Below are 72,089 nucleotides of genomic sequence, written 5' to 3'. Positions count from 1 at the left end.
ATGGCGAATGTGTGTTGATAGTAGGGCTGTGAATAACATTACCATCAAGTATCGTTTTCCAATTCCGAGACTTGATGATATGTTAGATGAGCTCCATGGTTCGAAGTTGTTCTCAAAAATTGATTTGCGAAGTGGTTATCATCAGATTCGGATGCGTGAAGGAGATGAGTGGAAAACGGCTTTCAAGACAAAACATGGTTTGTATGAGTGGACCGTCATGCCATTTGGTCTCACTAATGCTCCTAGTACGTTTATGAGGCTAATGAACGAAGTGCTTAAATCATTTTTGGGCAGATTCGTTGTGGTATATCTTGATGACATCTTGGTGTATAGTAGGAACGAAGAGGAGCATCTGATTCATTTGAGGGATGTTTTTGAAACACTTAGAGCTCAAAGACTCTATGGGAAGCTAGAGAAGTGTTCATTCCTTGTTGACAATGTTGTATTCTTGGGCTATGTGGTTTCGAAAGATGGAGTGTCCGTGGATCAGTCCAAGATCGAGGCTATCAAATCGTGGCCTAATCCTAAAACTATAAGTGAGGTGCGTTCATTTCATGGTCTTGCTTCATTTTATAGACGTTTCATTCGTGATTTCAGTACTTTTACTAGTCCTATCACTAGTTGCTTGAAGAAAGATGCGTTTGTATGGGGAGAGGACGCTCAAAAGGCGTTTGATGTGATTAAAGAGCGTTTGTGTGCTGCTCCTATTTTGGCGCTGCCAGATTTCTCTCAACCTTTTGAGGTCGAGTGTGATGCTAGTGGAGTGGGGATTGGTGTTGTTTTGATCCAAGGTAAGCGTCCCATAGCTTATTTTTCGGAAAAGTTAGGGGGTGCTCGTTTGAATTATTGCACTTATGATAAAGAGTTCTATGCCATTGTTAGAGCTTTGGATCATTGGAGTCATTATTTGCGTTCTAGCCACTTTGTTTTGCATTCTGATCATGAATCTTTGAAGTATATTAATGGGCAACAAAAATTGAGCCCAAGGCATGCTAAATGGGTTGAGTTCTTGCAATCCTTTCATTTTTCTTCGAAATACAAAGATGGTAAAAGCAATGTGGTGGCTGATGCATTATCACGAAGGTGCACTTTGCTTGCTACACTTGATGTTCGTTTGTTGGGGTTTGAGACCTTAAAAGATTATTATCATGATGATGGTGATTTTGGAGTTGCATTCGAGAAATGTGCAGTTGGTGCTTATGGGGAGTACATGTTGCAAGATGGGTTTCTTTTCAAAGGTAATCGCCTTTGTATTCCTAAGCATTCAATTCGTGAGTTACTAGTGCGTGAGGCTCATGGTGGAGGATTGGCTGGTCACTTTGGCATAGCCAAGACCTTGGAAATATTGAGAGAACATTTCTTTTGGCCTAAAATGTTAGGTGATGTAACGAACATTGTGAATAAATGTGTGACTTGTCATATGGCCAAGAGTTCTTTCAAACCCGGTTTATACTCACCTTTGCCGGTTCCAGTTCGCCCTTGGGAATATGTATCCATGGATTTTATAGTGGCTTTGCCTCGTACTCAAAGAGGTAAGGATGCTATTATGGTCGTGGTGGATAGATTTTCAAAAATGGATCACTTCGTTGCTTGTCACAAAACGGATGATGCTTGTAATGTGGCTGATTTGTATTATAAGGAGATTGTTCGTTTGCATGGAATTCCAAAGACTATTGTTTCTGATCGAGATTCCAAGTTCTTGAGTTACTTTTGGAATACATTGTGGAGAAAGGTGGGAACCAAGTTGTTGTTTAGCACTTTACATCACCCTCAAACTGATGGGCAAACAGAGGTGACAAATCGAACCTTGGGAACGCTATTGAGAGGGTTGGTAAGTAAAACGCAAAAGGATTGGGATGTCAAGCTTGCTCACGCTGAATTTGCTTATAATCGGTCTCCTACTTATGCTACTGGTCATTCTCCATTTGAGGTAGTATATGGGATTAATCCATACTTGCCCTTGGATTTAATTCCATTACCAAAAGATGAGTTGGTGCACAAGGATGCCGATGCTAAGTTAAAGTCTATGATGAAACTGCACCAACAAGTTCGTGAGCGAATTGAAGCTATTAATGCCTCTTATAAACAGAAATCAAATAAATATCGCAAACCGAGGTTGTTTGAAGAAGGTGATTTGGTTTGGGTTCATTTAAGGAAAGAGCGTTTTCCAAGCAAACGCAAGAAACAAGCTTATGCCTAGGGCTGAAGGTCCTTACAAGGTGGTTGCACGTGTGAATGATAATGCTTACAAGATTGAGCTTCCGGGAGACTATGGTGTCCATGCTACTTTCAATGTAGGTGATCTTTCACCTTATCTTGATGATGATGGCCTTGCTGAATTGAGGTCAATTCCTTTTAAAGGGGGAGGGGATGATACGGTTATGGATGAAAGTGATAGTCTTATGCTAGCAATTGGAACCAAAACTGATTTGGGTTCAATGGCTCATTTTGTGTGCATGGTGACTTGGATTGAGTGAGCTCGTTATATGGTCCTTATTATCAAGGTGGTACGTTAAATCAAACTGGTCCGTTTAATCACATTGGTCCGCTTGTTTAAACAGATTGTACGCACTTATTATTTTTAATTGCTTTGGTTAGAGTCGGTTTAATAAAGGGATATTTGTTTAAATCCCCAATTTAAATTCAGTCATTACTTAGCTTTGATTATTGCTGTTTGTAAGGAGAGTTTTAAGCCTTTGTAACCTCCAATTTAGTGACTGAATTAGGAGGCTTTAGAGCTTGTAACTGCCAGTTTTAAAGGCTCTTAAATGGCTCTTAATTAGCCGTTTAAAGCTCTTGTAGCTGTTGGTTTTTGGCTATTTATAGTCAGCTTCTTGATTGGAATAAACAACCAACTGGATGATTAAAACACTTGTTTGTTACATTTCGAATTATAGTTTATAATTCAGCCTTTTTCTTTGTTTTGGACGCGTTTCCTATTCAAAGAACTGATTGTGAGTCAATAGGTCTTGTCTTGCATTCACGATCAACGAGTTAAAGGTCTAGCTTGTTAATCAACTATCCTTGTTTATACAACGAGTTTTTAAACTCGTATCATCTTTCCACGAACTCTTTTCTATAAATAGGGCCTTAAGTTCGACGTGAAAAGGACACAACACACAATTATTATTCTGAGTATTGACTCTAAACCCCTAAGCCTAAGCCTCACGCTGCAAAACTGATCACGCGTTCTGTCACAATCGATCCATAAATCGAACAGAACGTATCCTGTCCCGTAATTTGAGATTCGTTAAATAAAAGGAGAAATAGCAAAGTCAAAGTGGTTAGTTTTCTGAGAACCGTGACGCACCTCTCAAGGGTGCGTCGTAATGTGTCCCTTTTCTATGATTTAATTGCTTTCCTCTCCCTTTCATGAACTGTTAAACTAACTAAATCTGATTGTTCGATCACGCCTAATAAATATGATATTTTTGGGAAATTGGATTATCATGCTAGGTCCCTTAAAACAATCTAAATCAGATAATCGCGTTCGATCTAGTACTATATGTTGCATATTGCTAAAATCAACTCAGATTAGTTTAATAGTTAACGCATGTCCCTTCAATTATTATGCTGAGCTAGTAAGGATATCCTGCCTCTGGAGTTATCGAAGAGCGAATACTCCTCTCGGTAGTTACAGTCCCCCGAACCCTCAATCTCTACCCTGCGGGTGTACGTTGAGCGATCCCCACCACCAGGGATCACAAGGGAACCTACGGCCGTCGTGGTCAAACATAATTGCACTCCCTTTATGTCACGATAACCGGGTTTTGTCAGTTTTTCTCATTGTCGTTAAAAACTGAGTGGCGACTCCTATATTACTAGTCAATTGGGTGTAAACTCACAGGAAATCCAATTACACTTGATTTGACAAAAAGAAGCGTCACACCCACGAGGGACGAGGTCACGCATTAGCCTCGTGCTTTTTCGACCCCCTCACACTGTGTCATCAAGAAACCTCGCCAGAAATTATTTTCAGCGCCCAGCGCTGGGCGCCGAAATCTTTAACGCCCAGGCATGGGTGTCGAAAATGATCCCAGACCCAAAATAAAGAAAAGAAAAACAGCTCTGACTTCTATAGGGCCCTGCTATATTCATTCGACTTGAAAATTGCCGATTTCTTTACTGAAAGTCGCACCTCACGGCTTTGTTAAGAGTAGCACACCACTACAAAGATCGCTCGCACTTACAAGCACAATCCCAAACACGATCAAGGACATTACAGCATGCGTATCCCCAAGGAACCTCTTTGACAAGAAATGACCGTCAAGCACGAGTGCTTGGGGGCTCGAAGGAAAATATATATTATGCAAAGTTAAAACAATATTCCCAGACTACGCTGTACCAAGTCCCATGTTTGGATAATCTCGAAAGATAAAACCAGATTACGACCTCAAGACAAAGGTCACCGTTGATACTTATACATAGTCCCCTAATCGAGGACCCAGGTAGTGGCAAAATTGAGCCGTAAAGACTAGCTCAAAACCATGAAAGATGATGACCACGAGACAATAGTCCGTCTAAGCACGTTGTCAACCCACATTCAGGTTGCAACTAAATCCGAGCATCCCTCGAAAGAAAATAAATTCTTCAAAAAAAACACAAAAACAGGCTCGCCCACCTTTAGCGGGCGGGGTCTGCGTCACTAACCGCGCAGGTCCTCAGTTTTCGAAAAATAAAATCTTCAAATTCAAAATAGGCTCGCCATCTTCAGCCGGCGGGGTCTACGTCACAAACCACGTAGGTCCTTATTTTCAAAAAGCACAAACAAATTTCAAAATAGATTCGTCCACTTCTATCGGACGGGGTGTCCACCCTTAGCGGACAGGTTCGCCATCTTTAGCCGGCAGGGTCTACGTCACAAGCCGCGTAGGTCCTTATTTTCAAATTTTCAAAAACAGATTCGTCCACTTCTTTCGGACGGGGCGTCCACCCTTAGCGGACAGGTTCGCCATCTTTAGCCGGCGGGGTCTACGTCACAACCCGCGTAGGTCCTTATTTTCAAAATTTCAAAAACAGATTCGTCCATTTCTTTCGGACGGGGCGTCCACCCTTAGCGGACATGTTCGCCATCTTTAGCCGGCGGGGTCTACGTCACAAGTCGCGTAGGTCCTTATTTTCAAAATTTCAAAAACATATTCGTCCACTTCTTTCGGACGGGGCGTCCACCCTTAGCAGACAGGCTCGCCATCTTTAGCCGGCGGGGTCTGCGCCACTAACCGCGCAGGTCCTTAGTCGCTGCAGCGATAACTTTTTCTGGTTTTCCCTTTTTCCAAAAATTAAAGGACTGGTTTTCCCTTTTTCCAAAAATTAAAGGATTGGTTTTCCGTTTTTCCAAAAAAGAGCGATGTGCTGGATTTTCCTTCGTTTTACGTCCTATAAAAACAAGGCGGTTTTCTCGTTTAGCTAACCCTGAAAATGAGAATCTTTAAAAACATTTTACCTCGTGATTGGGCTTGGCCAGGCCCAGTTACACTTTATAGCTTTGATTTCGAAAACATCTTTAGATACTTCCAATGACAAAGTGAGGGAGTTTCTACACATCTTTAGATACTTCCAATGACAAAGTGAGGGGGTTTCTATACTATCCGTTGACAAATCCCAATGACACGTGAGGGATATGTTTGAATGAAATAATTCCCTTGGTCCAAGTATGCATTCTATGTTAAGTCTAATAAGTGCGGTTCAGTATTAATTAACAAGTTAATCATTCAGTGAGATCAAGTGAGCTGAATGCCTAGCTAGAGGCCGCTTCAGTTCAAGTGGAATTAATGATATTAATCCACAGCTTACTCTTGACTGAACCCGTAGGGTCACACAAATAGTACGTAAACGGATCAAGTATTTAATGGCATTAAATACTCCATCTATGGATATTCGGAATCGACGGATCTTGGTTTCAGTGGGAGCTGAGATCGTCACAGGCAAGAAATGAATACTCCGGAAACGATAATATTGCCGGAAACGGAAATATGGATCGTATCGGAAATATAAATATTATCCAAGTCGTAGATGTTGCCAGAAACGGAAACATGGTACGTATCGGAAAATATTATCGGAAATGGAAATATTGCCGGAATCGGAAATATTGCCGGAAACGGAAATATTGTCAGAATCGGAAATATTATCGGAATCGGAAAATAATTCCGGAAACGGAAATATTAAATATTTGTTCGAAACGGAAATTAATTCCGGAATCGGAAATATTAAATATTGTTCGTATCGGAAATGAATTCTGGAACCGGGAATTTAATCGGAAGCGTATCGTACGAATAAGCATCGGACGAGGCATGCCGGACGAGGGCCCAGCACGAAGCCAGGCCATCGCCCAGCAAGCCAAGCGCGCCACACGAACAGCCAAGGCCACGCCAGGCCCAGCGCAAGGCCAGGCCCAGCAGGCCATGGCAGCGCGCGCAGCGCGCGCAGCTGCGAGCATTGCTGCAGCTCGCGTGGGCTTGTAGCTCGCGTGGGCCGAGCGGCCGTGTGGGCTGTGCGCGGGCATGGCCTGCACGTTTGCGGGTCATGCTCGTGTAGAGTTTGTGTTCACATACGAAACCTAAAGAGTACAGGATTTGTTTAATGATTAAGATTCCTAATCCTAAAAGATAAATTAAATAAATAAGAATTCTACTAGGATTCTAATTTAATTAATTCGTATCCTAGTAGGATTCGATTATTTATTCCATGGTCTATAAATATGAGTTAAGGGCTCATAATTTATATTGAGTATTCAAGTATTCAAAGTGATTTTTGAGAGCAAAAATTCAGTCACATAATTGCCTACAATAGCCGAAAATTCTAAGTACCTTAAGGGCGATCCTAGTTGGTCAAGCTTAAGGCGGATCCGGACGTGCTGTGGACTATCTACGGAGGGACGACACTTGGAGTCCTAAAGACTTGTTCTTGTTCGGTTCGGGCGCAGCTAGGGAGGGCACGCAACAAAGTGTAATCATCTAAACTATGATAAATGATTATGTGTAAATAATATGCTTTCCTGGCTTTATGGTTTTACCGCATGATTTATGTTTTGTCATATGAATCATAACCTAACAATGTCGACACTTCAAGTGATGACCCTTAAGTCAAATGTTATCACTCGGGGCTCGTGAGACCCTCGCAAAAACAGGTCACCATGAATTGTGTGACGCACTCCGTCTAATACTTTGACCATCGTCTTACTCCAAGACTTAGTCAAAGTGGGGGCTAACTGTAGACATCTACTTTTGTCTCCATTCCCGAAAGGGAAGGTTCGGTGATGAGAACATAAATCTCCACTTGACAACGCATCTCCTATAAAATAACGAATCTCAATTCCCCTTTTCATTTCACCCGAAACCTGCTATTTATAGAAACCTGCTATTTATGGAAACCTGCTAAAAATAGTAACTGCCGTAATGGGTAGTTGTTAAAAGTGGCAAGTCATAAAAGATAGAAACCTGTCAGAATTAGGTGTTTCACTCCAACAAAAATCCTAAATGAGATAGAAATTACAAGAAGAATCCTATTCCTAATATGATTCGAAAATAAGAGTTACGTATTAATTAAAATCCTAACGAGCCTAGAGTTCGTAACGGGCCCAGACACATTCCGTCATAAAATTAATACGCACTAAAAGACTCGATTAAAGTCTCATACACTCCGGATTCTAAAAGTCCGAATCTGACAAAGAAACGGCCCAGACCCTATTTTCAACGCCTGGCTCTAGGGGCCAAAATCTTCGGCGCCCAGCCCTGGGCGCTGAAATTACCTGGGACGTGTTCTTTCCTAATTCCTCATGGATTAGAGTTCTACAATTCTATCTTTCCACGAACTCTTTTCTATAAATAGGGCCCCAAGTTCGACGTGAAAAACACAACACACAATCATTATTCTGAGTATTGACTCTAAACCCCTAAGCCTAAGCCTCACGCTGCGAAATTAATCACGCATTCTGTCGCAATCGATCCAAAAATCGAACAGAACGTATCCTGTCCCGTAATTTGATATTCGTTAAATAAAAGGAGAAATAGCAAAGTCAAAGTGGTTAGTTTTCTGAGAACCGTGACGCACCTCTCAAGGGTGCGTCGTAATGTGTCCCTTTTCCATGGTTTAATTGCTTTCCTCGCCCTTTTTATGAACTCTTAAACTAATTAAATCTGATTGTTCTATCACGCCTAATAAAGATAACATTTTTGGGAAATTGGATTATCATGCTAGGTCCCTTAATACAATCTAAATCAGATAATCGCTCTCGATCTAGTATTATATGTTGCATATTGTTAAAATCAACTCAAATTAGTTTAATAGTTAACGCATGTCCCTTAAATTATTTATGTTGAGCTAGTAAGGATATCCTGCCTCTGGAGTTATCGAAGAGCGAGTACTCCTCTCGGTAGTTACAGTCCCCCGAACCCTCAATCTCTACCTTGCGGGTGTATGTCTAGAGATCCCCACACCAGGGATCACAAGGGAACCTACGGCCGTCGTGGTGAAAAATAATTGCACTCCCTTTATGTCACGATAACCGGGTTTTGTCAGTTTTTCTCATTGTCGTTAAAAACTGAATGGCGACTCCTATATTACTAGTCAATTGGGTGTAAACTCACAGGAAATCCAATTACACTTGATTTGACAAAAAAGAAGCATCACACCCACGAGGGACGAGGTCACGCATTAGCCTCGCGCTTTTTCGACCCCCTCACAGGGGTACTTGTCCCTCTCTTGAGGCTATTAACATAGCATCGCCTGCCCACTTGTTGATCCCAAAGATTTTTCCCACGGTGCCATCTTCCAACTCAAACTGCATGAGAAGTTGGTACACAGAGATTGCGGGTTTTATTTTGTTTAGTAGAGGCCGACCTAAGATGATGTTGTATGGTAAGGACATATCAACGACAAGAAATTCTACTAGCAATCGCCTTCCTTTGTTCTTGGGACCAAGCCTGACTTGATGTTCAAGTGCCCATAAGCTATCCTTCGCCTTGCTCACATACCCGCATGTTGCCAAGCCTCCGGCTATAACTCCATTGTAGTCTCCCGTATCAACACCAGGGGATTCCTTTTCATTGGCTTTTGTTTTTGGGGGAGGATTCTTCAATAAGTAATTATTCAGCTTGCCCTTGTCAGCCAAGTGATCCAATGCCTTTTTCAGCTCCCTACAGTTCTTTGTGAAGGAAATAATGCCCTTGGTCCAAGTATGCATTTAATGATAAGTCTAATAAATGCGGTTCAGTATTAATTAACAAGTTAATAATTCAGTGAGATCAAGTGAGCTGAATGCCTAGCTAGAGGCCGCTTCAATTCAAGTGGAATTAATGATATTAATCCACAGCTTACTCTTGACTGAACCCGTAGGGTCACACAAATAGTACGTAAACGGATCAAGTATTTAATGGCATTAAATACTCCATCTATGGATATTCGAAATCGACGGATCTTGGTTTCAGTGGGAGCTAAGATCGTCAAAGGCAAGTAAATGAATACTCCGGAAACGATGATATTGCCGGAAACGGAAATATAGATCGTATCGGAAATATAAATATTATCTAAGTCGTAGATGTTGCCGGAAACGGAAACATGGTACGTATCGGAAAATATTATTGGAAATGAAAATATTGCCGGAATCGGAAATATTGCCGGAAACGGAAATATTGTCAGAATTGAAAATATTATCGAAATCGGAAAATAATTCCGGAATCGGAAATATTAAATATTGTTCGTATCAGAAATAAATTCCGGAATCGAGGCTTGCCAGACGAAGGCCCAGCATGAAGCCGGGCCATCGCCCAGCAAGCCAAAGCGCAACAAACACACGCCAAGCCTCGACCAGGTCCAACGCAAAAGCCAGGCCCAACCGAAGCTTTGGGCGCGCATGTGGAGCAAAGGGCTGCGACGAGTTGGGCCTTGCGCTATGCGTAGGCCGTAAGGCCTGCGTGCGGTGCTTGTGCGCCTCTCGTGTGTGTTACTCGAATCCTAAGGCTACCGGGATTCGTCATATGATGTTATGACTTTTCGAAACCCAGATTCCCAGAATTCCCAAATTCCCAAATTCCCAAATTTCGAAACCCAGAATTCCCAAATTCGAAGCCTAACTATGACTTTTCGGAGGTTTTAGTTTTTCGAACGCAAAAGTTTGTAAATTTAAGATGTTAAATTGAATATTTGCGATTCTTGTTGATAAATCTTGAGTTTTTGATTGACCTACAGTATATGTTTAACAATTATGAATGCCTAGACTTGTTAATTATACAACCTAATTTGTAATTATGATTAATTTGTTGAAATTCGAATAATTTAGAATTGATTTGATTTTCATAATTAATTAATAATTTAATTAGGTATCCATGATTAAAATCCACCATAAAAATTGTTAATTTATGTTAAATTTTAAATTTTTATGACCTAGATTTGAATCCATGTTAATCGGAAATTAATTGTTTAATAAATTTTCGATTTTTAGCCCTAAAATTATGAAATTAATATGATTTATTAATTTTTCATTAATATTAAATTAAAAATTTTAAATTTTTATGAAAACGCCCATAAATGTTGCACGCACAAAGCAATGGAAGCTACGTGTTACCCTTAAGGGGTGTTGTATAGTGCGGACACGAGACGACGAGCAAGGGAGCTCGTCGCCCGTGCGGTACGAATGTAGCGAGCAACGAGCGTGGCATGCACAAGGCAATGTGCCTAAGGGATGTGTGCTACGCGTATAGGGCGATGGGGCAACGGGCGAGCAAGTGCAGCGAGCAAGGCAAGCACGCGTGGGCAGCGATGGATGCTGCGCCACACATGCGTTGCCTCGCCCAGCAGCACACCAAGGCATGAGCCTAGGCAGCGACGAGCTGTTCAGCAAGCCATGCCCAGCAGCGCGCCAAGGCCATGGGCGAGTGGGCTGCGCGCAAGCGTGGCTCGCTGGGCCTGACGCATTGGTGTGTTGTTGCTTGGGCTTTGCGGTACGATCAATCGAGTGACAAGGGGTTTGTTGCTTGTTGGACTTGATGAGGTATGGGCGCAAGCCCATGGCCTTGTCTTGACTCGATTGGTTCGTCTTAATTTTAATTTGGAATTTTCAGTTCGGAAATAATTTTAATTAATTTTAAAATTAATAATTTAAATTGTTTTCTCGGATTTAATTTTGAATATTATAATTATTATAAATTTTTAATTTATACTAATTATTTTACTAAAATTAAACCTTGAATTAATTTAAATTCATTTAAATCAACTGAAAATAAATTAAATAAAATGGATTCAATTATAAATTTATATGAGCTTTAAATTTTAATTAAATTTGTATGTTTCCGGTTAGACTAGAAATATATTTTTATGTTTAAAATTAGTAAAGCATATGAATTTATTGGTTTAAGTGGGAGCAATTTTAGTCATAAACTCTTGATTAGGTCTACAAACCCTTTAAGGTTAAACAACTTGATTAGAATTAATAAGGACTGAATAATTGGTAGATTATTGGTGCCCTTGATTAATTGCTGCAAATATTTATGTGATGCATACAATGTGTTTTTACTAACCAGCTATGTGGGCCATTAATGATAATGAATGGGTGAATGGTATGTATTGTATATGTACTGTTTTGCAGGTTATGAAGTGACTAGTATGGCCCAAATAGGATAGAAAATATGGTCTGCGTACCATTAATTTGAATGTAATTGGTCTAATGCACCAAAATTTGTTTTTCAATTCAAATATGGTCTGCGTACCATCAAATAGTTGTAATTAGTTTAATTATAGTTGATCCTATTTGAAGAAAATGGCGCCTCCCACGGAGAAATTTAAGACGGAGTTTTAAACCATTTTCAAGACGGACTTTGAAGTTGAAGCTTCAAGATGAAGTCGGGCCATACTAGATCACATTTATCTTATGCACGCTTTAAGTTATTTATTGCTTTTAAATATGTCTTAAATGCATGAGATTGAAGCTTTATTGTGTTGCATGATTAAGGATTTTAGTTCACTTAAAATCTAACCAACATAGTAAGAACCTTAAGTTCCAAACTTAAAAATTGAGTTAAAAGGTGTCATGCCAAAATAACACTTACTTGGATAACCTTTACATCAATCTAGTAATAGTTTTACGCTCAGCGAGGTGTTACTTATTGATCCTAAAGGGGTAAGGTACACAAATAATTGTGAGTACATGTTAGTTTTGGTGAAACTCAACGATATAAGTAAGGAGTCCTTTTATGTCGTGGCAAAATCGATAGGTTTACCTAATAAGCTCTTAGACGTACCTATTAACCAAGAGTAATTTCTAGACTATTAGCAAAAGGCTTTTGCTTACCTAAAAGATTTTAGAATTGAGTCTAAATACATAATGTGCTTAATTCTTGAATGAGTTTTAGGATCTTGGAATCATTTTATTCACACCTGCCGGAACACATAACTTGAATAAAATGCTTAATGAACATTAAATTATGCAAGTATGCTAGAATTTAAGTTTATTAAGAGAAACTGTGAATGATTATTTATTTGTTTATCCTTTTCTATTGTAGTTTAATTATGGCAAACAACAATCAAAACATCATCATGGGTTTTGAGCTTATGGTTAAGCTGAACCTAACAAGTTTTCTTGAATGGGAAGCTAAGCTAGTTGAAATATTCAGACTCAATGGACTTGAGTATGTGCTGTTACATCCCATGCCAAGCTACTATGCCAGAGACATGACCCTGAAAGATTTTCCGCCTGGGATGAGGATCTCAAAAAGGTTATGAGTCTCATGCTGAACAATATCCCTGATGAATGGGCTAGAAGGTTTGTAGCTTATGAACCTTTTACGCTCATCAAGAATTTGAGAGATATCTGTCGTGGAAGCACGGAGGACAGGGACCTAAACGTCCATGAGTTGATTGAATCAATGTCTGGTCTAAAGGTTAGTTCTCTTAACAGGTGTTATAGGATGGAGGTCCAAGAAACACATGTTCAGCTCCTTCGCACTAAACAAAGGGTAGGCGTCCCACTAAGGTACCATGTGGATCTTATGCTTTCATATTTTGATCGCCTAAGTCTACTAGGAACACCAATAAGCGAAAGGATGGCAGTCTCTATCTTGCTCAATTCACTGCACAGTGGGTTTGGTCGCTTCAAGCAACTATACCTAAGTGAACCTAGAGAAGAAACTGTTGCAGAATTTGTTCACCTTGTCAGAAAGGCTGAGATAATACTGGACTGTGAAGCCAAAGATTTACTCAAGGCTAAAGGGAGAACCTCCAAGAAAGGTGGAAAGTCCAAGGGCAATGCTAAATCAAAGCAAGACAAGTCCACATCAAGCTGTCTTTATTGTGATGGAATAGGCCATTACAAAAGAGAATGTCCAAAGCTAAAGGAAGATCAGAAGAACGGAACAGTCGTTCCATCTTCAGGTATTTTCGTTATAGACTGTATACTTGCTAATTCAATTTCTTGGGTATTACATACAGGTTGTGGCTCACACTTATGTTCCAATTCACAGGGACTAAGAAGAAGTAGAAGGTGAAGTCGACCTACGAGTGGGAAATGGAGCAAGGATTGCTGCATTAGCTGTAGGAACTTATTATTTGTCGTTGCCATCTTGGCTAGTTTTGGAACTATGAGAATGTTTTCATGTTCTAAGTCTTACTAAAAACAACATTTATGTTTCTTGCTTAGATGCTAAGGGATTTTCCTTTTTAATAAAAGACAATAGTTGTTCGTTTAATTTTAAAGAGATGTTTTATGGATCTGCTAGATTAGTCAATGGACTTTATTTATTAGATCACGACAAACAAGTTTATAACATAAATACCAAAAAGGCCAAAAAGAATGATTCAGATCTCACCTATCTGTGGCATTGTCGATTAGGCCATATAAACATAAAACGCATAGAAAGGCTTCAAAAGGAAGGAATTCTAGAACCATTTGACTTAGAGGATTATGGTAAGTGCGAATCATGTTTACTTGGCAAAATTACAAAGCAACCTTTCTCTAAAGTTGGAGAAAGAGCAACTGAACTATTGGGTTTAATCCATACAGATGTATGTGGACCAATGAGTACAAATGCTAGAGGTGGTTTCAGCTACTTTATCACTTTCACTGATGACTTCAGTAGACATGGTTATGTCTACCTAATGAAGCATAAGTCTGAATCCTTTGACAAATTCAAGGAATTTCAGAGTGAAGTAGAGAATCAATTAGGCAAGAAGATTAAGGCACTGGGGTCTGATAGAGGCGGTGAATATCTGAGTTATGAATTTGATGACCATCTGAAAGAATGTGGAATTCTATCAGAATTGACTCCTCCTAGAACACCACAATGGAACGGTGTGTCGGAACAGAGGAACAGAACCTTGCTAGCCATGGTTTGATCAATGATGGGTCAGGCCGAACTTCCAATAGAATTTTGGGGACATGCACTAAATACAGCTGCACTCACTATAAATAGACCGTCTAAAGCTGTTGAAAATACTCCATATGAGTTATGGTTTGGAAAGCCTCCAAAAGTGTTTTTTCTTAAGATTTGGGGATGTGAAATATACATCAAACGATTAATTTCAGACAAACTTCATCCAAAATCTGACAAATGTATCCTTGAGGGCTACCCAAAGGAAACAAAGGGGTATTACTTCTACAATACATCTGAGAACTAGGTGTTTGTTGCTCGAGATGGTATCTTTTTGGAAAAGGGTCACATTTCCAAAATGACAAGTGGGAGAAAAGTAAACCTCGAAGAAATTCGAGTCGAACAACAAACTCTAGAGAATGCTCAAGATGACATTCAGGATGAAACTCAGAGATCTTTAGAAGTATCTGGTGAGAATCATGGACAATCTAGAAATGTAACCCCGCGTAGATCGTAAAGATATAGATCTCAACCGGAAAGGTACTTAGGTATTTTGACGAACGAGAGCTATGACGTTCTATTACTTGAAAGTGATGAACCTGCGACTTACAAACAAGCTATGACGAGCCCTAGCTCCAAGCAATGTCAAGAAGCCATGCAATATGAATTAGACTCCATGTCAAAAAACCAAGTATGGGATTTGGTCGATTTCTCAGATGGCTACCAAGCCATAGGAAGCAAATGGGTTTTCAAACTGAAAAAGGACAAGGATGGGAAACTAGAAGTTTTCAAAGCTAGATTGGTTGCAAAAGGTTACAGGCAATTCCACAGTGTGGATTACGATGAAACCTTTTCACCAGTTGCAATGCTAAAGTCTATTCGGATAATGTTAGCAATTGCTGCATATTACGATTACGAAATATGGCAGATGGATGTCAAAACCGCTTTCTTAAATGGCGTTTTAACAGAAGCTGTGTTTATGACACAGCCTGAGGGTTTTGAGGATCCAAAGAATGCTAAAAAGGTATGCAAGCTTAAGAAATCAATCTACGAATTAAAGCAGGCATCCAGGACCTGGAATATACGTTTTGATGAAGCAGTCAGTGACTTTGGTTTCATCAAGAACGCAGAAGAATCTTGTGTATACAAGATGGTCAGTGGGAGCAAAATTGCTTTTCTAGTATTATATGTCGACGACATATTACTTATCGGAAATGACATTCCTATGTTGAACTCTGTCAAGATTTGGCTTGGGAAATGTTTTTCGATGAAGGATCTAGGAGAAGCACAGTACATACTGGGCATCAAGATTTACAGAGATAGATCTAAGAAGATGATTGGACTTAGTCAAAGCACTTATATCAATAAGGTGCTTGAAAGGTTCAAGATGGCAGACTTCAAGCGAGGCTACCTACCCATGTCTCATGGAATGACTCTAAGCAAGAATCAGTGCCCAAAAACACTTGATGAGAGTAGACGAATGAGTGGGATTCCATATGCATCATTGATTGGCTCAATAATGTATGCTATGATATGTACACGCCCGGATGTTGTGTACGCACTCAGTGCTACGAGCAGATACCAGTCAGACACAGGAGAGGCACATTGGACTACTGCCAAGAATATTCTGAAGTACTTGAAAAGGCACAAAGATGACTTCCTGGTCTATGGTGGAGATATGAATTAGTTGTTAACAGCTATACGGACGCAATTTTCCAAACCGACAAAGATGATTTCAGGTCACATTCTAGGTTTGTCCTCTGCCTCAACGGAGGTACAGTAAGCTAGAAAAGTGCTAAGCAAAGCATCATTGCGGATTCTACAACTGAAGCGGAGTACATTGTTGCACATGAAGCAGCAAAGGAAGCTATATGGCTAAGGAAGTTCATAGGTGAACTTAGTGTAGTCCCCTCAATTAAAGGACTAATAGCCCTGTATTGTGATAATAACGGAGCTATTGCACAGGCAAAGGAGCCTAGACACCACCAAAGAGTCAATCATGTACTTCGTAGATTTCACCTTCTACGAGAGTTCGTTGAATGAAAATAAGTCGAAATAAGCAAGATTGGAACTGATGACAACATCTCAGATCCGTTAACTAAACCTCTGCCGCAGGCGAAGCACAACTCGCACACTGCAGCTATGGGAATCAAGCATATTGGAGAATGGCTTTGATGTCCTTGTTTAATGTTTTAAAGTTTTAGAGTTTAATACTTTGTAAAACATTATTAGTTAATCATTCACAATAAATGAATAGAATTCATTTTTCCATTTAATTTGTGGTTTTTTAAATGATGAGCCCCTTCAATTTGACAATATATTCAAGATAGACTGTCAGGACCAGTCCTGTGACTAAGAAATGTCTATCAAGTGAACTTGAATGTCAAAAGTTGAAAATGGTCCCTGGTCGGAGTTTTCTATAAAGATGGACGCATAGAAAACGTTAGACGACTAGAATGCTAGATGACTAGTAGTTCTGTTTCTTGAACTATGTGGACATGTCAATGTCATAATCATTTGCATAGATACTAACTTTGGGAAGACTAGTATCGGACAGACCTATGAAACTTTACTGTAAGAGATGAAAATCTGTCATAAGTAAATTTCATTAAAATTATTAGACACTAATCCTCAATACCTGAGTGATTTGGAATTACTTGTTTGAGAACTGCTTACTTTGACGTTGTCAACCGTCGCACCGTAAAAGGAGGCTATAAAGGTAACGCTCAGGTAATCACCTATCAAACGAAGTCTAATCTCAAGATCGCAAGATTGGGATTGTCCTCCCATAAATCGGGATGAGATGCTGAAAGTTGTACAAGGCCACTCGGAGAGCTAGAACTGTGAAAAATGCAAGGCCGTGCTCATACGAATCATAGGCTATGATTATCTGTTTATTTGATCAGTTGAACTCTGAAACCGAGAAATACCTCTGGACATAATAAGGATGACGACTCTTACCTTATGTTAAACAGAAAGCATCGAGCGACAAAGGAATTAGGAAATGCACACTTGTCCCTAAGGACAAGTGGGAGACTGAAGGAAATAATGCCCCTGGTCCAAGTATGAATTTAATGTTAAGTCTAATAAATGCGGTTCAGTATTAATTAACAAGTTAATAATTCAGTGAGATCAAGTGAGCTGAATGCCTAGCTAGAGGCCGCTTCAATTCAAGTGGAATTAATGATATTAATCCACAGCTTACTCTTGACTGAACCCGTAGGGTCACACAAATAGTACGTAAACGGATCAAGTATTTAATGGCATTAAATACTCCATCAATGGATATTCGAAATCGACGGATCTTGGTTTCAGTGGGAGCTAAGATTGTAAAAGGCAAGTAAATGAATACTCCGGAAACGATGATATTGCCGGAAACGGAAATATAGATCGTATCGGAAATATAAATATTATCCAAGTCGTAGATGTTGCCGGAAACGGAAACATGGTACGTATCGGAAATTATTATCGGAAATGGAAATATTGTCGGAATCGGAAATATTGCCGGAAACGGGAATATTGTCAGAATCGGAAATATTATCGGAATCGGAAAATAATTCCGGAAACGGAAATATTAAATATTGTTCGTATCGGAAATAAATTCCGGAATCGAGGCCTGCCAGACGAAGGCCCAACACGAAGCCGGGCCATCACCCAACAAGCCAAAGCGCAACAAACACACGCCAAGCCTCGACCAGGCCCATCGCAAAAGCCAGGCCCAGCCGAAGCTTTGGGCGCGCATGCGGAGCAAAGGGCTGCGACGAGTTGGGCCTTGCGCTGTGTGTAGGCCGTAAGGCCTGCGTGCGGTGCTTGTGCGCCTCTCGTGTGTGTTACTCGAATCCTAAGGCTACCGGGATTCGTCATATGATTAAATCTAATCCTAATATATAAAGTTTATTTAATTAGAGTCCTAGCAGGATTATAATTATATAAATTAGTATTCTAATAGGATTATAATTCCTTTTCCATAACTCTATAAATAGGTGCCTAGGGTCACATATTTACATACAATATTGAAGTATTAAAAGGTAAGATTTTGGAACAAAATCAGCCAAACACTTGCAACCTATTTAGCCGAAAATCCTAGGAACCTTAAGGGCGATTCTAGTTGGTCAAGCTTAAGGCGGATCCGGACGTGCTGTGGACTATCTACGGAGGGACGACACTTGGAGTCCTAAAGACTTGTTCTTGTTCGGTTCGGGCGCAGCTAGGGAAGGCACGCTACAAAGTGTATACATCTAAACTATGCTAAATGATTATGTGTAAATAATATGTTTCCTGGCATTAAGGTTTTCCGCATGATTTATGTTTTGTCATATGTATCATAACCTAACACTTTGTGGTGTGCCCGCACTCGTGGTGAAACTCACACCAAAGTGACTTGTCTCGCTTTGCTTCGGGGGTACGAATTGTAGGTGGCTTAGGGAGGATGTCTTTTCCTTTGAGATCAAGGTAAATCTCCCGCCTATTGTGGTTGTACCTCGGATCCTCACCATGGTCATCAACCATAGCTATCTTTTTTAGGGAGGGCTGAGTTTGGTCGTGGCTGCTGTTTGGTCTTGGCTTTTGTTTTTGCCTTATTCCACTCTCACCACCCCAATTGATCTTACAAATATATGTGGCTTGAATGTGCATTTGGGCCTTCTCCATTGCTTCATCGAGGTTGGACACCCCGGACTTGATCAACTCGAATTTGAAGTCATCTGGCTGAAGCCCCGCCAAGAGGGCTGCAAACTTGGTTTCGTCCTTGAGATTGTGTATCTTTAGGACTTCTTCATTGAACGTCTTGATATAGTTGCTAAGAGTCTCCGTCTCTCCCAGTCTGACCGCCATCAAGTTAACACTTGTCGTTTGATGTCTTCGACCCGCAACGAATTGGCTGATGAACACCTTTTCAAGCTCACTGTAGCTCTTGATCTCCCCTTCGGCACGTGCTTGTTGAACCAGATAAGTGAAAGACCCTTCAAGGTGGTGGGAAAGTACCTACACCAAGTAGCTCCACATCCAGTCTGAACGTTCATTTGAGCCGCATAGGCGGCCATGTGCTCTTCTGGATCCGTAGTTCCATCGAAAGGCTCGATGGTAGGGACCTTCACTTTGTCTTGCCGAGGGGTGTTCATTATCTCTTGGGAGAAGGGAGTGAGAGCCTCCTGTAATGATGAAGTGTGCCTATCATTTCTTGGTGGAGGGGAGCCCCATCTTTCTCTTGGGGAGGCATGCCTACCTCTACTCTCTAGGAGAGGCGAGTATGTTCGCTCACGGCGTGGATGGCTCCTTCCTATTCTTGAGGGTGAGCGATGCCTTGGGCGATGAGAAGGTGAATGAGCCCCAGGTTGTTGATCGGGGGGTGAAGCCCTTGTCCTGGGGGAATGTCCTCTAACCCGGCTAGGGGGTGAGTGACGTCTCCTTATAAGAGAAGGTGAGTGCCTCATGGGAGATGTCCTTCGAGAGCTGATTTCGACCGGTTCGACTTGCCTTGAAGGAGTTGGGTGGTCTCGTGCGGAGGCAGTAGTCTTAGAACTAGAGGGGGGTAGACCTCGGGTGATCCTATCATTCTTGATGGCTTCTCTTGCTTGTTCGAGGCGCCTCCTGTGCAAGAGGTCTCGAGCATCAAGGTCTCCTCTGTGCAACTGTCGCTCTTCAATTACCCGGCGTGCATCTTGACTGGCCCTTAGTTGGTGAGGGCGAGGTTGTGCCCCACCCCTGTCACCTAGCATGTTCATCACACTTTGAGGCTGTGCCCTGTGGATGGTATGAGATGTTGTGCTCACCCTTGAGCTGGTAGGGTGGTTTAGTTGTTTCCTTGAAGGTCCCTCTCCCATTCCTTGGAGGTTGTGGATAGCCTCATTGACTTGAGCAGCCAAATGTTCCAGATCCTTTCTGGTGACCAAGTTCTTAGGGTGACCTTTGACATGGGGTTGTTGGTTCTCATGGTCCTGATCACCATCGTGATCATCCCCGTTCCGCGGAGTAGGCATCAACACGTAATTGAGATGGGACTCTGATCGATGAGAGGAGGAGTGTTGCGTGGTTCGTCGAGTGTTAAACAAGGCTTGTAGTTGATTTTCCCACAGACGGCGCCAACTGTTTCTGCGAAGAAAATGCTAAGTGTGAAAATAGGGGAAGCCTCTTCAACCAGGCTGTTGTTTTACTCCAATCGGTTGTGGTTTGTCCTACAAAAATGGCAAACGTAAACTGGCTCGGGGGGTTTCCCGAGAAAACCCTCTCCGACGCTCAAGTCAGTTTTTGTAGAGAGAGAAAGTAGTGAGAGAGTCAGTGTGGGAATAATTGCATACCTGAGTAATGATTAGGTGAGACGTATTTATAGTAATGCAGGATGGCATTATTAGTAAATATGGGAAAGTGTAGGGGTATGAAATCTTGGGCCTGCAGGAGGCTAAGATATGGGCCCCGAAATTCTGGTTTGAGCCCATTAGGAGGTTTGTGTTTGAGGATATTTTCAGTAATTTCCCCTAAAAGGGTACTTCGGTAATTTATGTAAAAAGGTGGGTCCCACAGGGGGCCCGAACATTTTGGTTTATAATTTGTATTAACATTTAATTATAGATACAGAGCAATAATATTGAAAAAAAATTGCATTGACAAAGGTGTCAAAAAGAAATGGGAAGAACTCTCAAGATTAAAAAAATTTTAAAAAAAACCCCTTCTTAGTAATCTTCATGACTTGACTTCGAACTTGAACCCACCATGTATCTCAAACAAACTATAGTTTTCAATTTGTCGGGTTAGAATACCTAACACAGCTATGTTTTGTTCACCATATTTCAAACTTACTGTTTATTAAATTTTAATTATAAATCTGCCTATTTTGTTTACACATTGTCAATTACTCGTATGTTTAATTTTGTAATTAGAAGATTACATACTTGAAAATACACATTAAAATGAATTTAACAAATCTCATGTAACAATGTTTTCCTACTACGTATAAACCAGCGTCGCATACAATAAAGGTTTGATCAAATTAGAAAAGACTTTGAAATTAAATAATGATCCAAATATCTTATTTTACGTGAAAGAACATACATCGTACTCTTATAACAAATACAAGTCGGTGGGTAACTCTGACTGAGCCTAGTTAGAAGTTGGGAAGCACGAACACGCCATTGGGCTGTCGTGTCTCGTGTCCGACACGTATCGGATCGACACAGACACTCCTTGGACACGCGAAAATATGTGATCGACACGCGAAATCAAGTGTCCGTTTTTTTGGAAATATTAGGACACATGGACACTTGCCGGATACACGATGGACACATCTTGGACACATATTTCAACATTAGTTAATATTTCACATCTTATGTTTATGAAGGTTTGGTGTTCATTCACAACAATCTTCGTCTACTTTCTAGGAGGAATGAAAGTTATTGGAAAATGTAGGATGTAGGAGGAGATGCTTATGGAAATTTAGAAGATTTTATTTGTCTTGGAATTTCAAATCTCTAACTTGAAGAGCCTGAATTGGAAAATGGCATCTTATTTGAATGTCGTTAATAGATTTAATTAAATTTTACATATATTTTACAGATGATTGTAATTTTATTTTATTACTTTATTATTATATTATTATTTCCCGTGTTCGTCATTTTTAAGATGGCATAGCCCTGTACCCATATTGTGTCTGTATCCGTATCCCTAACCGTTTTGGTACAATTTAGGTTAGAAGTGATTTGATTTGAAGAACCACAAGTGTTAAACCGCGTAGCGAGCTGGCTAACAAAGAAAAATATCAAAGCCAACGGTGTTAGATAAATGTAGGACAATTGACGAAGGTGAGCAATTGTAAAGGCATGTACATTGACGTATGCAAATCTATACAATGCACATGAGTCATAGCTAACGAGGATCTTACTAGCCATTATTAGTACTTCCTCCGTCTTTTAATACTCGCAACGTTTGTTAGTTTCACGCATGTCAATGCACAACTATGATCATTTATATCTTAAATTCTCTTTATGCAAAAATTATAAAAAGTTGATATTTTGAAAATACACATTGAGACGAATCTAACAAGATCCCACATGACTATGTTTTATCTTATATAAAAAATACTACGAATAGTCAAAGTAGATTATATAAATAGTGGCAAAAGTCCAAACGTTGTGAGTATTAAAAGACGGAGGAAGTATTAATTAGTCACAGCGTACATATCCAATAATACGTGGATCTTATTCATACTCCGGGGTATTTGATAACAAATTCATTTAATTAAATTAAGTGTATCGCTATTCGACGTCCGCATACGCTAAAAACGCCCTCATATTAAATATGAAAGTACAATTCTACCCTCATAAAATTTTAGCCCACCTTTCTTCAACTTTCCGTTTTCGGAAGGCTACTCAAAATTCCGGCAATATTTCCGGCAACTTCCACCTCACCTCCACCATCTTCACTCATCACTTCCACTATCTTCTTCACTCATCGTCGTCGAAGCTATGGAATTTTTTTATCACTGTGTAGCAAGTTGCGCCCGAAGCTATTTTTCATGATTTTTACAATCATTTTCATAAATAATTTTTTTAATAAACTAAACATTTCATAAAAATTAAAAAGATCATTAAACAAATTTAGAAAATATAAATCATTAAACAAAATTCGAAAGAGAAATTAAAAAAAAAATCAGAAAACAGGGGAGGGGGAACGAAGGAAGCAAACAGGGAAAGGTCACATTTTTGTGCCTATCAACAAAAAAAAAACAACTTCTCACTTTATTTTATATTTAATTTCGTTTATTATTTCAATTTCAGCATATAAAAAAATTTGGAAAATATAAATCAAAAAATAAAAAATAAAAAATAAAAAAGAAAACAGAAAACAGGGGAGGGGGAACGAAGGACAAAAACAGGGGAAGGGGGGTGCCGCCCATGTTTGGCGGCCACCACCATGGCTGTGCCGCATATCTTGAGAAGCCTGGCCATGGTGGCAGCCGCCAAACACGGGCGACAATAAAAAAAATTAGCGGAGTGGGTGTGAAGTGGTGGTTTACCCGGTGGTCGACGGCAGGGGAGAGGTGAAGGGGAGGGAGATGCCCAAAAATAGCGGCGACGACCATGGCTCAGCTGCGCAAGATCTGCGGCTGGGCCAAGGTTGACGCCGCTAATTTTGGGCGTTTCAACCTTGGTCTGGGCCACCTTATTTGGGCGGCACTCACGTTCGACAGGAATTATAAAAAAACGTATCTGATGCAGCTCCTCCTCCTCTCTGCTGCGTCGGTGTGCTTTCTACTCCTTTGATTTGCTGCGCCTCCTACGTGTCTCTGCTTACGCGCGAGCTCTGCTCCTCCTCCTCTCTGCTCTCCCCTAGTTTTCCAACGGTTTAGTTTTTTTTAAAATGGCAAGCAGTATAGCAGAGCAAGGGAGGTTGGTTTTATTTTGGGTGAACGAGGCGGCGGGGAGGGTGGTCGAAATTTAGCCGGATTTTTAGGTCAGTAACAATGGCTGGGGGAGGGTGAAAGGGGAGGGATGAAAGGGGAGGGAGGGTTATTTTCTTATTAAGGGTAAAATTGTCTTTTTATCATAAATACGAGGGTGTTTTTAGCGAACGAGGACGTCGAATAAGAATCCCCTAAATTAATGGGCCAACGTGTTACATCGTAATATACTTGTATAATTGTATTGCACGACCGCGCCGAATATTGGCTCTCGAAATTTAGAGTCCGAGGTCGTCTGGTGTAAACAACTGTTTGGGTGTCCAATTCACTTTCAATTGGGCCTACAACCCAAAAAGCTAAAAAGGCTACAACAACAAAAAAGCCACTTACTCTTCAAAGGCTAATCAGCCAACCACATGACCCAAAGCCCATCAAGTAATAAATGACATATGGAGCATTTACTATACAAACAATATAAATAAGCCGCCAAGGCTCATACCTCAAGGTACGTCCAATTTAATTCCTTAACACTACTCTCTAGATAACTCTCTCTAAGATCCGAGCATTGTTCTTACTTAGGCATCGGAGGGACTTTCCTCAGAACACCCCCGAGGCAAGTTACATTGTTCATTGTGCAGGTAAATTCGGACAAAACCCACTCAAGCAAGTTAGATATTCCACATCAACGAATAGGGCCTTTATCCGAATCCCATTGTTTCAAAATCGGAACAATTTGGTGCCGTCTGTGGGGAAGTTATTACAAAGATTCAAAAAAACCACCATTTTTCATCCAAGATGGAAAACATTCACGACTACGAGTCTGACAAATCTAAGGTGCGTCCACAACCGAGTCGGACAACGCGCACTCACACGCAAGTAACCTCTAGACTTTCGGTCCCCTCGCGGGAAGAGCTCGCCGCGGCCATAACCAACATGCAGAACTACCTTTCCAACAAAAAGGAGAAAAACCCGAGAAACAACCGCCGCACACACCGGAGGATGAGGAGGCAGATTCACCTGGAGCCGACGCTAAGTGAGACACCCTCCAGGTCTTACCGAACATTCCCAGCTATGACAGGAACACACTTGTCGACAAGATGGGATGAGAACACTTGAAGAACCCAAGAACAAGCCCAAGCTCAACCAGAATGGTTTAGGTCGCCCACCCCGCGAACTTTCCAAATCATTGGAACGACTGCAACTCAACCTACTCGGATCCGAAGTGCAGTGCTCAACAGGCTAAGGCCTTCGGTGCACGAAAGAATTGGTGAAACAAATAAGTCCGATGAACGACCTGAAACCAGTAGCCGAGCGGCAAGGAGAAGAAAAAGGAGACATGATCGTACCCCTAGCCCCCGACGCACCCCCGAGCGTTCCCATGCAGGAACCTCGGGAAGTGGAGGAATTAGAGCGAGGCTAGGGAAGAAATTCATGACTCCAACGTCCTCCCCATTCATTGAAGAGTTGGTCATAGAGGAAATCCCGAAGGTTAGGATGCCAGCGCACCTGACATACAACGGAACCACTGATCCGAGAGACAACGTAATCTCCTACGAGCAGCAGATGTTCTTGAGCCCCCAATCCAAAGCTTGTTGGTGCAAATATTTCCCAACCACGCTAATCGGAGTGGCGGGAGAATGGTTCAGATTACTGTCGAAAGGATCGATTGACAACTTCAAAGATCTAAGTGAAAAGTTTTGTGTTCAGTTCATCAGTAACAACCGCCCCGAGCGAACCACTGCCGAACTTACCTCGATTCAACAAGAGAGAGGCGAAAGTCTTCGGGACTTCATGGCAAAGAATCAACCAACATCGCAAACCTGCAAGCTGACGTGGCAATCTTCGCGCTGAAACACGCCCTCCAGGAGGGACGGTTCCGTGACAAGTTGTCAATTTAGAACCCCTCCAAAATAGCTGATGTGCTCCAGATGGAAGATGCGTTCTTCAGAATCGAAGAGTTCAACAAAGCTGCTACAAGATTAAAAGGTTCCTCGGAGCCGAAGGATACAAGAGAAAATCAGAGCAAGCCCGAGGGCAGCTTGAGGAAAGGGAAAGAGAAGCAGGGCGCGAGAGATGGTAGCCCGAAGAAAGAAGGGAAAAAGGGTGATCTTGAAGGAAATAATGCCCTTGGTCCAAGTATGCATTCAATTCTAAGTCTAATAAATGCGGTTCAGTATTAATTAATTATACATGTTAATAATTCAGTGAGATCAAGTGAACTGTATGCCTAGCTAGAGTCCGCTTCAGTTCAAGTGTAATTAATAATATTAATCCACAACTTACTCTTGACTGAACCCGTAGGGTCACACAAATTGTACGTGAAAGGATCAAGTATTTAAATGAATTTAATACTCCATTTATGCATATTCGAAATCGATGGATCTCGGTTCCAGTGGGAGTTGAAATCGTCAAAAGGCAAATTATGAATACTCCGGAAACGATGATATTGCCAGAAACGTCAATATGGATCGTATCGGAAATATAAATATTATCCAAGTCGTAGATGTTGCCGGAAACGGAAACATGGTACGTATCGGAAAATATTATCGGAAATGGAAATATTGCCGGAATCGGAAATATTGTCGGAATCGGAAAATAATTCCGGAATCGAAAATAATAAATATTTGTTCGAAACGGAAATTAATTCCGGAATCGGAAATATTAAATATTGTTCGAATCGGAAATGAATTCCGGAATCGGAAAATTAATCGGAAGCGCGTCGTACGAAATGAACATCGGACGAGCTTGCCAAACGCAAGGTCCAGCACGAAGCCAGGCCTGCGCCTAGCAAAGCCCGTGCGCAGCAAGGCAGCCCGCAAGCATCGCAAGGCCCAGCCAAGCAAAGCGCAAGGCCATGCCCAGCGAGGCCAGTAGGCTGGCACGGCCACTCGTGGGCTGCAGCGCTGCTGGGCCGAGCACTCCGCGCGCGCGCGTGCCTTGCGCCCCTCGGGGGCTGTGCGTGCGTGTGTGCGTTGAGTTCGTGCATGCATCGAATCATTAAGCGATTAGGATTAGATTAAAGATTAATTTCCTAAAACTACTAGAGTTAGTTGTTGAATTAAACATTAACTTAATAGTTTTAATTAATATCTAATTCTAATAAGATTAGATTAATTGAATCCTAGTAGGTTTCTAGTTCCGATAATCCTACCCTATAAATAGGTGATGGCATTCACAATTTATAATCAATCAATTCAAGTATTCATATAGTTTTAAGGTTAAAACTAAAGTTAATAATTTGCCACAAATTATATTCGAATAACTTAAAACCTTAGGTTGAATTCTAGTTAATTAAATCTAAGGCGGATCCGAACGTGTTGTGGACTATCTATGGAGGGACGACAATTGGAGTCCTAAACTTGTTCTTGTTCGGTTCGGGAGCAGCTAGGGAGGGCACGCTACATAAGTATGTATCCTAAATTATGCTAATTGTTATGTGGCAATTAATTTGGATTCCTGGCTTTATGGTTTTTCCCCATGAAATATATATGCTTTATATTTGTCATAACCTAACAGTGGTATCACGAGCCTCTAATTAATTCCATAATCAATTATGGTTAACATGGTTAAATTTTTTAAATTTTCAATGAATTAAAGGGTGATTAATTTCGATTTTTGTAAGTAATTGCAAATTCGTGCTATTATTTAAATATATGTTCGCAGGATTTTCGGCAGTTTAGTCAATAATGGTCGGAATCATATAATTTTATAGTGAATTTCGCATGTAAACGGCGTTTTAAAATTTTGACTAAAATCAAGGATTTGATGCCGAACCCAGAATTCCCAAATTCGAATCCTAACTATGACTTATCGGAGGTTTTAGTTTTTCGAATGCAAATTTTGTAACTTTTAAGATGTTAAATTAAATATTTGCGATTTTTTTTTGTAAATCTTGAATCTATGATTGACCTACTGTATATGTTTAACAATTTTAATGCATGAGCTTGTTAATTATACAACCTAATTTGTAATTGTAATTAATTTGTTGAAATTCGAAAAATTTAGAATTTGATTTGATTTTCATAATTCATTGACAATTTAATTAGGAATCCATGATTAAAAACCACCATGAAATTTGTTAAATTTGGAAAATTTTAAATTTTTATGACCTAGATTTGAATCCATGAAAATAAACTTGATCGGAAATTAATTTAAATAATAAATTTTCGATTTTTCGCCCTAAATTTTTGAAATTAATATGATTTTTTTAATTCGTCTATAAATTTAAATTATAAAGTTTTGATTTTTATAAAAACCGCTCACAAAATTTGCACGCACAAATCAATGGGCGCTAAGTGTTACCCTTAAGGGGTGTTGTATAGTGCGGGCATGCGACGACGAGCAAGGGAGCTCGTCGCCCATGCAGTACGTATGCAGCGAGCAAGCGTGTGGCACGAGAGCACAAGGCAGTAGCCCTGCCTTGCGTCGAGTGCTGCGACGTGCATGGGCGGATGGGGCGAGAGGCAAGGCACCAAGCAAGCAGGCCGCAGCGCGGGCAGCAAGGAAGCCTCGCCACAAGCAGCGAGCTGCTGCTGCGCGTAGGCGTGGCTCGGCTTGCTGCATCTACGCGTGGCTGCTCGGGCCTTGTTGTGCGATCAGTCGAGTGGGGCGATGCTGCCTCGTAGACTCGACGGGGCATGGGCGCAAGCCCATGGCCTCGTCTTGACCCGATTGATTCGTTTTAATTTTGATTTGCAGTTGGAAAAACGATTTTAATTAAATTTAAAACTCGTAATTTAATTTTTCTCGGAATTTAATTTTGAATAATTTAATTATTATAAATTTTATTTATACTAATTATTTTACTAAAATTAAAACCTTGATTAAATTTAAATTAATTAATTTAATAAACTGAAAATAAATTAAAGGATTCAAATAATAATTTATATGAGCTTTAAATTTTAATTAAATTTGTATGTTTCCGGTTAGACTAGGAAATACAATTTTATGTTTAAAATTAGTAAAGCATGTAAATTTCTTGGTTTAAGTGGGAGAGTTTTAGTCATAAACTCTTGATTAGGTCTGCTTTCCTTTAAGGTTAAAACAACTTGATTAGAATTAATAAGGATTGAATAATTAGTAGATTATTGGAACCCTTGATTATTTGATGCAAATATTTATGTGATGCATAATATGTTCTACTAACCAGCTATGTGGGCCATTCATTGATAAATGAATGGGTGAATGGTATATTGTAAATGTACCGTTTTGCAGGTTATGGAAAGTGACTAGTATGGCCCAAATAGGATAGAAAATATGGTCTGTGTACCATTAATTTGAATGTAAAATTGGTCTAATGCATAGTTTTATTGCTTTAAAAGGGTCTGCGTACCATCAAATAGTTGTAATTAGTTTAAAATTATAGCTTACCCTATTTGGTGAAAATGGCGCCTCCCATGGTGAAATTCAAAGCGAAGTTTCCAATCCATTTTCAAGACGGAGTTTGAAGTTGAAGCTTCAAGATGAAGTCGGACCATACTAGATCACATTTATATCTTATGCATGCTTTAAGTTATTTATTGCTTTAAATATTCTTAATTATGCATGAGATTGTGGCTTGATTATGTTGCATGATTAAGGATTTTAGTTCACTTAAAATCTAACCAACATAGTAAGAGCCTTAAGTTCCAAACTTTAAAAATTGAGTTAAAAGGTGGCATGCCAAAATAACACTTACTTGGATAACCTTTACATCAATCTTAGTAATAGTTTTCGCCCTAAGCGAGGTGTTACTTATTGATCCTAAAGGGGTAAGGTATACAAATAATTGTGAGTACATGTTAGTTTTGGTGAAACTCAACGATATAAGTAAGGAGTCCTTTTATGTCGTGGCAAATGAGATAGGTTTACCTAATAAGTTCTTAGACGTACCTATCAACCAAGAGTAGTTTCTAGACTATTAGCAAAGGCTTTGCTTACCTAAAATATTTTAGAATTGAGTCTAAATACATAATGTGCTTACTTCTTCAATGATTTAAGGATCTTGGAATCATTTTATTCACACCTGCCGGAACACATAATTTGAATAAAATGTTTAATAAATGATAAATTATGCATGTATGCTAGAATTCAAGTTTTTTATGTGAAACTGTGAATGGTTATTTATTTGTTTATTCTTTTTCAATTGTAGTTTTACTATGGCAAACAACAATCAAAACATCATCATGGGTTCTGAGCTTATGGTCAAGATGAACCTAACAAATTTTCTTGAATGGGAAGCTAAGCTGATTGAACTAGTGATACTCAACGGATTTGAGTATGTACTGTTCCATCCCATGCCAAGCTACTATGCCAGAGACATGACCCCTGAAAGACATGCCGCCTGGGATCCGGATCTCAAAAAGGTTATGAGTCTCATGCTGAACAATATCCCTGATGAATGGGCTAGGAGGTTAGTAGCTTACGAACCTTTTACGCTCATCAAGAATCCGAGGGACATCTGTCGTGGAAACACGGAGGACAGGGACCTAAATGTCCATGAGTTGATTGAATCAGTGTATGGCCTAAAGGTTAGTTCTCATAACAGATGTTTTAGGATGGAGGTCCAAGAAACACATGTTCAGCTCCTTCGCACTAAACAAAGGGTTGGTGTTCCACTAAGGTTCCATGTAGACCTTATGCTTTCATATTTTGACCGCCTAAGTCTGCTAGGAACACCAATAAGTGAAAGGATGACAGTCTCTATCTTGCTCAATTCACTCCACAGTGGGTTTGGTCGCTTTACGCAACTATACATGAGTGAACCAAGAGAAGAAACAGTCGCAGAGTTTTTTCACCTGGTCTAAAAGGCTGAGATAATACTCGACTGTGAAGCCAAGGATTTACTCAAGGCTAAAGGGAGACCCTTCAAGAAAAGTGGAAAGTCCAAGGGAAATGCTGAGTCAAAAAGGAAGACAAAGCAGGGCAAGTCCACATCAAGTTGTCTTTATTGTGATGGAATTGGCCATTACAAGAGAGAATGTCCAAAGCTTAAGGAAGATCAGAAGAACGAAACAGTCGTTCCATCTTCAGGTATTTTCGCTATAGACTGTATACTTGCTAATTCAACTTCTTGGGTATTAGATACAGGTTGTCGCTCACACTTATGTTCCAATTCGCAGGGACTAAGAAGAAGTAGAAGGTTAAGCAAGGGTGAAGTCGACCTACGAGTGGGAAATGGAGCACGGATTGCTGCATTAGCTGTAGGAACTTATTATTTGTCGTTGCCATCTTGGCTAGTTTTGGAACTGTGAGAATGTTTTCATGCTCTAAGTCTTACTAAAAACAACATTTATGTTTCTTGCTTAGATGCTAAGGGATTTTCCTTTTTAATAGAAGACAATAGTTGTTCGTTTTATTTTAAAGAGATGTTTTATGGATCTGCTAGATTAGTCAATGGACTTTATTTATTAGATCACGACAAACAAGTTTATAAGATAAATACCAAAAAGGCCAAAAAGAATGATTCAGATCTCACCTATCTGTGGCATTGTCGATTAGGCCATATAAACATAAAACACATAGAAAGGCTTCAAAAGGAAGGAATTCTAGAACCATTTGACTTAGAGGATTATGGTAAGTGCGAATCATGTTTACTTGGCAAAATGACAAAGCAACCTTTCTCTAAAGTTGGAGAAAGAGCAACTGAACTATTGGGTTTAATCCATACAGATGTATGTGGACCAATGACTACAAATGCTAGAGGTGGTTTCAGCTACTTTATCACTTTCACTGATGACTTCAGTAGATATGGTTATGTCTACCTAATGAAGCATAAGTCTGATCCTTTGACAAATTCAAGGAATTTCAGAGTGAAGTAGGGAATCAATTAGGCAAGAAGATTAAGGCACTGCGGTCTGATAGAGGCGGTGAATATCTGAGCTATGAATTTGATGACAATCTGAAAGAATGTGGAATTCTACCAGAATTGACTCCTCCTGGAACACCTCAATGGAACGGTGTGTCAGAACGGAGGAATAGAACCTTGCTAGACATGGTTAGATCAATGATGGGTCAGGCCGAACTTCCAATAGAATTTTGGGGACATGCACTAAACACAGCTGCACTCACTATAAATAGAGCTCCGTCTAAAGTTGTTGAAAATACTCCATATGAGTTATGGTTTGGAAAGCCTCCAAATGTGTCTGTTCTTAAGATTTGGGGTTGTGAAGTATACGTCAAACGATTAATTTCGGACAAACTTCAACCAAAATCTGACAAATGTATCCTTGTGGGCTATCCAAAGGAAACAAAGGGGTATTACTTGTACAATACATCTGAGAACAAGGTGTTTGTTGCTCGAGATGATATCTTTTTGGAAAGAGATCACATTTCCAAAATGACAAGTGGGAGAAAAGTAGACCTCGAAGAAATTCGAGTCGAACAACAAGCTCTAGAGAATGCTCAAGATGAGTTTCAGGATAAAACTCAGAGATCTTTAGAAGTATCTGGTGAGAATCAAGAACCATCTAGAAATGTAACCCCGCGTAGATCGCATAGATATAGATCTCAACCGGAAAGGTACTTAGGTATTTTGACGAACGAGAGCTATGAAGTTCTATTACTTGAAAGTGATGAACTTGAGACTTACAAACAATATAGGACGAGCCCTAGCTCCAAGCAATGGCAAGAAGCCATGCAATCTGAATTAGACTCCATGTCTGAAAACCAAGTTTGGGATTTGGTCGATTTGCCAGATGGCTACCAAGCCATAGGAAGAAAATGGGTTTTCAAACTGAAAAAGGACAAGGATGGGAAACTAGAAGTTTTCAAAGCTAGATTGGTTGCAAAAGGTTACATGCAAGTCCACGGTGTGGATTACGATGAAACCTTTTCACCAGTTGCAATGCTAAAGTCTATTCGGATAATGTTAGCAATCGCTGCATATTACGATTACGAAGTATGGCAGATGGATGTCAAAACCGCTTTCTTAAACAGCGTTTTAACAGAAACTGTGTTTATGACACAGCCTGAGGGTTTTGAGGATCCAAAGAATGCTAAAAAGGTATGAAACTTAAGAAATCAATCTACGGATTGAAGCAAGCATCAAGGAGCTGGAATATACGTTTTTATGAAGCAGTCAGTGACTTTGGTTTCATCAAGAACGTAGACGAATCTTGTGTATACAAGGAGGTCAGTGGGAGCAAAATCTCTTTTCTAGTATAATATGTCGACGACATATTACTTATCGGAAATGACATTCCTATGTTGAACTCTATCAAGATTTGGCTTGGGAAATGTTTTTTGAAGAAGGATCTAGGAGAAGCACAGTACATCCTGGGCATCAAGATTTACAGAGACAGATTTAAGAAGATGATTGGACTCAGTCAAAGCACTTATATCAATAAGGTGCTTGAAAGGTTCAATATGGCAGACTCCAAGCGAGGCTACCTACTTATGTCTCATGGAATGACTCTAAGCAAGTCTCAGTGCCTAAAAAAACTGGATGAGCGTAGGCGGATGAGTGGGATTCCATATGCATCATTGATTGGTTTAATAATGTATGCTATGATATGTACACGCCCGGATGTTGCGTACGCACTCAGTGCTACGAGCAGATACCAGTCAGACCCAGGAGAGGCACATTGGACTGCTGCCAAAAACATTTGAAGTACCTAAAAAGGCACAAAGATGATTTCCTGGTCTATGGTGGAGATGATGAATTAATTGTTAAAGGCTATACGGACGCAAGTTTCTAAACCGACAAAGATGATTTCAGATCACAGTTTGGGTTTGTCTTCTGCCTCAACAGAGGTGCAGTAAGCTGGAAAAGTGCTAAGCAAAGCACCATTGCGGATTCTACAACTGAAGCGGAGTACATTGCTGCACATAAAGCAGCAAAGGAAGCTATTTGGCTAAGGAAGTTCATAGGTGAACTTGGTGTAGTCCCCTCCATTAAAGGACCAATAGCTCTATATTGTGATAATAACAGAGCTATTGCACACGCAAAGGAGCCTAGACACCACCAGAGAGTCAAGCATGTACTTCGTAGATTTCACCTTCTACGAGAGTTTTAATTCGTTGAAACAAAAGAAGTCGAGATAAGCAAGATTGGAACTGACGACAACATCTCAGATCCATTAACTAAACCTCTGCCGCAAGCGAAGCACAACTCGCACACTGCAGCTATGGGAATCAAGCATGTTGGTGAAGGAAATATGTCCTTCACCCAAGGTGCATTAAGTCTAATACCAAGGTTCAGATTAATTGCGAACAAATAATTCAGTGAGATCAACTGATCGGAACAGCTAGCTGGAGCAATGCTTCCGATCAGTGAGTTCTAATGGATATTGAACTCACAACTTACTCTTGACTGAACCTACAAGGTCACACCAATGACACGTAACAGATCACCGGATTAAATGAATCGGAAATTCATTTAATAGCTTTTCAGGATTTAAGTTGGATACGTATTATACGATACGACCTTGCATCGGAATCGTATATCGTATCGCGAATATTCGTAAGCTAGGCGAAACGCATAAATACAACCCTAATTGAATTTTAATTAATTTTGGTTTAATAATTCGGTTAATTGGGGAAGGGGGTATAATTTCATGGGTCAGTGGCTAATTTTAAAAATTATTGGATTAAAATTTTGAATGGTTTCGTTAACTTTAATCGCACTTAAACCAAATTATTAATAATCTGAAATTTAATTGTTTATGAACGATATAAAGTTTCGGATTTTATTAATTAAAAGTTCAAACTTTAGAGTTGATTCGATAGTTCTTGAAAGTTTGAATATTGTTAGCCCTTGATTTATTAATTTTACGAAATTGGATTGTCGTTAAAGTTTATTAAATCGTTAAAAATCGTTGTTTTTCAAAAATTAAATCGTAACTTTTTTTTGAAAAATAAAATTAATGCAAGTTCGTGAATTAAATTTAATTTTAATTAAGTTGGTCCGTTTTACGAACCAAAAACACGAACATGGGCATCATGGAAGTATGGCTCGTCGAGCCATACGAGGCCATTGTGCTCGCCGAGCCATGCGACACGGGCAGCAGCAACAAGGCTGCGTGCCTCGTGCGCGCTAGCCAAGGAAGGGGCAGGCGAGCACGCTTGCGGGGCTGCGACGAAGCAAGGGCAAGCCTTGCGACGTCCAGCACACTCGATGCACAACACACGCAACGCAGGGGCAGCATGGTTGCGGGTACGCGGTGCGCATGCGATGCGATGGGGGTGGGGCGCGCGGGCAATGCTCGTGTGCTCTTGGGCCTCACGCACGATGAGGCTGGGGTGCGCGGGCAATGCTCGTGTGCTCTTGGGCTTCACGCAAGGCGGGGCTGGGCGCAAGCCTAGCCCGATTAGGCAATTGAACTTTTTTTAAAATCGTTTAATTCGTTGGGCTTCGTATATTTGCATTAATTTGGGCTAACGGGATAATTAATTTAATATTTTATTTGCTTGGGCCGGGCCGCGAGTTTTAATTTAATATTTCATAATTAATTATCCGGAATAATTATTGGTTTGAGTGGGAGCCACTAAATGAAATTAAAATGAAATAATTATTTTAATTATTTCGTAGGTCGCATTATTTTAATTAAATTCAATTTTAATTAGAATAAAGTCTAAGGATTAATAATTTGGAAATTGATTAATCTTTTAGGACGCGTTTATGTGAACGTGAATTTTAATTAATTCATGTAAATACTTGCATATTAACATGGGCCATTTGTTTTAGCATACGAATGGGTGAATGCGTAGAATATATATTTTATGCAATGCAGGTACTCCAAGTGACTAGTATGGCCAATTTAGGATAGTTAAATATGGTCTGCGCACCGTTCTATCTTTGAATGTAAAGTTTTAAATATGGTCTGCGTACCATGGAAATTTTGATGTAATTTATTATTTCAAGTATTTCTAAGTTTAGAACTTTAAGTTAGCATTTGAACGAAGATTCAAGACGATGCCAAGCTAACAAGGAGGTGATGAAGATTGGATGCTTCAAGACAAGAAGTTTTGGACCATACTAGATCACCAATTATTTATGCAATTTAATATATATATTATGCGTGAATGTATGAATGTATTTATGCTTTGCATGAACAGGTTGTTTCCTATGAATCGATTAGTTTTAAGTTCACTAAATAATCGAACCAACATAGAAACAACTAGGTCCAAGTAATATTGAGTTTTAAAAATTTCCTTCCAAATCAACACTTACAAAAATCTAGGGATCTAAGATAGTAGGTTTACGCTAAAGCGAGGTGCTATTTTAGTTGACTTAGGTGGTAAGGCGTCCTAAAGGAGCACGTTGATTGTGGTTGCAACTCAAACAACAATGGCATTAAGTTGTGGCAATGGGATAAATTATGGCATTAATTTATTAACCAAGAGTAATGTGGAGATTACTAGCAATAGGTTTTGCTTACCTAAAATCTTAAACTACTTAAGACATGCTAAAGCTGCTTAAGGATTTAGGACTTTTGGGGTCTTGGAATCGTTTCATTCATTTTATACCATGTTTTTTCTTTTTGCATGAATGAAATGTTTTAATAGCTTTAATGATTGCATGTTTTACTTTTATTTCAAAGTTATTGAATTGTATGAATGGTTATTTATTGCAAATTCTTTTCGATTGTAGTAATCAAAATGGTCGCGATCAAAACAAAACTCAAAGTAACTGAAATTCTGGATGTAAAATTGAACCTATCAAACTTTCTTGATTGGGAGAGGAAGCTTCGGCAAGTCCTCAGGTGGAACAACATTGAATATGTAGTTGACCATCCCATCCCCAGCTATTACTCAAAGGATATGACTCCAGAAAAGCACTGTACGTGGGCAAGCCACGTGTCGCTAGTGATGGATCTTATTCTTGGCTCTATCCCCAATGATTGGAGTGCAAGGTTCGTTGCATACGAGCCATGGGCACTCCTAAGGCATCTTAGGGATATATGTCGTGGTAGATTCCAACATGGTGGTCAACATGTCGACCAAAATGTTTTTGAATTGGTAAATTCATTTGAGGATCTAAAGATTAACGCTCCACTGGGTTGTTGCTTTGACGTCGAAAGACAAAAAGCAAGGGAAAGGGTCATTGATCTTGAAATGACAGAGCGGACGCCAATTAGAACTCATACAAAGAAAATGGTTGGGCTTCTCAACCAGCTTGAGTTACTTGGTGATCCATTCCCAGATTCTGCAGCTGCGGGAATACTTTTGAATTCTCTTCACCCTGGTTATAAGAAATTCAAACTACTCTATTTCTCCAAGAAAAGGGAGAATACTCTTAGTGAACTAATTTACTTTCTTCATCAGTACGAATTGGACTTTGTAAGTGATAGGCAAGCATCGCTAAAAGTAAAGAGTAAGAAAATCAAGAAAAAGGTTCCGGAGAAGATCCAACGCAAGGGTGCATCTCCATCTACTTCAGGAAGGCAAGTAGCGCCATCCAAGAAGAAGATGAAGAAGGATCGTTCTCCATCTACATCACAATGCTTCAATTGTAATGAAACTGGTCATTACAAGCGAGATTGCCCCAAACTAAAGGAAGAGAAGAAGGACGGAAACATTGCTTCTCTTTCAGGTATGTATGTTATACATTGTAATCTTGCTAATTCTACTTCTTGGGTATTAGATACTGGTTGTGGCTTACACTTATGTTCCAATTCACAGGGACTAAGGAGAAGTAGAAAGCTTGATAAAGGCGAGATGGATCTACGCGTGGGAAATGGAGCACGGATTGCTGCATTAGCCGTAGGATCTTATTTAATTTCTTTGCCTAGTGGGTTTGTTTTGGAACTAGAAAACTGTTACTATGTTCCTAGTATCACCAGAAACATCATTTCCGTTTCAAGTTTGGATTCTAAAGGTTTTAGTTTTCAATTTAAAGACAATAGTTGTTCTTTTTCTTTGAATGGAATGTTTTATGGTTCAACACAACAAGAAAACGGTCTTTATGTGCTAGATACGAGCAAACACATTTATAACATAAATACCAAAAGGGCTAAAACTGGTGATTTGGATCTCACATTTCTATGGAATTGTCGATTAGGCCATATAAACATAAAGCGCATGGAATTACTTCAACGGAAAGGAATTCTAGAATCATTCGACTTAGAGAAGATTGATCAATGCGAATCTTGTTTACTTGGAAAAATGACAAAGCAACCTTTCTCAAAGGTGGGAGAAAGAGCAAGCGAACTACTACGGCTAATACATATGGACGTATGTCGGCCTATGAGTACGAAAGCTAGAGGTGAGTTCAGCTATTTCATAACGTTTACGAACGACTTCAGTAGATATGGCTATATTTACTTAATGAAGCACAAGTCTGAATCGTTTGAGAAATTCAGAGAATTTCAAAATGAAGTAGAGAATCAACATGGCAAGAAAATCAAAGCTCTGAGATCGGATCTAGGAGGTGAATATCTTAGCCACGAGTTTGATGACCATCTAAAAGAATGCGGTATTCTTTCTGAATTGACTGCTCCGGGGACACCTCAATGGAATGGAGTGTTGGAACGGAGAAACATGACCTTACTCGATATGGTCAGGTCAATGATGGGTCAGGCCGAACTTCCTTTACAGTTCTGGGGACATGCGTTGCAAACTGCAGCACTCACACTGAATCGTGCTCCGTCAAAAGCTGTTGAAAAGACTCCATACGAATTATGGACTGGGAAACTTCCAAAGTTGTCTTTTCTGAAGATTTGGGGTTGCGAAGCATATGTCAAGCGATTAATTTCGGACAAGCTACAACCTAAATCTGACAAATGTTTCTTCGTTGGGTATCCAAAAGAAACTATGGGGTATTATTTCTACAACAAGTCAGACAACAAGGTATTCATTGCTCGTGACGGTGTCTTTTTGGAAATCATATTTCCAAATTGACAAGTGGGAGAATAATAGACCTCGAAGAGATTCGAGACGAACAACGAACTCAGAACTCTTTAGAAGCAGTTCAAGTTGATGAACCTCCAAGGTCTTTAGAAGAGCCAGCGGGAGTAGTTCCTCAAAACGTTGTTGCCCCATGTAGGTCAAATAGAACTATTTTTCAGCCGGACAAATGGACAGGCGTCCTCTTGACTGAAAAAATAGACGTTCTCATATTGGATAGTGATGAACCTTTGACTTACAAGAAAGCTAAGACGAGCCCAAGCTCCATTAAATGGTTAGAGGCCATGCAATCTGAAATAGACTCCATGTCTGAAAATCAAGTCTGGGATTTGGTTGATTTGCCGGATGGATTCACACCTATCGGATGCAAATGGGTCTTCAAGTTGAAGAAAGACAAAGATGGAATTGTATACATATACAAGGCTAGATTGGTAGCAAAAGGTTACAGGCAAGTTCACGGCGTTGACTACGATGAAACCTTTTCTCCAGTCGCGATGCTTAAGTCTATTCGGATAATCCTTGCGATTGCCGCTTTTCATGACTATGAAATATGGCAAATGGATGTCAAAATTGCCTTCTTGAACGGTGTTCTCGAAGAGACTGTGTTCATGACACAGCCGGAGGGTTTTGTCGATCAAAAGAACCAAGGAAAGGTATGCAAGCTTAAGAAGTCCATCTACGGACTAAAGCAGGCATCAAGGAGTTGGAATAAACGATTTGATGAAGCAGTCAATAAGTTTGGCTTCATCAAGAATCAGGACGAATCTTGTGTATACAAGAAGGTCAGTGGGAGTAAAATTGCATTCCTAGTCTTGTATGTTGACGACATACTGCTTATTGGAAACGACATTCCTATGTTGGAGTCTGTAAAGACTTGGCTCGGGAAGTGTTTCTCAATGAAGGACTTAGGAGAGGCACAGTACATATTGGGCATCAAGATCTATAGGGATAGATCTAAGAGGATGATTGGACTAAGCCAAAACACTTACATTGACAAAGTTCTAGCTAGGTTCAATATGATGGAAGCCAAGAGAGGCCATCTACCCATGTCACATGGCGTATATCTAAGCAAGAATCAGTGTCCCAAAACATCTGATGAGCGTAGAAAGATGAGTGGAATTCCATACGCTTTGGCTATTGGATCCATCATGTATGCTATGATTTGTACAAGGCCGGATGTTTCGTTCGCACTCAGTGCAACGAGCAGGTACCAGTCGGAACCAGGTGAGGCGCATTGGACTGCTGCCAAGAACATCCTAAAGTACCTGAAAAGGACTAAGGATCAGTTTCTGGTTTATGATGGTACAGATGAGTTGATTGTTAAGGGCTATACGGACGCAAGCTTTCAAACCGACAGAGATGATTTCAGATCACAGTCTAGGTTTGTGTTCTGCCTCAACGGCGGAGCAGTAAGCTGGAAAAGTGCTAAGCAAAGCACTATTGTGGATTCTACAACTGAAGCCGAGTACATTGCTGCCTCAGAAGCAACAAAGGAAGCTGTTTGGATTCGGAAGTTCATCGAAGAACTTGGTGTTGTCCCATTCATTAAAGGACCAGTGGCTTTGTATTGCGACAATAGCGGAGCCATTGCCCAGGCAAAGGAGCCTAGGAGCCACCAGAAGTCCAAGCACGTACTGTGGCGATTTCATATACTTCGAGAGATCGTTGAAAGAAAGGAAATTGAGATTTGCAAGGTTGGAACTGACGACAACGTCGCGGATCCATTGACTAAACCGTTGCCACAAGTGAAACACAACGCACATGTAGCAACCATGGGAATCAAGCATGTTGGAGAATGGCTTTGATTTTCTAAGTATTGTTTTAGAACATCTGTTAGATCTATGTTTAAAACAATTGGTTTAACCATTTCATATTTATGAAATTTATTTATTTCATATTCATTTAATTGTGGTTTAGAATTAAATGATAAGTCCATGTGATTCAAATCATTCAAATGGGATGTCAAGATGGATTCTTTGACAAAGAAACACCCATAAGTGAACTTGAATATTGAAGTCACAAAGGATCCCTAATCCAGGTCATTGAAAGGTGGACGACCAATGACTAATGAAGATTAGATTGCAAGTACATTACTTAGTTTTGTTTCTTGAACTAGAGTGACTGGATGTCAGAATATTTTGCATAGGTACTTATTGGATCTTGTATCGGATTGACCATGAGAACGTTTTAAGAGATTAAAGTCATGTCATAGGTAGTTCTCATTAATGGTGATTAGAAACCGTTCCTCAGAACATGAGCGATTATGTCTGCTCGTTTGAGAATTAGTTCGCTTTGATACTAGCTAAACGTCGCACCGTAAAAGGAGGCTATAAAAGCAGTTATTGGGCGTCCTATGAATCAAATTGAGTGTTTATAGATTGCAAGAATGGATTGTCCTCCTATCTTTGATAGGATATGGTGTTGTTGTGTAACAAGGCCTCTCGGAGAGTTAGATACTGTAAAATGCATGGCCGTGCTCAGAATGGTTAGGCTTAACCTTCTGCAAAAGTTTGACAGTTGAACTCTGTAATCCGAGAAACACTTCTGGACCTAATAAGGATGGCTTGGATCTTACCTTATGTTCAGTAAGTAACACTAAGTGACAAAGGAATGTGGATGCACACTTGTCTGAATGACAAGTGGGAGATTGAAGGAAATATGTCCTTCACCCAAGGTGCATTAAGTCTAATACCAAGGTTCAGATTAATTGCGACCAATTAATTCAGTGAGATCAAGTGATCGGAACAGCTAGCTAGAGAAATGCTTCCGATCTGTGAGTTCTAATGGATATTGAACTCACAACTTACTCTTGACTGAACCTACAAGGTCACACCAATGACACGTAACAGATCACCGGATTAAATGAATCGGAAATTCATTTAATAGCTTTTCGGGATTTGAGTTGGAAACGTATTATACGATAAGACCTTGCATCGGAATCGTATATCGTATCGCGAATATTTGTAAGCTAGGCGAAACGAATAAATCGTATCGTACGACGGTGATTCGTCGTATACGAAACGATAAATAAATATATCGGAAATATATTTAATCGCGAATACAAGGAGAGGCCCACGAGCCGAGTGCACGAAGCACTCGAGGCCCATGGGCGCGCGCATAGGCGAGCAAGCAAAGCAACACAGCAGCAGCGAGGCCCTTGTGGCGCGGAGCTGTGCGCGTGCATGCGGGCCGAGACCACGACACACCAGCAGCGCGGCCCACGGCCCACTGGTTGTGCGTGTCCGTGCGTTTTGGCTTGCGGGCTTGCTAGCCGGCCTTGCCTCTTGGCTTGGTCGGTTAGTAAGGTTATGTAAATAACCTTACAACCTATTTTCCAAGCAAGCACAATCACAATTCAGATTACACACAACCCTAGGAGAAAACAGAGAACCCTAATTCTCTCTGTGCCTCCATAGTGTGTTCATCCCAAAAGCAAATCTCTTGATCAATTGTCTAAGCTACGATTATCAAGACGGATCTAATCGTGTCAATGAACCAAGTAGAGGAACGACAAGTGGAGTTCATTGTTCGTGTTCGTTGACGGATTATTGTGGAAAACACGCTTCGAATGTAAGTTTGCTTAATCTGTGCTTTATACATGTTTCCTGGCTTTGGGGATTGTTCCGCACATGTTATTATTTTTAACTGTATTCCCCTACAGTTGGAGAATGTCTTTGATGTCCTTTAATGTTTTAAAGTTTTAGAGTTTAATACTTTGTAAAACGTTCTTGGTTAACCATTCATATAAATGAATAGAATTCATTTTCCCATTTAAGTTGTGGTTTATTAAATGATGAGTCCCTTCAATTTGACTATATATTCAAGATAGACTGTCAGGACCAGTCCTGTGACTAAGAAATGTCTATCAAGTGAACTTGAATGTCAAAAGTTGAAAATGGTCTCTGGTCGGAGTTTTCTATAAAGGTGGACGCATAGAAAACGCTAGACGACTAGAATGCAAGATGACTAGTAGTTCTGTTTCTTGAACTATGTGGACATGGCATTGTCGCAATCATTTGCATAGATACTTACTTTGGGAAGACTAGTATCGGACAGACCTATGAAACTTTACTGTAAGAGATGAAAATCTGTCATAAGTAAATTTCATTAAAATTATTAGACACTAATCCTCAATACCCGAGTGATTTGAGATTACTTGTTTGAGAACTGGTTACTTTGAAGTTGTCAACCGTCGCACCGTAAAAGGAGGCTATAACGGCAACGCTCGGGTAATCACCTATCAAACGAAGTCTAATCTCAAGATCCCAAGATTGGGATTGTCCTCCCATAAATCAGGATGAGATGCTGAAAGTTGGTATAAGGCCACTCGGAGAGCGAGAAACTGTAAAATGCATGGCCGTGCTCAGATGAATCATAGGCTATGATTATCTGTTTATTTGATCAGTTGAACTCTGAAACCGAGAAACACCTCTGGACATAATAAGGATAAAAACTCTTACCTTACGTTCATGAGAAAGCATGAAGCGACAAAGGAATTAGGAAATGCACACTTGTCCCTAAGGACAAGTGGGAGACTGAAAGAAATAATGCCCTTGGTCCAAGTATGCATTCAATGCTAAGTCTAATAAATGCGGTTCAGTATTAATTAATTATACAAGTTAATAATTCAGTGAGATCAAGTGAACTGTATGCCTAGCTAGAGGCCGCTTCTGTTCAAGTGGAATTAATAATATTAATCCACAACTTACTCTTGACTGAACCCGTAGGGTCACACAAATAGTACGTGAACGGATCAAGTATTTAAATGAATTAAATACTCCATTTATGGATATTCGGAATCGACAGATCTCGGTTCCAATGGGAGCTAAAATCGTCAAAAGGCTAATTATGAATACTCCGGAAACGATGATATTGCCGGAAACGGAAATATGGATCGTATCGGATATATAAATATTATCCAAGTCGTAGATGTTGCCGGAAACAAAAACATGGTACGTATCGGAAAATATTATCGGAAATGGAAATATTGCCAGAATCGGAAATATTGCCGAAAACGGAAATATTGTCGGAATCAAATATTATCGGAATCGGAAAATAATTCGGGAATCGGAAATATTAAATATTTGTTCGAAACGGAAATTAATTCCGGAATTGGAAATATTAAATATTTTTCGAATCGGAAATGAATTCCGGAATCGGAAAATTAATCGGAAGCGCGTCGTACGAAATGAACATCGGACGAGCTTGATAGACGCAAGGCCCAACACGAAGCCAGGCCTGCGCCTAGCAAAGCCCGCAAGCAGTAAGGCAACCCGCAAGCATCGCAAGGCCCAGCCAAGCAAAGCGCAATGCCATGCTCAGCGAGGCAAGCAGGCTGGCACGCCCACTCGTGGGCTGCAGCGATGCTGGGCCGAGCACTCCGGGCGCGCGCGCGGCCAGCGCCCCTCGTGGGTTGTGCGTGCATGTGTGCGTTGAGTTCGTGCATGCATCGAATCCTTAAGAGATTAGGATTAGATTAAAGATTAATTTCCTAAAAATACTAGAGTTAGTTGTTGAATTAAACATTAACTTAATAGTTTTAATTAATATCTAATTCTAATAAGATTAGATTAATTGAATCCTAGTAGGTTTCTAGTTCCGATAATCCTACCCTATAAATATGTGATGGCATTCATAATTTATAATCAATCAATTCAAGTATTCATATAGTTTTAAGGTTAAAACTAAAGTTAATAATTTGCGACAAATTATATTCGAATATCTTAAAACCTTAGGTTGAATTCTAGTTAATTAAATCTAAGGCGGATCAGAACGTGCTGTGGACTATCTACGGAGGGACGACACTTGGAGTCCTAAAATTGTTCTTGTTCGGTTCGGGAGCAGCTAGGGAGGGCACGCTACATAAGTATGTATCCTAAATTATGCTAATTGTTATGTGGCAATTAATTTGGATTCTTGGCTTTATGGTTTTTCCGCATGAAATATATATGCCTTACATTTGTCATAACCTAACAGATCTTCACCCAAAATACACCAACTGCACTCCACTCTCTCTCCCCCGAAAAGAAATTTACATCCTCCACAAGCATGATGAAAAATGGCAAAAGCCAGGCAAACTCAGGTCCAACCCCAATCACAGAAATAGAAACAAGTGGTGCGAGTTCCACGATAACTTTGGACATAACACCGAAGAGTGTAACCAGCTGAAGGATAACATCGAGGACCTCGTTTGCCGAGGGTATCTCAAGCAATACCTGGCTGATCGAAGGGAAGGAGTGCTGGAGAAGGAAAAAGCTCTAAGTGGAAAGCCACAGGAGAAACCCCAAAAGAGAATCCATGAAGCTGCAGGGCACAAGAAAAATGACATCTTAATGGTATTCGGGGGTCAGAGGTCCACCCATGCCAGTAAGAAGCATCTAAGAGCTCTCTCCCACCGACTCAACTTCAACGCTGTAGGGAAGAAGGAACCCCATCCTCCAAACATGACTTTCACCACTAATGACTGTCTCGCAGTCCAGTACAAACACGAAGATCCACTGGTAGTCTCTATGGATCTCAACAATCACAATGTGCACAGAGTACTGGTCGATGGGGGAAGCGCCGCCAACATTATCTTCAAAAGAAGTTTTGAACAGCTGATCCTCGAGGAAGGAGAGAGTCAATATCGAAAGTCATCTATCTGCTGATTGTATTCAATGGCTCCGCAGCAATCCCCCGAGGAAAAATCACCGTACCAGTCACAATCGGTAAAGAATGTCCGAGAAGAATTCTTAGTGTTGGATTGCGATTCCTGTTAGGTTATGAATAATACAATAATATAATTCATGCGGAAAAACCATAAAGCCAGAATCCAAATTAATTGCCACATAGTCAATTAGCATAATTAAGGTTACATACAAAGTGATGCATGCCTTCCCTAGTTGCTCCCGAACCGAACAAGAACAAGTCTTTAGAGCCCCAAACGTTGCCCTTCCGTAGAAAGTCCACAGCACGTTCGGATCCGCCTTAGGTTCAACCAACTAGGATTTTACTTAAGGTTTTATGTATTCGGGTTAGGCTTGTATTATGTTCTCCCTTGAACACAATGGGAATGAAGAATATGATTTTCAATGTAATTGATGTATATAATTATGAGGGCCTAGCCTCATATTTATAGGGTAGGAAATAAGGAATTTGAGTCTTACTAGGAATAGAATTACCAATTCTACTAGGATTGAAATTCGTATTCAATTAGAATTGCAACATTAATTAAACTAGTAGGACTAGGAATACTTAATCCTAGGTTACTTGGGAATTAAGCAATCGGACCATTCTTGGAGCCCAAGACGAAACAACCCAACGTAGCCACAACGGGTCACGTTGGCGTGCGTGCCTGCCTAGGCCCATCCATATTCGCGGCTGGCCGAAGGCCCAACACGCCATGGCCTGTACTGCTTTGCTCGCTGGCTTGGTGCGGTCCATGGCTGCTGCCTTGCTCGCTGGCTTGGTGCGGCCCATGGAGCTGCTGCCTTGCTCGCTGGCTTGGCGCGGTCCATGGCTTCTGCCTTGCTCGCTTGCTTGGCGCGACCCATGGAGCTGCTCCCTTGCTCGCTTGCTTGGTGCGGCCCATTGGCGATGCTGCTTTGCTCGCTTTCTTGTCGAGCGATGGGCCGACTCGCTTGCCGGCTTGTTGCTCGTCGAGCTTCCGATTCGTTTTCCGATTCCGGAATCCATTTCTGTTTCGAACAAATATTTACGTTTCCGTTAATATTTCCGATTCCGAAATAATTTCCTTTTCCGACAATATTTCAGATTCCTGTAATATTTTTGTTTCCGGCAATGTTTCCAATTCCAGCAATATTTCTATTTCCGATATGTACCATGTTTATGTTTTCGGTAACATCTACGACTTGGATAATATTTATATTTCCATCATGAACCATATTTTCGTTTCCGGCAATATCATCATTTTCGGAGTATTCTTTACTTTGCCTTTTGACGATTTCAGCTTCCACTTGAACCGAGATCCGTCATTTTCGAATGTTCATAAATGGAGTGCTTAATGAATAATATATTCACTTAAATACTTAATCCGTTCACGTACTATTTGTGTGACCCTACGGGTTCAGTCAAGAGTAAGTTGTGAATTAATATTATTAATTCCACTTGAACTGAAGTGACCTCTAGCTAGACATTCAGTTCACTTGATCTCACAGAATTATTAACTTGTTACTTAATACTGAACTGCATTTATTAGACTTAACATTTAATGCATACTTGGACCAAGGGAATTATTTCCTTCAGTATCCCACTTGTCCTCAGGGACAAGTGTGCATTTCCTAATTCCTTTGTCGCTTGATGCCTGCTCATGAACATAAGGTAAGAGTAGTCATCCTTATTATGTCCAGAGGTATTTCTCGGTTTCAGAGTTCAACTGATCAAATAAATAGATAATCATAGCCTATGATTTATCTAAGCACGACCATGCATTTTTCTGTTTCTAGCTCTCCGAGTGTCCTTGTACAACTTTCGGCATCTCATCCCGATTTATGGGAAGATAATCCCAATTAATCTTGTGATCTTGAGGTTAGACTTCGTTTGATAGGTGATTACCTGGGCGTTGCCGTTATAGTCTCCTTTTACGGTGCGATGCTTGCCAACGTCAAAGTAACCAGTTCTCAAACAAGTAATCTCGAATCACTCAGGTATTGAGGATTATTGTCTAAAAATGTAATGACATTTACTTATGACAGATTTTCATCTCTTACAGTAAAGTTTCATAGGTATGTCCGATACTAATCTTCTCAAGTAAGTATCTATGCAAATGATTGCGACATTGCCATGTCCACATAGTTCAAGAAATAGAACTACTAGTCATCTTGCATTCTAGTCGTCTAGCGTTTTCTATTCGTCCACCTTTATAGAAAACTTCCGACCAGGGACCATTTTCAACTTTTGACATTCATGTTCACTTGATAGACATTTCTTAGTCACAGGACTGGTCCTGTCAGTCTATCTTGAATATATTGTCAAATTGAAAGGACTCATCATTTAATAAACCTCTAAATTAAATGGGAAAATGAATTTCTATTCATTTATATGAATGGTTAACCAAAAACGTTTTACAAAGTATTAAACTCTAAAACTTTAAAACATTTATTAAGGACATCAAAGCCATTTTCCAACATGCTTGATTCCCATAGCTGCAGTGTGCGAGTTGTGCTTCGCTTGCGGCAGAGGTTTAGTTAATGGATATGATATGTTGTCGTCAATTCCAATATTGCTTATCTCGACTTCTTTTCTTTCCACGAACTCTCGTAGAAGGTGAAATCTACGAAGTACATGCTTGACTCTCTGGTGGTGTCTAGGATCCTTTGTCTTTCCAATAGCTCTGGTATTGTCACAATATAGAGCTGTTGGTCCTTAATGGAGGGGACTACATCAAGTTCACCTATGAACTTCCTTAGCCAAATAGCTTCCTTTGCTGCTTCATGTGCAAAAATGTATTCCGCTTCAGTTGTAGAATCCGCAATGGTGCTCTGTTTAGAACGTTTCCAGCTTACTGCATCTCCATTGAGGCAGAAGACAAACCCAGACTGTGATCTGAAATCATCTTTGTCGGTTTGGAAACTTGCAGCCGTATAGCCTTTAACAATTAATTCATCATCTCCACCATAGACCAAGAAACCATCTTTGTTCCTTTTCAAGTACTTCAAAATATTCTTAGCACCAGTCCAATGTGCCTCTCCTGGGTCTGACTGGTATCTTCTCGTAGCACTGAGTGCGTACGCAACATCCGATCGTGTACATATCATAGCATACATTATTAAACCAATCAATGATGCATATGGAATCCCACTCATTCGTATATGATCATCCAGTGTTTTGGGGCACTAAGTCTTTCTTAGAGTCATTCCATGAGACATGGGTAGGTAGCCTCGCTTGGAGTTAGCCATATTGTACCTTTCAAGCACCTTATTTATATAAGTGCTTTGACTAAGTCCAATCATCCTTTTAGATCTATCTCTATAGATCTTGATGCCCAGTATGTACTGTACTTCTCCTAGATCCCTCATCGAAAAACATTTCTCAAGACAAATCTTGACAGAGTTCAACATAGGAATGTCATTTCCGATAATTAATATGTCATCGACATATAATACTAAAACAGCAGTTTTGCTCCCACCGACTTTCTTGTATACACAAGATTTGTCCGCGTTCTTGAAGAAGCCAAATTCACTTATTGCTTCATCAAAACGTATATTCCAGCTCCTTGATGCTTGCTTCAATCCATAAATGGATTTCTTAAGCTTGCATACCTTTTTAGCATTCTTGGGATCCTCAAAACCCTCAGGTTGTGTCATAAACACGGTTTTTGTTAAAATGCCGTTTAAGAAAGCGATTTTGACATCCATCTTCCATATTTGGTAATCGTAATATGCAACAATTGCTAACATTATCCGAATAGACTTTAGCATTGCAGCTGGTGAAAAGGTTTCATCATAATCCACACTGTGGACTTACTTGTATCCTTTTGCAACCAATCTAGCTTTGAAAACTTCTAGTTTCCCATCCTTGTCCTTTTTCAGTTTGAAAACCCATTTTCTTCCTATGGCTTGGTAGCCATCTGGCAAATCGGCCAAATCCCAAACTTGATTTTCAGACATGGAGTCTTATTCAGATTGCATGGTTTCTTGCCACTGCTTGGAGCTAGGGCTCGTCATAGCTTGGTTGTAAGTCAAAGGTTCATCGCTTTCCAGCAATAGAATTTCATGGCTCTCATTCGTCAAAATACCTATTGTAGACACCTACTTTTGTCCCCATTCCCGAAAGGGAAGGTTCGATGATGAGAACATAAATCTCCACTTGGCAACACATCTCCTATAAAATAACGAATCTCAATCACCCTTTCATTTCAGCCAAAACTGCTATTTATAGAAACCTGCTAAGAATAGTAACTGTCGTAAAAGGTAGTTGTTAAAAGTGCCAAAGTCACAAAAGATAGAAACCTGTCAGAAATAGGTGTTGCACTCCAACATAAATCCTAAAAGAGATAGAATTTGCATTCCTGGAATAATTCGAAAATAAGAGTTACGTATTAATTAAATTCATAACGAACCTAGAGTTCGTAACGGGCCCAGACGCATTCCGTCATAAGTTAATACGCACTAAAAGACTCGGATAAATCTCAAAAGCTTCGTGTTCTAAGAGTCCAAATCTGACAAGAAACTCGGCCCAGGTCCCATTTTCAACGCCTGGATTTGGGCGCCGATATCTTCGGCGCCCAGCCCTGGGTGCTGAAAATGCCTGGGGCCATTTTATCTCCGGATTCTTTTTGGATTCGTATCTTAAAATCCATCTTTCCACACACCCTTTTCCTATAAATACAGCCTATAACCAACGTGAAAACGACACAATTCCATAACCTGAGTATTGACTCTAGCCTTAAGCCTAAGCCTCACGCTGCGAAATTGATCCGGCGTTCTGTCGCAATAGACCCAAAAGTCGAACAGAACGCGTCCTGCCCCTTGTAGCTTGATGAATTAAGCCTAAATACTGGAACATTGCTTAGAAACCCGAGATTCGTTAAATAAAAGGAGAAATAGCAAAGCCAAGTGGTTAGTTTTCTGAGAACCATAACGCACCTCTCAAGGGTGCGTTGTAATGTGTCCCTCATATGATTTAATCGCTTTCATCACCCTTTTATAAAATTGTCAAACTATTAATTTGATTGATCTATCACGCCTAATAAGATAATACCTTGGACAATTGAATTATCATGCTAGGTACCTTAAATCAATCTAAATAAGATAATCACGATCGATTTAGTGTTATGTGTTGCATATTGCTAAAATCAATTCAGAATAGTTTAATAGTTTAACGCATGTCCCTTCAACTATTTATGCTGAGCTAGTAAGGATAACCTGCCTCTGGAGTATTATCGATGAGCACTCCTCTCGGTAGTTACAGTCCCCCGAACTCTCAATCTCTGCCCTGCGGGTGTACGTTGAGCGATCCCCACACCAGGTATCACAAGGGAACCTATGGCCGTCGTGGTTGAACATAATTGCACTCCCTTTATGTCATGATAACCGGGTTTTGTCAGTTTTTCTCATTGTCGTTAAAAACTGAATGGCGACTCCTATATTACTAGTCGATTGGGTGTAAACTCACAGAAAATCCAATTACACTTGATCTGACAACGTCATGCCCACGAGGGACGAGGTCACGCATTAGCCTCGTGCTTTTTCGACCCCCTCCCAGTGGCGACTCCACTGGGGATGTTAATGAAATACTCGTGCTCGTAGGTAATCAAAATAGCCGAAGGGTGAAACGATCCTACCCCGCGTTTATTTCCCTATCAAGTTGGGACGACTTGAAAATCAGCATATTAATGTGAACGGACAGAACCGCATAACGAATCTTGGCTCCCTTGACATGTTTCATCTCGGTAGTTGGGAATAAGGATACCCATCGCCACCCAGGGGGTTCATACGCTTCGAATGTTGTCCACTCGGCACTTTCGCTAGTAGTACACCTATCCCAAATCCAATCGCTCGCCCACTAGGTCCCTCTCATTGGTGCATGCCCCCTTGGCTTACATCGTGATTGGCCTCTTGGGACGAAATTCGCTCGTGAATGCACTACCCCGACCGGGGCATGTGTTGGATCGACGATAGAAGAGGTACCAAGCCGGCGCAAATATTACCCATAGAAGCCTATCATAAACTACGTGACATATTATTTTTCTTCATGTTGTAATGTTAGTTACGTGTAGCGAATTATGTGATTGTGTGTGATAAATAATACTAGAAAACCAACGACCCTAAAAATTGTCCAAACATTCATAAACACCAATTGGCCAAAGAGTTATACCAAAATACATGTTCCGCAACCCCGGGCGATCGCCACGAAAATAAGCGGCGCCCAGGACAGCCTGTAACGGATCCCACAACGCCGCGCAACGCGTAAATGACGTTATTAGGCAAGCACACAAAGTCAAGTCGTATATGAGAAAAAAGGATACGCGAACAGAATACGAGTACCAGCCAGGGACGCATTTTCAACGCCCCTGGCTGGGCGCCAATCATTTTCCACGCTCAGCCTGGGCGTCGAAGTTGCTGCCCGGCCTTTTGGTCAGGCACAACAGCCTCGGTACCCGCGCATAAAGTGTACGTAGCAATAAAAAAATTCATAACAAATTTGCTACGAGGACGTATGAAAAAAGGCACTCGATTCTAAGAACGACTTATAAAATAAACAACTCCTTGTGTCGTCATTAGGCCTCCTATGACGACAATGTTCGGCACCAAAACCGAGCATGCTAATTAAAATAACTTTGAATGTCACACGGGCAAATGTTTCGAAAATCCAAAGAATGACCAAAAGAAGAGCCAAAAGTGTACCAACAAAAGCGAGAATAGAAAACCAATAGACAGAGTCAGAAGTCTAGACTAAGTAATGCTTAACTTTGGGCCTAAACTTTAGCTTGTCTTATGCATAGGGCTGGTTCTGCCACTTGGCGTCGATCTGAAAATTAAAGGTTAGTGCGTCTCGAAGCTACATCACCAACACAAGGTCTAGTATCTCCAAGCTCCATCCGTCATCCCCGCTTTCAAGGATCTCCGCTTCTCCAACCTCGATTCGCACCCTCAAACACGTCCATGGAAGAATTACGAGACCAAATGGTCCAAATGACCCAACTTATGAATCAATTGAAAATGGAAAACGAATCCTTAGCAGTTGCGCAAGACAAAAATGACCTCGATTACGAGAAGAAGATCGGAAAAATGGTTCTGCAGCAAACCATGGGGAGCAAGTATTTCTCCCTCGATCCTAAACCTTTTCTCGGCAAACTACCGGAAAAGTTCAGTTCATCTGACTTACCAAAGTTCAAAGCCACGGACAATCCCCGTGATCATCTCTTGAGCTTTGTGAATGCCATGAACTTGAAAGGTCTGGACAAGTCCATGTATTTGCCTGCCTTTCCTTTGTCCTTGGAACCTGTGCCACTCAAATGGTACTACCACCAGGACCCTAAGCTCTTCCCCACTTGGGAGGACTTTGTCAATGTCTTCGTCAAGCAATACTCGTCAAACATGGATTTTCAAGTCACCATGCGCCGGTTGGAAGTCCTCTTCCAAAAGAAAAATGAAGGTTTCACGACCTATTTTGCTAGATGGAGAGACCAAGCGGCCCAACTAATTAATAGGCCTCCTGAAACTGAATTGGTCCAAAAATTCATTGACAACCTAGACCCAGCTTATAAACAACACCTTAGGTACTTGGGCCTTGATACCTTCAAAAGGGTTTAAGATGTAGGAATAAAGATCGAGGATGACCTCGCAAAAACAGTACAAAGCAAGCATGCATACAAAAGTAACACCTACAACAGGGGCCACACGCCTCAAGTCCAAGAGGTCCACTGATGAGCGGCATTTATGTCGCTCTAAGCCTAGGATTTTATAGAATTTTATTAAGATTTTTGATAGTTTTGCGTAGTTTTGTTGCATTTTTATCCCCTTATTCCATCTTTGTACTTTTCAGGTAAAAATGTTGAAAATGATGGAAAATGGCTGAGTATTGCTCGAACAGGGCCCGTGCGATCGCACGGAATTTATGTGCGTTCGCACTGGTCAGCAAAGTTGCCTCCAAAGTCAAGCAGGTTTGTGTGCTCATGCCCCAGGAGTGTGTGTTCGCACAAATTTGGAAAATCGATGCAGGAACTATATGGGAATTTGTGCGATCGCACCATAGAGGAGCTCGTTCGCACGAATCTGGAAAATCGATGCAGAAACTTTGAGTGATTTTGTGCGATCGCACCACAGAGGAGCCCGCTCGCACGGAATTTTGGTGGGCTCGAACTGAATTCCTGTGCGAGCACATGAGGATTTGTGAAGATTTGGCCAAGTCAGAACCGTGCGATCGCACGGTTGCTGAGCACGATCACACGGCACGAAGGAGGAGAATCGTCGCTGAGCTCGTTCGCATGGATCACAGCACGATTGCACTGGTGCGATCGCAGCTGGGTATGCACGTTCGCACAGCTGCGCAGGATTCAGTTTTCGAGTTTAAATCTCTTATTTTTGGGGATTAGTATAAATAGAATTTTCTTTATTTTCATTAACAATTAATTTTCAGAAATAGATTTTAGGAGGTTTTTAGATATTTTGCTCTTCAAGCTAGTGTTCTAGAGAGAGAAACTCATTGATTTTCAAGCTTCAATTCTGTAATTCCTTCAACTCTTCTCTTTTTCTTCCAATTTAATTCTTAGTTTCTTAATTCTTGCTCTTGCTTTGTTGTTGATTGTTCTTCAATTCCTTAATTTCTTGAATTCTTGATTTCATTGATTGAAGTTACTTTGATTTTCAATTTGTGATTTGATTGTGCAATTGAACTCTTAATTCTCTTCTCCTACTCCTTCAATTTCATGCTTGCTAGTTTAGAATTAATGGATTGCTTGATTTCTAGAATGGCTAGTGAGTAGAATTAGGTTAGGGTAAGGGGAGAATCTAGGGGCTTAATTAGGGGAAATTGTTGATTAATTGTTGGTTGATTCATGTGATTAAATATGATTTGATGATAGGATATCCATGCTAGTTGAGTGGTAGTTGCAAATGCTATTCGATTAGATTCACCTTGGAACCATAGGATAGGTTTGGCGAGAGATTGTGGGCCTATCTTGTGTGATCAATTGGCGGTACCTATTATATGCTAGTTAGTTTAATCTAGGATTAGGCGAGAGCTCTTCCGTGGATTAGACGCTTAGCGTTCCCTATCCGAGAGGTGGCGGGATCGTCTTTAGATGCCATTTGCCTAATCACCATTTCGTTGCATGATCACCATTGCTAGATAGTTGAATTCATTTCCCCCGGTTTCCCTAGCCTATCCCCGACTCCCTAACGTTTCCCTTTCTTGATTCAATTTAGCATAATTCTTAGTTTTTAGATTCTTAAAAGTGACAATTCAAAACCAAATCCTTGTTCGAACTAGATTGACTTTCAAACTCAATAACCACCGTTTCTTTGGGACGATCCCTTTGCTTACCGCTAGCCGGTAGTTGAGTGGTTTTATAAATTTTGTTTGCATAGGTTGTTTTCTATCAACGACGGAAAATACACCTATCAAAATGGCGCCATTGTCGGGGAACGATTGTTGTTTTTGAGTTTGTGTTGTGACTAGTTCATTATTAGAAAATACAAATACATTGCAATTTCACTTAGCTTTCTTTTTCCTTGGCATTGCGCACGGTTTTTCTTGAGTTTGTATGCTTGTTAGGGGACGTTCTCGTCAAAGGACCCTCCATCCTCTTGACCTCGAATTGGAGAGGACACTTAGGAGACTAAGGCGTGTACGGTCTAGCTCATCAAGCCATAACATATTCGCATCGTTGAGTGTTGGTGAGGAACAACAAGAGAGTGAGCAAGTGTTTGAGAACATAGCGCTCCCGGTTAAGAACTTGGGAATACCGGGGGCATTCGAAGATACATGTGGTATTCAAGCCCCAACAACGGGTGCCAACAACTTTGAGATCAAGCCCGCCTTGATCAATTTGGTGCAAAGCCACCCCTTTTGTGGGAAGAGTAATGAATCACCTCACGAACATCTCAAACAGTTCGAGCACTATTGTGACACAATCAAGCACAATGGTGTCACATCGGATTATGTGAGGTTGACATTGTTTCGGTTCTCTCTACTTGGGCGAGCAAGTGATTGTCTTGACAAGGAGGTCAAACCCAACTCACTTCGCACTTGGACCGAAGTGACAAGTGCATTCCTAAACAAGTTCTATTCGCATGGAAAGACGGCGGAGTGTCGCCACAAGATTCTATCCTTTGAGCTAAAGCTAGATGAGTCACTCTTCGAAGCTTGGGATCGTTTCAAGGAGTACCAAAGGGAATGCCCTCACCATGGGATTCCTAAATGGTTGTTGCTCCAAACATTCTACTTGGAATTGAGTCCAAGTTCGAAGACAAGTCTTGATGCGGGCGCGGGAGGCCCCATTATGAATAAAACTGAGGATCAAATAGAGGAAATCATTGAAGATGTAGTTCAAAACTACCAATCTTGGCATGTAGGCACAAGGAATTATGATGGGAAAGGTAGGAGTGAAGATGGTAAGGGTTCGGTGTACGCGATAGAGCAAGCACGGATGATAGAGAAGCTTGCCTCACGCTTGGAGAAGCTCGAAAACACACCGAGCCAACTGCCATCACCATCTACAATCCCTCCTCCCTCGGCCACTCTTCTCTCTAAGGGGAAGGGCAAGGTTAGTTATTATGGCCCAATGCCTCAGGGCACATTCTTTTGTGAAAATTGCCAAGACTATAGTCATTCCCCCGATGCATTCCCCTTAGTTCATAACTTGTCATTTGTGGATTATGGCCCTTAGTATGAAGGAGAGTTTGATGTAGAGTATGCTAATGCCATCAATGAGAGGTATAGGAATGATAACCCTAACAATCCTAATTTTGCTAGGCAACCTAGAGGGCCCTCCATGTATGGTCCCCACCAAGGCTATGGCCAAGGAAGTGGGTATGATAGCCAAAATCGAGGTGGCTATAGAGCACAAGGCTATCAAAGCCAAGTGCCCTATGGTCAAGCTCAAGGTTTTGGAAATCAAGGCCAATACAACCAAGGGAGTTATAATCCCAACCATCAAGGTGGAGGGGGTTATAACTACTCTTATGGGCAATTTAGGGGTGCCTCAAGTGGGGGTTATCCTTTGAACTCGGGAGGTCCTTATGGTGCATCTCAATTGCCACCTCCCGGATTCAATGGATCGAGGACCTTTGGCAACCAATATCAAGAAAACCTTAGTGGTTATGGCGTTGCACTTCCACCACTCCCGCCTCTCAAGTCTAATCTTGAGGCGCTCATGGAGTCGTTTGTGGGGGCGCAAGCCAAGAAGAATGTCGAGTTTGAGGATGGATTCAAACAATCCAACACTCACTTGAAGATGATTGAGACCCAACTTGCTCAACTAGCAAGCACTATCAAAGAGCAACAAGTGCATACAAGTCTCCCACCCCAAGGTCAACCTCCTAAGCAATTGTATGCCATCGTGACAAGGAGTGGGAAGACCTTAGATGATAGTGCTATGCATGTTGAAGCTCCTAGCTCTAGGGGTGAGAGATCTATGGGAAATGAGTCCTCGGACATGATGATGCGAAAAAGAAGTCTCGTGTCGACGACATGAGTGATGGTGATAAGTCGAAGGAGACTCCTGTTCCTCCTCTCCCAACTCCTATTTCCCCCTATCCCCATAGACACAAATGGGATGTGCAATTCGCAAAATTTCTTGAGATTCTTCGACAATTGTATGTCACTATCCCCTTTACGGATGCTTTGAAACAAATGCCTTCTTATACGAGATTTCTCAAGGAAATCTTGAGTGGGAAGCGAGATCTTGACGTAACGGAGACGGTGAACCTCACCGAAAATTGTGGTGCTATCATTCTTAACAAAACGCCACCCAAACTCAAAGACCCGGGAAGTTTTTCTATCCCTTGTGCTATTAAGAAGCTTGAAATAAGCAATGCCTTGTGTGATTTGGGTGCTAGCGTTAGTATACTACCTTATTCGGTGTTTTCCAAGCTTGACGTTGGAGATCTTGTCCCAACCAACATCACCTTGCAACTTGCCGACCGTTCGATTAAGTATCCTATTGGCAAGGTTGAGGATGTTCCCCTAGTTGTTGGCGAGCTTACTTTCCCTGTGGATTTCGTCGTCTTGGACATTGATGAGGATGCCCATACCCCCATTATCTTGGGGAGGCCATTTTTGGCCACCGCGGGTGCTCTTATCGATGTGCAAGAAGGACTAATCACTTTGAAAGCGGGAGACGCCAAGGCTAGTTTCAAGCTTGCAATTGATGAACATTGTTGCTCTAAAATGAAAAGTTGCATGAAAATTGACACTCTTGCTTGTGTTGAGAACAATCACTCTTGTGCTAATTCTTCTAACAATTTTCATGTTTCTAAGTGTGCTAATGAGCTTGTTAGGTCATCTCTTGATGACAAGAATGTCCATGGAATCCCAAAGGCATTTGGGGATGAGCTTGATGATGCACTAGTAGAAAAAACCTCATTTGCAACCCTTTATTTACAGCCTTCACTAATTGAGATCGGTGTAACAACTTGCGGTCAACGCGGGTCAATGAATAAATGAAGAAATCGCAACCTTGTTTTATCATTAAACGCTGCGACTGTTTGTTATTAAAATTAAAACTAATTATCACAACGCGGTTTACCAGGATTTGCTGCGAATAATCCTCGAGATCTAAACCTAATTCCCTCAATCTCTCGCATCCCTCACTGCCTCTCTTTCTCTCTCCTCTCTGAGCTTAGATCTAACGCTCATACTCTTCTCCATTACATATTCGTTCTGAATCAAATTTCATTCCTAGATTTTCTTCTACTTTGTTTGGTGATTTTGATTATCAATTTTACTCTACTAGATTTTCTTGAATTTACACAAAAATCTCAAACGAAGGAGAACGAAAATTACGGAGAAGGAGAACTCGCTGCTCTCTACCACGGCGAGTTTCCGAATGCCGATGCTTCCGATGCCGCTGCTATCAAGGATTCTAAATCTCAGGTTTGTTCCTCTTTCTCTCTCCTAAACCTTATTCCCTTTTCAGATCGTCTTTCTGCTAATTCATTGTTTTTTTTGAATAAAATTGGAATAAATTCTTGAAAAGTACCCGGAAGAGGTTAGATGAACTTGTAGATGAAGCTGGCCTGCTTCGTTAAATGCAGGGGAAATTCGAGCACGAGATGGGGATGCCTAAAGGTGTGTAGTTTTTGGAATAATTTGTTTCCATTTAATTGGTGTTTCGTTGTTTGTCTGGTTCGTTAGGTAATTTATTCAGTATGTAGATTATTTCAGAGGCTTTTTCAATTATAATTATGGATTTTGCTGATGGTTTTCCTATTAGATCTAGGTAATTAGATTAACTATATTTAGGATTCTAGGCAGTGGATTTTAGGGTATGCTACCGGCACTCTTTCTTACGTGGGGATTGGTGTCCTTTTGGCTCGGGCATTGAACATCCAAGTTATTCAGTCCTGACAAGGCCCTTATAAGTCGACCAAAACTCAAGGCGGATGGGGGAGGACAGTAGTGGTGAAATGGGCATGCCTTGGCTCATGTGTGTTGGGGCGGAATTTAACAATTTGAGTGGCTAAGTTGTGTGTACTCTTGGGATATTTTGTTGTGCGACAGAATAGGTGATTTGAAGAAAAGGATTAACTATTTTCCATCTTACCCTCTCACCCTCTATTGTTTGGTGTTGAATCAGCCTAAAGATGGATGTTGATAAACCCTTGTCTTTTCTCTCTCTGTATCCGTGTGACCGTATGGCGGTTCAATTTCATCTTTATGGTCCTTCACTGCTAAAAATTTTATACTTCGTATTAAACTTTGCTAATTTTATTTCTCAATATGAGAAGGGATGTACCTCTATGTCTTCCAGTTATGAACCCTTTTGATTAAAGGGACAGAGAGGGGAGGTGTGGTTTCTGCTATGCAAATTCTGCAATCTACCACCTGTTTATGAATTCTAATTGTTTCATGTGGTAAAAAGAAAATAAGAATTTAATGGTTAGAAGAGTTATAGAATATGGATTTTATATAGCTTATCTATTTGATCTCCTAACTGCTTAACTTTAGTTACATCTCGGCAATATGGGATGTATGCATGAGTGCATGGTATGATGGCCATGTTCTTAAAGTATTTGCTCTATCCATGGAAGGTTAGCTCATCAGCTCATAGGCTCATAGTTGAATTATATCAAGGGTGAACTGTTCCTCGCTATCCTCCATATCTTTTCATACTTCTTTGCTTTTAAACCGTATTCTCATTCTCAAGTTCAGACTTCAGACCTTTTCTGACCATTTGCTGGAGCTATATGGCTCATAGGTGCTATCAGTTTCTTAAAAGTTGAATAAAATCTGAACTTTGTAAATGTTTTATAGAGTGACAGGGTTGCTGAATCATTCTTACCTTGAAGATTGTGAATCATCATATCGGTTTTAGACGTCAAATCCATCAAAAATTCACAATTGAGCTGCTCTATTATTTCTTTTAGTAAAAACTCAGGATGCATTGTTATTCTGATTTTGATGTCAAAATATGTTTTTTAAGTGCCAAATAAATATTTGAAATCAAACCCAAGGTTGTTGTCCCAAATTGATATAATAAGGAGCTTACATGAAAACAACTTTTGAAATTATCTGGGTAATAGAAGGCTCCACACTACTTGCCTGAACTTTCACTTACAAAGTATCAAAGCACCATAATACTGTTCACTCATATCATTTGAGGTCTTTTAATTCTATTTGAACAGGCATGCCAATCTACTCCGCACATTCGTGACACAGATCGTTGGATGAACTTGTAGATGAAGCTGGTGTGCTTCGTTAAATGCAGGGGAAATTCGAGCACGAGATGGGGATGCCTAAAGGTGTGTAGTTTTGGAATAATTTGTTTCCATTTAATTGGTGTTTCGTTGTTTGTCTGGTTCGTTAGGTAATTTATTCAGTATGTTGGGAAACACTTGTAATTTATTCAGTGTAGGGAACTGGATTAACTGGATTGAACTCACGATTACTAAGCCAAAAAGTAGCACTAATTAGACTGACTCATTATAAGCCAAAAAGTTTCCCAAGAACATTCTTTGACATATGTAGGATTCAAATGATTGGACCTGTTTGATGGAAAATGTGTGCATACATCAGATCATTTTACTCGATTTAGACAGAGACGGGTAGGTTATGACCGTCTTCCTGTCCTGCAAGATTTAGGAACCAAATCAGAGGTAGGACACTTGGTAGTTACTTTACAAATCATTTTACTCGTTCAGTTTATTAGAAACTTCAATAGTAAGCTTTATAAACTGCTGGAACTACCATGAAGATGCATGAATTGGGAGGGGTGTCTGAAGTAAGGTTCTAATAGTATGATGTCAGTTATCTGTCAACTGTCCTGTTATCTGAAACTCTTGTTCAACCGCCTATCATTGTCTTCTGACACTTGAACCTTCCTCCAAGCACATTCAATGCCCGCGTTTAAATTGTTGCTACTGCAAGTTGTTTCCCTAAATTGTATTTTTTATTCACATTTTCTTTGCTTGTGTTTCTTTGCAAATATGTATATCTAGGTTCAGCTTGCGACTCATATATATATATATATATATATATATATATATATATATATATATATATATATATATATATATATATATATATATATATATATATATATAAACTCTGTTATGTGTTGTCTGTTGGAGGTGGCTTTGTGTGTGTTATATGTTTGTGATTGCCATTTTGAGCTGGGAATGATGATCAGTAGACACAGATACATACTCTTTTGAGGATGTCAGTTTATAATCCATATTCTAATGTATGGTTATACTTATTTTCAACCACTTCATGTCAGTTTTCTAGAACTTGTTCTTAAAGGCTTATGTACGTTGTTTGTTGAGTTTACATTGCTGCATAGAATCAGTTCTATTGTCAATTTAGTCTCACTGCTAGGCTTGTTACTGAATATTGATTTTCTCACTTCCCAGAATGCAGCTTACAACAGTCACGTTGAACCAAGGAAGCGCACTGCCAAGGGTTAAAATTTTAAGGTTATGACCGTAATGCTAACAGAGGGGGCTACAAAAGAAGTCCTGTATATGGTAATTGATATTATGAACGCCAGTTTATGTTTCTTATTATTTTTTTCCACTTTGTCTTATTTAATATGAATAAGAGCATTTGGACTCTCCGATGAAATTAAGTGAAGTAGAGGTTTCAGGGAGGTTTTTTTATTTGGTAAGAAAGGGCAGACAGACTAGATTTAAATTAAAGACCATAATACAAGAGTTCAAAGACAGTGTTCTGCTACTCAGAGTCATTTACGTTACAGACCCATTTCCTACATCACACTTATGAAGTTCATCTTCATATACAAATGTTTACAAAAGATGTCAGTGTTCCCTTTGATAATAAAAACATTCATCTCCGCGTTCTCTTCTCTAGCTCTTTTTGCAGTCTGCCAGTTGGTTAGTTCTTCTATCCTCGTATCGAAGGAGCATCTCTGAAAAGGCTAGCTTCAGTTCCCTGCAGTCAAGTACAAGGTTAGCTAAATCATCCCCCAATTATTCTCTCTGGTTAATCAAATTCCTGCTGACAGTCCGAAGTCACTATAATATGGTCCCATCCTTTCTCTCTTGCAATTTGTAACCCCAATCTGATACCATACATTTCTGCCGCCATTGCTGATGTCGTGATCCTCTTTTGGGTGGCACCTGCAATCCACATTCCATTCTCATCCCTAGCTACAATAGCTACCCCTGCAATCAGGGAGGTTTTAGGGAGCATGATATGGCTAACTATTTTGCCTTACAAGTTACAATGACTCCCATTTCTACTTGCAAATGTTTTTTTCCCTATGTACTTTTTTTAGAGTTCTTACCAAGACTTCTCTATGTAATATGTTTAATATGCTTGAAAAATATAGGGGAGGGAGGGTCATAGTTCCAAGTATCTGCTCCTAAGGTGTCTCTATTATAAAATCCAATCTAAGCAATAATGTTCGGTTTTCTAGTTTATTTATTGATTGCTTTCTTTGCAGAGTGTATGTGCAGATGCATTTGGTCCCCTGTCAATGCCGGCTTCATGAATTTCCAACACCCAGAATATTTTTTTTATAGAAATGATTGCGAAGATAGGTTAAGAATAAAAATATGTTTTGTAGTGTAACTGTGTAAGTTGTTGATATTAATTTTGTTGTAGGATAATGTAAATATGTATTATACAGGTTCTAGATGATAACATTATGGTTGATAATATCAATTCGTTGTAATATTGCTGTAATTTTTTTTTTTTGAAAAATAAATTGACTATTTACAGCGCTTGCTGTTTAGAAACGCTGTAAATAATGTCAACATTTTACCCTCACAATTGCGGCGTCAAAAAACGTTGCAAAAAGGCCCTTTTATGCGCGCTGCAAATGACATTTTTTCTACTAGTGATGTTGTAACCATCCCCGAGATATTTGAAATGCATGTTGATGATGATAATGGAGCTAAACCCTCCAAGGTGTTTCATGGATCGGCTAAGAAAGCCAAGTAGTCCAAGAAAGCTCATAGTCCATCGAGTCCCGAGGAGGGGCATGTTGGTGGATTATTTGGTTTCCGCCTCTTGAATGGTGATGTCGGTAAGATCTTTGTGCCCAAAGGGGCAAAGAAATGCAGGTTGACTAGTGTTGACCCTAGGTTGGTAGTGTTCGACCCCCCTTGACCTTTTTAGGGGGGTCTGTCAAGCTAATGACGTTAAACGAGCGCTACCGGGAGGCAACCTGTGCATTGATCTCATTCTTGTCCCCCCATGAGCTTTGGGGGGATTCGTCAAGCTAATGACGTTAAACGAGCGCTACCCGGGAGGCAACCCGGTTGTCTAACCCTTGTCCTAATTTGTTTTTGTTCATTAATTTTTGTTTTCTTAGTTTTACTTTTCTTTTTATTAAATGAATATGATGAGATGGGGGTGCATTAGTCGAAGCAAGGCCAAAAGGCATTATTCCAGTTCTGTTCGATCGCACAGCTGATTCGTGCGGTTGCACAAAACTGGAAATTCGAGACAGTAGCTCCCCAGCAGTTCGTGCGATCGATCTCGAACCGTCCAATCGCACGGGAATTTCGTGCGCTCGCACGGGTCGGGCAACCCGGATATGCGATCGTGTTATCGGGAAACACGCCCCTTTCTTTTTCATTTCTTACTTTCATTTTTTTCATTTCTTCACCATCTCTCCACTTTTCTCTCTACTCAAACTCCTCAACTTCCATTTCCTACTCAATCTCACTCACACATTTCACTCTAAATCACTCACATTCACAAATTTATCTTCTTCCCTCTCTCCAAGACCAATAATTTCAGATTTTTTCTCAAAAAACCCCAATTTCTAGGGTTTGTGTGAACTTTGATTTTGTGATTCTTTGTTGCAATTGGAGCTTTGGAGTTTGCTTTTGGGTGATCTTGTCTTCCTCCTTTGCTAGTGGGTGACGATTTCTTTCCCTTTCTTCTCCATTTTTCTTTACATTTAGGCTCATTGTTCATATTATTTGGGTGAAATTCTGAAATTTTTGATTTTGATTGTTTGGATTTGCATGTTTGTTTTTGTGTTTATTCCTTGATAGTCTAGACTTGCTATGCATGTTTCATTGTTAATATTTGTGAATATTAGTCTATTGGTAGATTTTTGGTGAAATGTTGGTGGAATTCTAGTTGGATTGTTGTTTTTGGTTGATGAGGATTGTTTGAAGTACTCTTGTTCACATTGAACTTAAGTGGTGAATTGGTACTTGTTTGTGATAGTTCTAATGGTAGAATGTAGCCTTTTTGACTAACTTAGTTTTCCCTTTTGTTTTGGATTGTGTTTCTTTTCTTGCTTGTGTGTAGATTTTTGCTCCCTAAGCCTCATCATGATGACAAAACGATCAAAGAAGGGACCTAACTCCCAACCGAACAAGCGCAAGGCTATCACCCCTCCGGCCTTCGAGACTTACGAAATTTCATTTCCGGAGCAACGGTCTTGGACTTACTTTGAGGAATTGTCTAAGCGGAACATCCGCCCGACAAAATTCTATGACAAGAAGACCGTTCAAACTTTGGGGTTTGAGAAGGAGATTAACACTTTGATTGAGGGGCTCGATCTCGAGGAGTTTGTGGGGATGAGTGCCAAGACATATAGGAGAGTCACTCTCGAGTTTCTTGCCTCGGCTAGGAGGCGCCGAGTTCATGAGAATGGGAAAGAGTCGGTCGAGCTTCATTTTCAAGTATTCAATAATCAACATGTGCTCACCGACGAAGAGATCAATGACTTCTTCACTATCTATCCAAATCGGGGTCTTGTCGTTAACCCAGTGGCGGAGTGTGCGGCTTCTTATGATGAGAATACTTGGTGGGGAGAGCTCACGGGAGAGGAGAGGAAGTTCATTTCCTCCTCGGCGAAGTCATCTTCTTTTCATCACCCCGCCATCCGTTACTTGAACCGCATGCTCCTATACGCGGTCTTTGCAAAAGGGGCCACCGGATCCTTGTCAAGTCCGGAACTTGGGGCACTATGGCTAGCTTCTGAAAAGGATGAAGGGATCTTGGATTTTGGGCAGCTTTTGATCACCCGGATAATTGAGCATCGGGACGGGCAACCAACTAGTGGGGATATTCTTTTAGGAGGGATGCTCACTCTTCTCTTGAGGGCACTCCCCGGTGAGTCTTATGAGCACACCCTAGCTGAGTTGGATGAGGTTCCCGGAGGGGAGTTCCATGACTTGAGGACTCTCTCCAATGCCAAGTGGATCAAGGCCACCAATGATGATAGGTATATTTGGACGGTGAAGCAACGAGATTGGTGCATCCTCCCCAATCCTACCATCACTTCTTGGACTCCCGATGTCCGGTATTTGCTTCCCCGCGATCCTCAATTCATTGCCCAAGCACAACAGTTTCCTCCTCCTCCTCAACCCCCTCCGGAGTCTCCTCCCCGTGGTCCTCCTCCTATCTCGGAGCCTTCCCCTAATGAGGGTGGTACATCCTTTTCCTCCTCTCCTTTTGATTTCCATGGCTTGCAATCTACCCTTGCGGCTATCTTGCAAGGGCAAGAGAGCCAAGCTCATACCTTGGCTTCTCTTGCTCCTCGAGGGAGCCGCACGGGAAATTCTTATCCCGATTATGACTCGTCCTACTACGGTAGGCGGGTGTACGACTTCCATGTTGACAAAGCGGACTTTGCCCCCTATGTCAACTATCCTTATCACCCTCCCCAACAAGGGCCCATCCCTAGTTGGAATGAGGAGCGTACACCCACCTACCCGTATTGGACGGGTCCATCCCAACCTGGTGTCACTCCTCCCTCTTTTCTGCCTTATGATTATACCATGATGGGCGGGAGTGACTACCGCGGTGACCCCATGTATCCCACTTCCCCACCGGTAGATCGGCCAGATGGTTGGCCCGAGGATTTCACCGGGTGGCCTAGGGGGTACACGGGAGGTTGGGATGGTCCCCGAGGAGAGCCACCCCATGGCAATTACCCCCTTCGGCCCGAATATAGTTGTCCGCCTTACACCGATGCTTCGGGGCCCGATGTGGACCCCACCTACAATTCCACCCTGTTCACCGCCGATGAGGCTCTTGCTCATCGCCTTGAGCGGGATGACTATTGGAGGCGTTATGATTCGAAGGGTAAGGCGCATGCCCCGGGTCCTTCTTCTTAGGATTCACTCCATTTCTTCCCCATCTTGATGTGATGGTATGCTTGCGATTAGCTTGGGGGAGACATGCGAAGTGGGGGTTTTCTTAGGGATCTTTTGAAGCTTGTCGGTGTTGATGGTCTTCTTGCCACTTCGTGTGGTTGTACATATGATGATGTTGAGTCTATGATGGTACTTTTGGTGTGTTTTGGCCATTTGGCCCTTGTCTACTAACTTTTCTTTTGCTTGCTTTTGAGCATTGTTTTGGTATGTTTCATCGCGGTGGGTTCACACTTTCCACCTTATGCCTTGTCCGTCTTTATTTTGGTGAGTTTGTTCGGGTTTTAACGGCTCTTTGCGGGACTTGCTCCCACGACAATTCCGGTAACATCCTTCTAACTCTATTGCATACTTTGGGGGACGGGCATACATCATGTTGGGGCATTTGGTTGGATGGGTAGCTGTGCCCCTCCTTGCTTGGTTTTAGGCCGTGAGGACATGGCCTAATTCTAGCTTGGGGGGAGTTTTATTGTGTGGTTGGCTACTTGTTGATGCTCATTGCTATGAATCATACCATTATGTGCTTGTTTCTTTGTTTTTAGATTGATTTAGTTTGATTTTAGTTTCTTTTCTTTTTGTTTGTTTCTTTTTGTTTCCCTTTTTGGTGTGTTTTCTTATTTTCTTCCTTTTTCTTTTGTTTTGATTTCCTTTTTGTCAAGGCAAGTTTTTATAGGTTTTCTTAGGAAATATTCTTGATTGGGGCATATAAAATTGGAACTTGTAAATTAGAGTGCTTTTATTCCTAATTGGTAGATTTTTACACGGTTCTTAATGTCTTGGGTCGAGTCTAGGATTTGGTGTCAAGAAAGTTGGTTGAACTATGGGTAGCATGCGTCATGAACTCTTGGCTTGTGGTAAGATGGTGTCGATTTCTCTAGTGATTTGAAGCCGGAGAGAATGGTATTTGCTCCCTTGTGAGGTTCATGTTCAAACAAATAAGCCCAAACACATTTTAATATATTGAGTGGCATGGATCCTTAGCATTGACTTTCTTGTCTCCTGAGTTTGACCTTTTCTTTCCCGAGACCGCGACCGAACTACTTTAGGGGACGATAGAGGCATTTCTTTCGGTGACTATTTTTCTTTTTAGTTTAGGACTTTATTTTCTTATTTTTCTCATATGTTTTTGTTTGCATTTAATTTGGCCCTTTGCTAGCAATTTGAGCCTTGACCCTTCATTTCTTATGAGCACATTACAAGCCTAATAGCCTTTGTTTTGTTTTCACCCTTAGAAGTGATAGTGAAGCTTTGAGTTATGATGCTTGTTGGTTTTGATTGAATATGCAAAGTTGAGGAATGAATGTTGATTGGTATGAATGGCAAAGTTTTGGAAGAATGTTGTATATAGTGAATTATTGTTGCAAAAGCAAAAAGGGAGTTAAGTTGTGAAAAAGCCAAAAATAGAGAAAAACAAGGCAATAAGAAAAGTTTCAATTGAAACACAAAAAAAAGAGAAAATCAAATCAAGAAAAGAGCAAAAAGAGTTTTTAGTTTAGTGTAGTTGTTGAATAAGCTTGGGGGTGCCCCAAATAAGTGGTATGAGTTTGTATTTGGTTCGTTTTGCTTGAGTTGAGTTCTATCATTACGCTTCACTTTAGGTATGAGCACCAAATTACCAAATTTGTTCCACACCTTACCGCTAGCCTACGTTACGCCCTAAAAGCCCTCTTGACCCTTTAGAGTTGAGTCATTGTCGGTGGAGGGAGGATTTGGTCAAGCTTAAGGAACAAGGTTGTCATGCTAAGATGTCGGGTAGCCTATTATTCATTTTCTGGCGCCTTCGCGGTGTCTTGAGACGCTATTCTCAAGGGGAGATAAGATCTAGAGATTTGACGTGGTATGCCCGGATGTAGGGGGATTAACTAGTGCTTTCCCTTAGTTCGCTTTGCTTGATGCTCGAATCTTTCACTCGATTTAGGACATTAGTTAGCGTGTACTCATTTATTTGATTAGTAATTTTAGTGTTCTTCTATACTTGTTCCATAATAAGGCCCTCATCTTAGATTTTGTAGTTTAATTTCTTTTCTTCTCTTTTCTCTTCTTCTTCTTTTCTTTCTTTCTTTTCTTGGTTTGTGTTTTCCATTTTTAGTCTTGCCTTGATTAGATTTGCTAGATTTTGGTTTTGGTAAATTTTTAGAACTTGATTAGTTGCTCATTCTTCCCTAGTTGAGTTTTGTTTGCTAGAGACTAGCAAACGCTTAGCTTGGCGGAGTTTGATGAGCGGCATTTATGTCGCTCTAAGCCTAGGATTTTATAGAATTTTATTAAGCTTTTTGATAGTTTTGCGTAGTTTTGTAGCATTTTTATCCCCTTATTCCATCTTTGTACTTTTCAGGTAAAAATGTTGAAAATGATGGAAAATGGTTGAGTATTGCTCGAACAGGGCCAGTGCGATCGCACGGAATTTATGTGCGTTCGCACGGGTCAGCAAAGTTGCCTCCAAAGTCAAGCAGGTTTGTGTGCTTGTGCCCCAGGAGTGTGTGTTCGCACAAATTTGGAAAATCGATGCAGGAACTATATGGGAATTTGTGCGATCGCACCATAGAGGAGCTCGTTCGCACGAATCTGGAAAATCGATGCAGGTATTTTGAGTGATTTTGTGCGATCGAACCACAGAGGAGCTCGCTCGCACGGAATTTTGGTGGGCTCGCACTGAATTCCTGTGCGAGCACATGAGGATTTGTGAAGATTTGGCCAAGTCAGAACCGTGCGATCGCACGGTTGCTGAGCACGATCGCACGGCACGAAGGAGGAGAATCGTCGCTGAGCTCGTTCGCATGGATCACAGCACGATCGCACTGGTGCGATCGCAGCTGGGTATGCCCGTTCGCACAGCTGCGCGGGATTCAGTTTTCGAGTTTAAATCTCTTATTTTTGGGGATTAGTATAAATAGAATTTTCTTTATTTTCATTAACAATTAATTTTCAGAAATAGATTTTAGGAGGTTTTTAGATATTTTGCTCTTCAAGCTAGTGTTCTAGAGAGAGAAACTCATTGATTTTCAAGCTTCAATTCTGTAATTCCTTCAACTCTTCTCTTTTTCTTCCAATTTAATTCTTAGTTTCTTAATTCTTGCTCTTTCTTTGTTGTTGATTGTTCTTCAATTCCTTAATTTCTTGAATTCTTGATTTCATTGATTGAAGTTACTTTGATTTTCAATTTGTGATTTGATTGTGCAATTGAACTCTTAATTCTCTTCTCCTACTCCTTCAATTTCATGCTTGCTAGTTTAGAATTAATGGATTGCTTGATTTCTAGAATGGCTAGTGAGTAGAATTAGGTTAGGGTAAGGGGAGAATCTAGGGGCTTAATTAGGGGAAATTGTTGATTGATTGTTGGTTGATTCATGTGATTAAATATGATTTGATGATAGGATATCCATGCTAGTTGAGTGGTAGTTGCAAATGCTATTCGATTAGATTCACCTTGGAACCATAGGATAGGTTTGGCGAGAGATTGTGGGCCTATCTTGTGTGATCAATTGGCGGTACCTATTATATGCTAGTTAGTTTATCTAGGATTAGGCGAGAGCTTTTCCGTGGATTAGACGCTTAGCGTTCCCTATCCGAGAGGTGGCGGGATCGTCTTTAGATGCCATTTGCCTAATCACCATTTCATTGCATGATCACCATTGCTAGATAGTTGAATTCATTTCCCCGGGTTTCCCTAGCCTATCCCCGACTCCCTAACGTTTCCCTTTCTTGATTCAATTTAGCATAATTCTTAGTTTTTAGATTCTTAAAAGTGACAATTAAAAACCAAATCCTTGTTCGAACTAGATTGACTTTCAAACTCAATAACCACCGTTTCTTTGGGACGATCCCTTTGCTTACCGCTAGCCGGTAGTTGAGTGGTTTTATAAATTTTGTTTGCATAGGTTGTTTTCTATCAACGACGGAAAATACACTTATCATCCACGCCGTAGAAGAAACCCCAACCCGAAGGAGCCCTGGAAGGTGGACCCGAGATCGAAAGTTTGCCACACTCGGGTCGACTCTGGCACAAGCCTTCCAAAGACTAACCAATCAAGGAAAGCTAAGGCCCATAGGCCCCACACCCGACCCTTCACTCAAAAATAAATATTAGGTCGAGGGCACCTATTGCAAATTCCATCAGGGAAATGGGCACGATACTGAAAACTGCTGGAATCTAAAAAACACGATCCAGGATATGATAGAGGATGAAGTAATACCTCTCCCTAACATTGGCAAACCCAACAACAACAAGAGCCCACTCGGTTCTTGTCACATCTCTCTCGATCAACCAGAAAATAAGAACTTTGACCCTACGGTGTATATTACGCCTCAAGGTGCACCACTCGCCATGGTCCCTATGGATCAAATCGAGAGAGAAGTGTGCGGTGTGTGGGATGATGATGCTGAAGATGTCTACCTGTCTCAAGTATCGGGCCAGGACCTCTTTACTGAAACTTGGCCCGGGCATGCTCCCATTGACACCACCCCTCAAGAGTCCGAAGTTGACAATCTCACTCGGTCCGGAAGGGTATACCAACAGGATATTCGCCCACCTCCCGGGGACGACATCCCGGTCAGACAGACTCCTGAAAACATACGGCACACCACCGTCGCAGAAGTCATCGAAAATCCTCTTTTGAAGCAACTAAAAAGAACTAAAGCCGAGATTATCATCTGGGATATCATCTGGGATCTCACTCGGTCCGGAAGGGTATACCAACAGGAGGCGCCCACAATAAGGCCCTCTATCATTGAGGACTATAATTTAGCATTTCTAGATCCGCGTGCATCCCGGGTCATCCCTAAAATATTGCTAGCTCAAGGCTATTTTCTGGGAACTCCATTAGGCATAAGGAAGAAGAACTACATGTTCCATCCCCTACCCAACAAATCTACTCCCTTTGGCCTAGGCTATGAACCAACGGAGGAAGATATTGCTGACCACTTGTCTAGGCTACGCCTTAAGCCAGCCAAGACAAAACAAACCACCCTTCTGAAGGAAATAATGCCCTTGGTCCAAGTATGCATATAATATTAAGTCTAATAAATGCGGTTGAGTATTAATTAACAAGTTAATAATTCAGTGAGATCAAGTGAGCTGAATGCCTAGCTAGAGGCCGCTTCAGTTCAAGTGGAATTAATTATATAAATCCACAGCTTACTCTTGACTGAACCCGTAGGGTCACACAAAAGTACGTAAACGGATCAAGTATTTAATGGCATTAAATACTCCATCTATGGATATTCGGAATCGACGGATCTTGGTTCCAGTGGGAGCTGAGATCGTCAAAGGCAAGAAATGAATACTCCGGAAACGATGATATTGCCGGAAACGGAAATATGGATCGTATCGTAAATATAAATATTATCCAAGTCGTAGATGTTGCCGGAAACGGAAACATGGTACGTATCGGAAAATATTATCGGAAATGGAAATATTGCCGGAATCGGAAATATTGTCGGAAACGGAAATATTGTCAGAATCGGAAATATTATCGGAATCGGAAAATAATTTCGGAAAGGGAAATATTAAATATTTGTTCGAAACGGAAATTAATTCCGGAATCGAAAATATTAAATATTGTTCGTATCAGAAATGAATTCCGGAATCGGGAAACTAATCGGAAGCGCATCGTACGAATTAGCATCGGACGAGCTTGCTAGACGAAGGCCCAGCACGAAGCCAGGCCCGCGTCCAGCAAGCCAGCGCGCCACACGAACAGCCAAGGCCACGCCAGGCCCAGCGCAAGGCCAGGCCCAGCAGGCCGTGGCTGCGCGCGCAGCTGGGAGCAGTGGGCTGCGAGCAGTGCTGCTGCGCTCGCGTGGGCTCACGTGGGCCGAGCGGCCGTGTGGGCTATGCGCAGGCATGGCCTGCACGCTTGCGGGTCATGCTCGTGTAGAGTTTGTGTTCACATACCAAACCTAAAGTGTATAGGATTTGTTTAATGATTAAATTCCTAATCCTAAAAGATAAATTAATTAAATAAGAGTTCTACTAGGATTCTAATTTAATTAATTAGTATCCTAGTAGGATTCGATTACTTATTCCATGGCCTATAAATATGAGTTAAGGGCTCATAATTTACATAGATAATTTCAAGTATTCAAACAATAAAAAGCTAAGATTTTTAAGTAGAAAAATCAGCCATATTCTTGCCCTATTAGCCGAAAATACATAGTACCTTAAAGGCGATTCTAGTTGGTCAATCTTAAGGCGGATCCGGACGTGCTGTGGACTATCTACGGAGGGACGACACTTGGAGTCCTAAAGACTTGTTCTTGTTCGGTTCGGGCGCAGCTAGGGAGGGCACGCTACAAAGTGTATGCATCTGAATTATGCTAAATGATTAT

General features: G+C 40.7%; 2 protein-coding genes, 2 long non-coding RNA genes and 1 pseudogene across 5 annotated transcripts; 3 read left to right on the top strand and 2 right to left on the bottom strand.

The window, feature by feature from the left end:
- Positions 1-19,129: 19,129 nt before the first annotated feature.
- LOC130461822 (uncharacterized) lies at positions 19,130-20,275 on the bottom strand. The gene has a single exon (XM_056830050.1). It carries the CDS (start codon positions 20,273-20,275, stop codon positions 19,130-19,132), a length of 1,146 nt encoding a protein of 381 aa, XP_056686028.1.
- Positions 20,276-37,090: 16,815 nt separating this feature from the next.
- On the top strand, positions 37,091-37,526 carry LOC130460610 (uncharacterized). Its single transcript, XR_008920468.1, has 2 exons — positions 37,091-37,201; positions 37,291-37,526. It is a non-coding gene; the product is annotated as an uncharacterized lncRNA (long non-coding RNA).
- Positions 37,527-55,270: 17,744 nt separating this feature from the next.
- Positions 55,271-55,371, bottom strand: LOC130462200 (uncharacterized; annotated as a pseudogene).
- Positions 55,372-56,649: 1,278 nt separating this feature from the next.
- On the top strand, positions 56,650-57,624 carry LOC110776076 (uncharacterized). The gene is made up of 2 exons (XM_056830049.1): positions 56,650-56,880; positions 56,980-57,624. Exons 1-2 carry the CDS (start codon positions 56,650-56,652, stop codon positions 57,622-57,624), a joined length of 876 nt encoding a protein of 291 aa, XP_056686027.1.
- A 77-nt stretch (positions 57,625-57,701) lies between these two features.
- LOC110776077 (uncharacterized) lies at positions 57,702-62,314 on the top strand. Of its 2 annotated transcripts, XR_002529977.2 has the most exons (6): positions 57,702-58,053; positions 58,157-58,248; positions 59,805-59,921; positions 61,032-61,145; positions 61,489-61,586; positions 62,084-62,314. It is a non-coding gene; the product is annotated as an uncharacterized lncRNA (long non-coding RNA). The 2 variants fall into 2 exon arrangements; XR_008920973.1 differs by having other exon boundaries at positions 57,703-58,248.
- The last annotated feature ends 9,775 nt before the right edge of the window (positions 62,315-72,089 follow it).

Source organism: Spinacia oleracea, chromosome 5, assembly GCF_020520425.1.
Source record: "Spinacia oleracea cultivar Varoflay chromosome 5, BTI_SOV_V1, whole genome shotgun sequence".
Classification (NCBI taxonomy): Eukaryota; Viridiplantae; Streptophyta; class Magnoliopsida; order Caryophyllales; family Amaranthaceae; genus Spinacia; species Spinacia oleracea.
Note: the sequence above shows the minus strand (reverse complement) of the source record. Positions and strands in the feature narration are given on the sequence as shown.

What these genes read in the sequence shown, in the direction of transcription:
- LOC130461822 (XM_056830050.1), bottom strand. Translation starts at nt 20,275, where the DNA reads ATGCCTACTCCGCGGAACGGGGATGATCACGATGGTGATCAGGACCAT.
- LOC110776076 (XM_056830049.1), top strand. Translation starts at nt 56,650, where the DNA reads ATGAGTGATGGTGATAAGTCGAAGGAGACTCCTGTTCCTCCTCTCCCA. An exon ending in ATCTTGACGTAACGGAGACG is followed by an intron (nt 56,881 to 56,979) that starts GTGAACCTCACC and finishes GCTATTAAGAAG; the next exon opens with CTTGAAATAAGCAATGCCTT.